Raw genomic sequence first — 72,089 nt, forward strand, 5'->3', positions numbered from 1 at the left:
TAAAATTTAAAACGAAATATCAAAATAATATAGATTTTAACCTCCCTCATCCACCCACTCTTATGATATTTTACAAATATAAGAGCAAAACTACTAATAATAATTCATTCACTTTTTTTAATATTTTTTTTAGTTTTTCTTTTTCTTTTCAAATGCTATGTTAAACTTAATATTAAAAATATTTTTTAAAATAAATTTCTAAAAACTCATATAAAATATTTTGAATTTTATTATACACTTAACCTCTATATATATATAGGAAATCGACTTTTTCATAATTATTTTTTTATATTCAAGCTTCTGTGATCCATAACGAATTAAATAAAATCTTTTGGTAGAAATCACATGAGAGAATTCTTTTGGCCTATTTAAATTAATAAATTAATTTAAATATTAATTTTCAAAAAGTAGCCGTTTAATATAGCCATTACCTATTAATATTTTTAATAAATTAATGAAATAATATCATTATTTAAATATTTTTTTCAAAAACTAGTCGTTTAATATAGTCGTTACTTAACAATATTTGTTTTTAATATATTAATAAATTATTATTATAATTGGATTGGACAATGATAATCAGAGAAAGAATGGCTTCAACAACCGTAGCTACTGCAGCGCTCAATCGAACTACCTCGACACCAAATCTGCAAGTTGAGACATCACTACCCATTTCTTCTCCTGTGGGCCACCCTTCCATTAGATCCAGATCGAGGTCTGCCTGTTCTCCTAGCCGACTCTATTCTATTGCTTCCTCCCTATTGGAGGTCAATTCCAGGCTCGGATTGGGTATCACTTCTAACCTGTTTGCCTCTAAGAATGTTCTCATCTCCATTGTCGCAACACAGGTTTGTGGTTCCAACAATGGTAGGAGCTGTTGAGGAGTTGTCTCCATGGCCAAGAAGAGAGCCGGGGATTTGAAGGAACCTGATCTTAAGAAGAAGAAAGGGTTATGTCTGGGTTGATTTGAAGGTCCCCCTTGATGAAAATCAAAACATCACCAATAATATGTGTATCAGGGCAGCCGCTCCCACCATCAAGTACTCGATCGACAACGGGGCCAAGGATATTTTACAAATCATCTTATGGGGTAGGAAAATTTCCTGGGGATACCAGATCTAATTGATTTCTTGGGGTTTCATAATCGTACCCTAGATCTAGTGTACAGTGCAACCAATTAGGCTCAGATATGGTCAAACCCTCCTCAACCAGGAATCTATGTAGCAGATTGCCCCCTGAAATGGCCAGATCTAAACCAATATTTCTAGATCTAAGGGTTCCCACAACTCGAAGACGGGAAGGAACTGGTGGAGGTGCGCGACAAAGCAAAGATGGGGGCAAACTTGATCAATAGTAGCCTTACAATGCAGAACGACACACCACTGAACACTGCAAGGCTAGAATATCCATCAGTTAGCCCAGATCTAGCGATGTAAGAATTTGACAGAGCTCTGATTTGATTAGATCTGGACACCAAGGCAACAAATTGAGCCCTTTCTCAAACGGATCCACACCTACCAAGGCAGATCTTATACAAATATTCATCAAAACATTGGAAGGCAAGCATTCTTGCTGGAGGATTCTGAAGGGGAGCAGGATCTAGGATGTAAGGTATAAAATACATAACCACCTTGGTATACCAGTATATAGGAAAAATCTGATCTACGCAGGTAACAATTTACACGATAACTACACCCTTCTAGATTATAACATAACCACAAACTCGACCATCATAATCAATCTCCATCTGCGTGGTGGATGCTCTAGAACCAACTCAAAGAGCACAGGCTCCTTGAAAGATGTCGTCAAACATAATGGAAAAGCGGAAACCAAACCAATAACAATGCCCGAGCTTCCTGGGCCCTACATTGTAGAACAAAAAACTGAGAACCCTGCTCTCACCATCGCAATTTCTAAGGTAAATAATTTGTACTCAGATCTCTTCTCCAAATTAGTTATATGTAGACTCAGTGGATTTTGACCCAAATCTGATGTTTTGCACCAATGCATATATGATCCATGGTCACCAAATTGTGAAATATACTTATGCCCCAAGGGGTTTTTCATAGTCAGATTCAAAACAGAATAGGAAAGGGAACACATCGTCAATAAGGGACCATGGTTCTGGGGAAATGCAGGGCTTTCATGACCCCTTGGTTTCCAGAATTTAATTTTAACACGATGGTGGTATCAAAGATTCCAGTTTGGGTCAGGCTGCACAACCTGCCACTACACTTATGGCATCATAATGTATTAATCACCATAGGGAGCTCTCTTGGAAAGCTCCTAAATATTGATGGGGATAGAATTACAAGGGGAATATTTAATTTTGTCAGAATATGTGTTGAAGTAGCTCTTAGCCAAGGATTACGAGGAAGTATAACACTGGATTTCAATAATACACAGTGGACACAACCTTTAGATTATGAAAATACAACATTCTGATGCCGTGGATGTCTACAAACAAGCCACCTCTATAACGCCTATCCACCAGCAAAACAAATCCCCAAAGGAACAAGAAGCAATAGAGAATGCCAAAAGGATGGCAATATACAACCCCCTTGGATGAAGAAGTAGACACAACAGAGAATAAAGCAGAAATGGATGATCAAAAAGTCCAGAACAACACACTAAAGGAAGAGGAAGACCCCAGCAACCCCCTGCAGCAACTAGAATCCGAGCCATCAAGAATGGAAATATCGTGCAACAAGTGAACTCATGGATCAGAAGGATTTGTTTATGACAAACACTCTACCATAAATACAAATGAAAATCAACGATCCATTATAACAGCCACCCCCAACAATGGAGGTTAGCGGAAGGTGGAGAAAAGGAAAGGGAGAAAAGAATAGATTTTTTTTTTATTTTTTTTTATTTGTTGTTGTTTGGTTTCTGTGAAAACAGAAATAGACCATATGCATATGCTTCTTAGCATCTACAAAATGTAATTTTGTCTTATGAATAAAATTACAATTTTTTCCAAGAGAAAAAAAAAATTAATTTATTATTATAATTTAAACATTATTGTTCAAATATAGCTGTTACTTGAAATTATGTCTCTACATTGCTCTCTATTTAGGCCTTTTCCATGGTCCACCTCTTCATCTGGTCCTGATGATGAACCAGACTTGTTGGTTCGAAACGCCTGGGCCAAAAAAATTATCTCATGTGATTTCTACCAAAAGTCTTTGTTTAATTATTTTTCTGTTTAATTTAAATCAAAATTTGATAAATATCCTTTAAAAATTGAGTTTAAATTGTTTAATATTTATAACTCAAGTTCCCCAGGGTATTTCAAGGTGCTAAATCCATTTATCCATTCAAAAATCTATTTAAAGATAAAAAAATATTAAAATTGTATTGTGAGATTTTAATGAATTCTAGTGAAACAAACTATTTCATCTATAAATCAAACTAACCCTATATATATATTTTTTATAATATTTTTCAAGAATAATAATGTTTAATATAATATATTTTTTTAATTAAATATTATAAAAATAAAAAAAAACCAATATAATTACAATGTATAAAAAATGTAGTGATTTGTTTTTTGGGTTAATTTATTCTTATTATTATTATTATTATTTATCTTTCTTCTAAACTGACATGATATTTAAATTGGCGTAGTCTAATGAGCCGGAGGAATTGCCCAAACAATTATGGTAGTTCTGGTCATATTTAGAGAAAATCCGGCAAGGATTTTTCTAAATCCAAGTTATAGTTGTTAAACTTCAAAATTTAGGTCCATCAAAACCACGATTCAAACACTACTTCTACAGAAAAATTGAAATTTTTTTGCGAGCCACTTTTAGCCGTCCCGGCAATTCCTCTTCCTCCTAAACCACTCCATTTAAATTACATTGAATATCTATTTTTGTTTATATATATATATATATATATATATATATATAATAAAAGAAAAATCTAACAAGTACATATATATTTTTTAGTTTTGTAGATTTTATGCTAATTATTTTCTTTAAAATCTTCAAAAATTATAAAAAAAATGTAACTATAAATTTTGGAAAAAAATAATCTCTAAATATAATATGAAATCAAAATTATGAAAATAGTAAATAATTAAATAAAAATTGATTCAGAAATCCGCTAACATCAACTTCACCACTCTACATGATGTAGAGAAGGGATTTCACCTCTTCAAATTGTATGTGCAAAAAAACAAATTTGTAGAAAGGGCACAGGTTTTAGTTTTTTGAACCTTTGATTGAATTACAAATCTCAATTGAAAATTATTTGAAATCTCACTTTGTTGATTTAAATAGAATTTCTCAACTAAGTTTCTATGTCAACATTATAAAAAAACACCTCAACTAAAGAAATATCTGAGTGAAGATCTTATTAAAAAAAATGGTCTAAGTTAAATCTAATTTCTCAAATAAGGTTATATGTCAACGTTAAAGAAAAATGCCTCATCGGGGGAGAGACGTCAACCCGAGTTCTATGAAATAAATACTTTTACTAAGGAAATAGGATTATCGAGGCTTTGCTTTAACCTCATATCGCAATAAATTTAAACGTAAAACAGGAAAAAAAATTGTAAAATTATGTGAAGCTAATACTAAACAACAGTGTAATCACATTGATTATGGAGAATTTAAGAAACCATCAAACGATATATTAGTTCCAATGCATTGATGAAGATGGAGTCTCAGATTAAGGTAGAGAATACATTATCCAAAAACAAACAAAATTAAGAGAGCACTAAAAGGAAATGTTGAACAATTTATTATTCAATCTTCGATGCATCCAATTGGGTAGTATTTGAGGCATCAAGTTTAGCGTCATATGAATAAATTTTAACCACGTTGCCTCAATTCAAGTTATATTCATAGTTTCATTTATACTTTTGTTTATCGCTTGTATACTTGGTTAAATAGAGATATAATTCCATTAATTATTGCAAGGTCTTATTTCCTCTTCATGATACTTACCTCTACACATGAATGTGGGGCATCATTATTCACATAATCTCATCCTTCCCTTAAACCTAACTATTGATGCCATGTATCCTAATTCTCTTTCCTAGCTACTTCTATGCAAGAGGATTAAATTTTATGCAACACTAAAAAACATTTTATTAATGTTTGAGGAAGTATACCCAAGGTGTACCATAAGAGTTGATGAGGTTATCGATACATTTACCTTTTCGAAATTTTCTTTTGGATGATTTCCAAGAATGCATTCTTATCATACACAATTATAATACTAAATGTTTAAGAAAACTTGTCACGATACAATACCTGTTGAGATCGCGTAAAAGGTGGTAGCTAATGTGACCAAATATTCCATGCTACAACATGCTTAATTCATCCTAATGTGTTAGAAGTATATATTTTGTGAGAACAATAGAAAATATATACATCTTGGACTAGACATCTTCTTTGCAGCCACAATATTTGTTCCATGAGAAAACTCCTATAATGACTATTGAATCAAGTGTGAAGTTGCCTTACTTGTTGGAACCTAAATGGATTATCTAATAAATGGTAAGATGGATTATGGAAAAGGAAGCTACATGAAATATATTATAAAATTCCCATGATTTAAATCAATGGCTTCTTTCTTACATACCTAAACTAGTAGGTAACCTCTCATTAGGATGGTAACACTTATGCATGGATTTAAAGTCATGAACATTTATTGTGATGATTCCATATGGTTCAAGGCTCTTAAATCACGAACTACTGAAGCTAATGTTGAAGGGATAAAAAGAAGTGCATAACCTAATTCCATTCCTCTTCCTTTATGATATTTTGGTTTTTCATATTTCTCAACCTTATTCTTGATATTACTAGGTAAATTGATTGATCTGAATGGGAAAGTTAAATTTGTTGTGCTTAAATCCAATTCAGAATATAAATAAAGTGTTTGAGGGTTTATGAGATAAATTGCAAGTTAACCATGAGTTTTTATGTGTTTTTATGTGAATTTCATGAGAAAAATAACATAAATAAAACAATGAACAACAACATGTAACATACATAAACATCACCATAAACAATAACACATCATCACATGATGAAGGAGTTCACCCCTCCTGGGCTATGTCTCCTCGTCCAGCTTCCAATGGCTTGGTCCTCTTTCGTTATACTCAAATTCGTGAATACTTGAATTTACATTGCTCCAATGGCTCTAAAACTTGTTCCAATTGCTTCAGGGGACCCAAACATTCTTGTCTAGCCTCTTCCTTCTCCTGAAAAGACCAAAAACATCACAAGTTATGAGTTTTCCTAGCTTGGATGTCATTCTCTCTACAAATTCCCCAAAATTCAGCACTCGTCCTATAGTTTCGCCCCAAATTGCGCTAACTGAGCAAAATTTTGGCATATTTTAGGTGCATTTAGTGGGCACGCTACTTTGGCCACCAAGGCCTTAATGCCGAAAATTGTGGCCACATGGGGGGCCAGGACTAACCGTCTGCCCTCGTCGGCCAAACCCCGAGTCCTCCACACCTTGGTCACATTGTTGCCACAATCTTGGGGCTTGCCCCTCTCCACGTGGCCCTCAGTCCTGGTAGTGGTCACATGGTAATGTTTAATGGGGGGTCCAGGCTAAGCCCTGGTCCCTTCCCCCAACCACTCCACCAATCAAATTCAAATAGGCATTAAGTTCTTATAGTGTTAAGAACTAAATGGATGGTGCCTTGGTAAAGGCATGTGTTATAGACTTTGGAGGTCGCGGGTTTGACCCCGCCCACTGCTTCTTGGACCACACCACAATTTTGGTGGCCCCTAGCTGTGCCATGTGGCAGCCTATGATTGGCCACCCAAAACCCAATCAAAACGTGTCATATCACACTAATAAACAAATGCCACTTGTCACCACTTGATTCGACGAAAGAGCCCAGTCATATGCATAGACACCATGCCACGTAGGCATTCCAGTAAGCCTCCCACGTCAGCACTACGGATTGCAGACTTTGCAGTGCTGCATTTTTTTGGCAAAATTCACCTATTTTAAAAAATGAATAAAACATGTTTCTGGGAGCATACAGAGTCTGTTTCGTGTGAAATGAGTTGCACGGATTCATAACGACGAGAACTACGCGGTCATTCAATCTCCACACCGATCTGATAACTTTGAATTTTTATCCTTTTAGGATCCATTTGGATAACGAAACTTGATTTGAAAGGGAAAGTTAAGTTTGCTATGCTTAAATCCAATTCAAATTATAAACAAAATGCTTAAGGGTTTATGAGATAAATTGAAAGTTAGCCATGAGTTTTTATGTGAATTTCATGAGTAAATTAACATAAATAAAACATTGAACAACAACATGTAATAGACATAAACATCACCATAAAAAGTAACATATCAGCACATGATGAAGGAGTTCACCCCTCTTGGGCTATGTCTCCTGGTCTAGCTTCCAATGGCTTGACCCTCTTTCATTATACTAAAATTTGTGAATCGATTAATTTACAGTGCTCCAATGGCTCTGAAACCTGTTCCAATGGCTTCAAAATACCCAAAAATACATGTCTAGCCTCTTCCTACTACTGAAAAGACCCAAAACTCCACAAGTTATGAGTTTTCCTAGCTTAGATGTTATTTTTTCTACAAATTCCCCAAAATTTGGCACCAGTCCTATAATTTCGCCCCAAATTGTGCTAATCGAGCGCCATTTTGGCAGATTTCCATTGCATTTAGTGGGTGTGGTAATTTGGCCACTAAGGCCTTAATGCCGAAAATTGTGGCCACATGGGGGGCCATGTGCCCGGGGGACAAGACTAACCTTATGCCCCTATTAGTTGACCCATAGTCCTTTGGACCTTCCTCACCTTTCTGCCACATGTCCTAGAGCTGGCCCCTCTCTGCCTGGCCCTCGGTCGCGGTAGTGGTCACATGATAATGTTTAATGGGGAGTCGGGGCTAAGCCCTGGTCCCTTCCCCCAACCACTTCACTAATCAAATTCAAATAGGTGTTAACTTATTATAGTGTTAAGAATTAAATGGATGGTGCATTGGTAAAGTATTGTGCTGGAACCTTTGGAGGTTGCGAGTTCGGTCTAACCCACTGCTGCTCGTACCTCAACATAATTGTGGTGGCCCTCAGGCTATCACGTGGTGGGCCCTAGCAGTGCCACATGGAATCTTGTGATTGGACATCGAAAACCCAATCAAAATGTGCCATATCACACAATACACAGATGCCACTTGTCACCACATTATTTGTCAGAGGATCCTAGTCATATGCACAATCACACTACCATCTGGGCATCCTAGTCCACCTACCACGTCAACAGTACAGACTGCTGACTATGCAGTGCTCCATTTTTTTCGCCAAATTTGATTGTTGGAAAATGAATAGAACATGTTTCTGGGAGCATCCAGAGACTGTTTCACGTGAACAAGTTGCACCAGATTCAGAATGACGAGCACTACGTAGTCATTCAGGTTTCACAATAATCTGACAACTTTAAATTCTAATACTTTTATGAACCATTTTGATCACGCCTCCTCACAAAAAAAAAAAATTGATCTCCAAAAGTCTTATAGACATAATTCAGACTCATTACAGAAATTCCCCAAACATTATTTGGCTTATCTACAGTCAAAAGAAACATTATGTCGCAAAATAGTGATTTATACATGCATCACTTTAGCAAATGGCCAACTATGGGGAAAAATTACACGTGCTTTACAAATATATTTATAATATTCAACTAGACAAGTAATCTGTCCATTTCTTACCCAACAAGGTGAATGAACCCTCTACTTGCACTTGTTCTTCTCCTTGAGTCAATTAATGGATGGTCGCAACTTGTGCCACTTTTTCGTTTGTCGCTTCCTCTTCAGGTGCTTATATTTCTTGATTTCCCTTCTTAAGATGAAGTTGTGAATGCAATTTCCAACACTTCTCGACCCAATTCCCATTGATTTTACAATGGGTGCAAAAGTTTTTGTTCTTATTTCTTGATGACATTGTCTTCGAATTTACAAGAGAGTCTTTCTTCTTTGTTTCATTCCCACATTCAAGAAACTCTTTCCTTTGCTGACACTCCTTCACACTATGGTTAGGTGAATAACAGAAAGTAAATGGAACCATATTCCATAAAACTTTATTCAATTGATCATGTGGCTCAAAATCAAAGAAACTATTTGAGTGACGCTTATACCTTCCGTTATTATCCTTTGAATTTTTGGGTTGTGTTATATTCTTTCCACAACTGGCCCCCCTAGTTAATCGCGGGGTTAGAAGGGGGCCGAAGGCCCCCATTCATTCTGGTGATTGCATAGTGGGGGGGTCATAGGGGGTTTGAAGGGGGCAGGTAGCCCCCCGTATACAAGGTCTAGGGCAGCGCCCCCTGGAAAATTTTTTGGGACCGTATATTAGGTGGGACGAACCTACCTATGGTTTTGTGCATGGTGTTAGCACATGGTTTTGGGCGCGATGGTTTTTCGGTCCATGGTATTGGATCCTTTGGCATGTATATATATGTATTGTAACATTGAAAGGAACATAATGAAAAATAAATCTGGTAGTCCCGATTTTGGGATCCAGGAGAAAATCTTCGTGTATATGTGTTTATGTGTTGTGCTCTCGCATTGTTTATTTTCTGTGTTTTAGAATTCATATGCAGGTAATTTCTGTATGGATTTAAAACCTACATGAACCATGCTTCTTACGTGGGGAATTTGAATGGTGAGAAGAGCTTGTCTTAGTCTCTTCTTCAACTTGCTCATCTCTCTTTGGACAGGTCTTGCATATCATGTCCTCATTTTTCTTTAGAAACCAAGCTGGTACCAATTATAGATTCAAATCCTAACAATTTTCCTCGTCTTGTCCTCTCTTATGACAAAAAGAATATGATACCCAAGAGCTATCGCTGTAAGACCATTCTTCATTTTCAACATAGCCCAAATCTTCATATCGAGGTCTCTCTTTTGCCTCAATTGGATGGATAATGTCCTGATTGTTCACTCCAAGGCCTCCTCCCTTCTAAACCATCTTGGATAAGATATTTGTTCCTATGCCTTTTCTATTCTTCTCAAAGGCTTCAAAAGAGATTAAATCAACATTTTGATGTAAAGAATCTGCATGTAAAAAATTCATTTTCAACATCTTTCGATTGAGGGATAAAGGTGCACTTAAACTCTTTCCTAATTCTTGAGGCATTTTCTTAGAATCTTGGTCTCTTCTTTCAGTTCTCTTCTTTCAGTTCCTTGGACTGTGGTGCTGATATAACCTCATCCTCATCATCATGCAAAAAAGAGGTGCAGACTTGGCCATCTTCCTTCTCTGAGGGGCTTTCTACACTGGCCTCTTATGGGTACTCATCCAACAATTCATCCTTCTGATCTGCCCTAGATGAAGTGGTGGAGGATGCTTAAAGGAAACCACCTTGTGTCCTTGGTACATAGAAGGTGTCCTCCATTTTCCACAAAGCACATATACATGTATCCTTTTGATAAGAGCCATAGGTTGCATTCTTGCCATGTCTATAATCTTGCTTGGTATTGGAGGGACTCTTTGCTGCTTTGGTAGTAGAACATTCATTGGTATCTTCCTCCACAACATTCTGCAACATGAGGCACATATTTTGCTTCTCTTCCTCAACAAATTCAAGTAATATTTTGAGCTCCATGTTGTCCTGTTTGAGAAATGCAATAATGTTCTCTGAATCTTGGAGACTATCATTCTTTGAACTCATACCAATGCTTACTGAAGCCTTAGGTACAATATGAGGTGAAACTTGTGGTGGATATTCTGGCAACTATGCCCTCCTTCTCCTTGCTCCAATTTGAGAACCTACACCCACAAGCTTGTCGTCTCCTCTCTTGAGCTTCAACCTTGTAAGAATTTAAACACTTGCAAACTAATTAAAATAATCCTTGCAAAAGCAAACCAATATCTCTAATAAAAAACTTGATCTGAATGGGAAAGCTAAGTTTGTTGTGCTCAAATCTGATTCAGAATATAAACAAAGTTCTTGAGGGTTTATGAGATAGATTGCAAGTTAACCATGAGATTTTATGTATTTTAATGTGAATTTGATGAGAAAATTAACATAAATAAAACAATGAACAATAACATGTAATAGACATAAAAATCACCATAAATAGTAACACATGAGCACATGATGAAGGAGTTCACTCCTCCTGGGCTCTGTCTCCTAGTCCAGCTTCCACTGCCTTGGCCCTCTTTCATTATAATTAAATTTGTGAATACATGAATTTAAAGTGCTCCAATGGCACTAAAACATGTTTCCATGGATTTAGAAGACCCAAAAATGAATCTATAGCCTCTTCTTGCTCCCTAAAATACCAAACACTCCACAAGTTATGAGTGTTCCTAGATTGGATGTTATTTTCTCTACAAATTCCCCAAAATCTGGCACCGATCCTACAATTTCGCCCCAAATTGTGCTAACCGAGCACCATTTTGGCAGATTGCCGACGCATTTAGTGGGTGCGCTAATTTGGCCACTAAGGCCTTAATGCCGAAAATTGTGGCCACATGGGGGGCCACGTGCCCGGGGGTTAGGACTAACCGTCTGCCCCCGCCAGTCGAGCCCCCAGTCCTCTGCACCCTAGTCACATTGCTGCCACACATCCTGGGGCCCGGGGCTAAGCCTTGGTCCCTTCCCCAACCACTCTGCCAATCAAATTCAAATAGGCGTTAAGTTCTTATAGTGTTAAGAACTAAATGGATGGCATGTTGGTAAAGGATTGTGTTGGAGACTTTGGAGGTCATGGGTTTGAAATTTCTCACGGCTACTCAGACCTCAACACAATTTTGGTGGCCCTCGGGCTGCCACGTGGCGGCCCCTGGCTGTGCCACGTGGCAGCCTGTGATTGGCCACCCAAAACCCAATCAAAATGTGCCATATCACACCAATAAATGGATTCCACTTGTCACCATGTGATTCGATGGAGGAGCCCAGTCATATGCATAGTCACCCTACCACGTAGGCATCCTAGTCATCCTACCACATTAGTAGTACAAAGCCCTGACTGTGCAGTGTTACATTTCTTTCACCAAATTCGCCAGTTTTGGAAGACGAACAGAACATGTTTTTGGGAGCATACAGAGTCTGTTTCGCATGAAAAAAGTTACAATCGATTTAGAATGAAGAGCACTACATGGTAATTTAGGTTCCACACCGATCCAACAACTTTCAATTGTGAGACTTTTAGGATCCATTTGGATCATTGATATTAGACTAAGCAATGAAGTAGTACCCCATCATAATTTTTATGGAAAATAATGTTATTTATAAAATTTAAAGGAACCTACTTAAACCTTAATTCTCTCATTTTATTTGCATCAAGATGAGGGGGATTTGTACCATTCATTAGGAAAAATATCATATCAACATACAATGAATTTTGGTTATCAAGCAAGCATAAAACTTCATTTTGTAGGAATTTACAGGGTAAGTTCCTCAGACAGAACACCAAAGGACACCGCTCACAAATAGATCACAGATCAATACACTAGTATTTTGATGTGGTTAAAACCCTCAAAGAGGGAAACAATCCACGACCTGAGCCAACGCGGCCACTTCAGGCAATTTATTAATAAAAGAATGAAAATTTACATATGCTTCTCTCATAGACGGATTACACTACAAATGACCCTCCATGCTCTTTAAATAGAGATCATGGACCAATCGAGTGTTAAGCCACAGATCAAGTGTTGGTAATACCAAGGAGAGAATGAACCGTCGGATCACTACATATCGTGACCGTCGGATTATAAGTCACAAAATGTACATAGTAAAGAAACACACTTTGCCTAACTCTATACTAGACCAAGTTGTACTTAAATATTTCCTATGTGTCGGAATATCCTAACATCCCCCCTTAAGAACAACTTGGGATAGGATTGAAGGATTTACAAATATGACACAATAGGAGAAGGAAGGAGGCACTAGAGCATATCCCCCCTTAGTGACAAATTCCTGAGCTCCAACCATAAATCGAAGTTTAGTGAACTTCGCCTCTATGAGAGCCTTTGTAAAGATGTCTGCAATTGGATCATCTGTTGAACAATATTTCACTTCAATAAAATGGTCGTGAATGAGCTTTCCGATGAAGTGCATGTGAAATTCAATGTTTTTGTTGTGCTGGTGTTGGACTGGATCTTTTCATAATCGAATGGCACTTTGGTTATCACACCAAAGTGTAGTCGGATGTTGCTGCTGAAAGCCAAACTCTGACAGGATCTGACGAAGCCACAAGGCTTCCTTACTAGCTTCTACAGCACCAAGATACTCTACTTCTGCTGAAGAAAGAGAAATGAAACCTTGTTTCTTGCAAGCCCATGTAATAGGTCCTTAACCAAGAGTGAACACATAACCTGCAGTAGACTTCCGATCATCAGGGTCACCAGCCAAATCGGAATCAGTGAAACAAACCAATAGAGGAGCTGCTTCGCCACTGTAATGAATCCCAAACTGAACTGTACCTTGAACATAACGAAGTATTCTTTTAGCTGCTTTCCAATGACTTTCATGTGGGTTTTGCATAAACTGAGCAACAAGGACAACAGAAAAGGAAAGGTCAGGACGAGTATGGGTTAGATACAGAAGTTTTCCTACAAGTTGACCATATAAGGTAGCATCAACTTCAGGAGAAGTAGAAGTGACTGAGAGTTTGACTCCAGACTGAAAGGGAGAAGGGGCTGGCTTACAGTCTTCCATGTGAAAATGGCGTAGAATATCACAGGCATACTTGGACTGAGAAAGGGAAATACCTTCCCTGGATTGCAAGACTTGAAGACCGAGAAAATAATGTAAGTGTCCTAAGTCTGTCATTTCAAACTTCCTTTTAATGCTAGACTTCACATGGTTTATAAGGTTTGGATCACTACCAGTCAGGATAAGATCATCATCATAAAGAACAAGAATGATAAGAGACTTTCCCACTTTCTTGGTGTAGACAGTATTGTCAGAATGACACCTAGAGAAGCCAGATTCTAAAAGAAAGTTATCCATTTTGGCATACCAAGCTTGAGGAGCTTGCTTGAGACCATAAAGGGATTTCTTAAGCCGTCATACAAGTTTGGAGTCTGTTTGTATAAAGACAATAGGTTGTTCCATATAGATTTCTTCATGCAAGTCCCCATGCAAGAAGGCAGATTTAACATCCATCTGATGGAATTCCCATTTGAAAGAAGCAGCAAGGGAAAAAACAAGGTGGATAGAGTTCATTTTGGCAATAGGGGAGAAGGTTTCAGTGTAGTCAATGCCTTCAACTTGTTAAAAACCCTTAGCAACAAGACGAGCTTTATGTTTATCAACTTTCCCATCTGGTCCATACTTGGTTCTGTAAACCCATTTGCATCTAACTAGTTTTCGTCCCTTTGGTAGAGGAACAAGATCCCATGTATCATTTGCCAATAATGAATGATATTCTTCATTCATAGCTGCTTCCCAATCTGGATGGCCTGAAGCTTCTGCAAAGGTGTCAGGATCATAATTCACTGAAGCTTGAGCCAATAAAGAAGAGGCTCTATCGAACTGAGAACGTGTACGTTGCTGATCTGTAGGATCACCGACAAGATCACCTGCTGCATCTCGAGTAGCACGGACCCATTTTGGAAGCTGAGGAGCTGAAGGAGGATCCTGAGAAGGTGGGGGAGGAGTTTCATCCTCGCTTTCATCATATGAAGAATAAATATTTTCAAAAGTAGAAGAGATAGGGAGAGGTGGCACATCCGCCGAACTAGGCTCACAGGCCGATATATTTTCAGCAAACTTTACATCTCTTCTAATGATAACATTTTTGGACTTAAGTGGAATAAGTCTATATCCTTTGACATCTTCAGAATATCCAACAAAAATACATTTTTCACTCTTAGGTTCTAAAGCTTTATGTTTCTCATCTGGAATATGGGCCCATGCTTCACTTCCAAAAACACGAAAGTGACTTACATCTGGTTTAATTGAGCTCCATGCTTCTTTTGGAGTGATATTGTTTAAAACCTTAGTAGGAGTGCGATTTATTATGTAATTTGCACAGTTAATTGCTTTTGCCCAATAATTAAGACTAAGTACTTTAGATTGAAGCATATAATTAGCCATTTCCTTTAAGGTGCAATTCTTCCTTTTAGCTACACAATTTTATTGTGGAGTATATGGAACAGTATGTTGCATTTTAATTCCATTCTCAGTGCAAAGTTGATGAATGTGTTTTTAACATATTCTCCGCCATTATCAGATCTTAGCTTAGGAATTTGATGTCCAGATTGTTTTTCAATAAAGGCCTTAAAGGCCAAGAACATGTTAAATACTTCACTCATGAGTTTTAAGAAGTATACCCAAGTGCATCTGGAGAAATCATCAATGAAAGTTAAGAAATACTTGTAGCCAGAGAATGAAGCAACTGGAAGTGGACCACATAAATCACTATCCACAAGCTGTAAAGGGGCTGAGGCGTGCCAAGAGGCACGTGTTTCAAAACTTTCTCGATGATGTTTTCCGAGTACACATCCAGAACAGACACCATCTCTGCAAGATACCATTGGAAGACCTGTCACCATATTTTCTTTACGTAGATTCTGAAGAGAGCGATAGTTTAAGTGACCAAATCGCTCATGCCAAAGTTTGATCACTTCATAATTATGAGCAACAAATACTGAGGGAAGATTTGATGACCCAAAGTTGTGAAACTTATACAACCTTGTAGAATCATCAACAATGCTAGTAGCTAACATCTGTCTAGGATCTCTTAGGTCCTTAATTACAACATCATGAGGTGAAAATTCAATGATTTTACCTTCACCTGAATGAGTTATCTGATATACAGATAGAAGGTTGCAGGATAAGGTTGGAACACATAATACATCATTAAACTGACCATTGTCTATATGAACAATTCCAGTCCCTACAACACTAAGAGATCTATCATCACCAACATATATATTATTGGTGTTACAATCATTTAAAGAAGAAAACATGGCTTTGTTTTTGGCCATGTGATAAGAAGCTCCAGAATCAATGAGCCACACATGAGAATGAGAAGAAGAAGATACATTTAGTGCATAGCCAGACCAAGATGCTTGACAACCACATGCAGAAAGTGCCATTCCTGAAGATGGAGTTGAAGTTGAAGAGTGCTCCAAATGGATGTTATGCTTCTTCATTGCTGCTTCCAAGGCTTCCATCTTCTTAAAGCATTTGGATTCTAAGTGGCCATCTCGATTACAAAAGTTGCAATGTCTATCAGTCTTCTTCCCTTTGTTTTTATTTGTCTTATCATTTTGTTGAAATGATTTTTCATTTTGAGGTTGAAATTGCTTAGGACCGTTGTTTGGTTTAGGACCATTCTTTTTAGGATACAACTTCTTACGATTCTTTGGATTTCATTGCTGTTGGGCAGCTAACGCTTTCTTAGAAGAGTTTCCAAGATGAAGAAGACCAAGGTGTAAGAGTTTTTCTTGTTCTCTTATTAAAGAATCACAAAAGGAATCAAAGGAAGGGGACTTGTAGGCTTGTCCTTGAGAAATGAAGGCTTCTCTTGTAGAATGGAAGGTGGAAACAAACACAGAATAGGCTGGTCCCAACTTAGTAAGAATGGAGTAGATAAGGCTACTATCTTCTTTCTTAACCTTAACACCTTCCAAGAGAAGTCTAAGGGTCTTGAACTTGGACAAAAATCTTCAATGCAAGAAAAATTATTGGGATCCAATGTAAGCAATTCATTTTCAAGTTGATGGGCTTTAAGTTCATTTTTAATTCGAAAGACTTTAGTAATCTGTTTCATTGCTTCATCAGGAGTATCAAGTTTTGCAATATGGAATCTAAGATCTGGAGAAATAGAGATCCATATCAACCCACGTGCTTGGTCTTGCCTATTTTCCCATTTAGCTACCTTGTCTTCATCTTTCAGTTTGGTCTCTTGGCCTGTGGCTATTCTGTAAAGACCTTTACTTCTAAGTACGTCCACAATGTAGGACCATCATTGGAAGTAGTTGGCGTTGTCAAGAATAACTTGGCATGGACTTTCCATTTTAAAAAAACTAAAGCTATAGATGTTAAAACTAAGTGTTTCAATGAAAAGATCTCGAAAAATTAGGCTGTTTCAAAAAAAACGGTTCTGAAAACGGCTTCCGGATGAAGATATTATGGATTTTTGAAGAAAATTTGATGAAGTCGCCGACGAAGTGCGGGAATGTGCGGAAATGAAAAATCCGCCCCCACAAAATGGAGACTTGAACCCAAGGCCTCTACTCTCATAAATTAGCTTTGGACCAAGTGAGCTATACAAAAAGTTTGAGAGAGAGAGAGAGAGAGGGGGGGTGAAGCTTTGGGTTGCGTGCTTGCTTTGATAAAGCTCTTTTTCCCTACAAAACAAAAAACAAAAAACCCAACACGGAAATACAAAAAAAATGAACCTTACGGCTCGAAGTTAGCTTTAGCTGGAAACTAAATATTTTTCTCAATGTTTCTGATTTTCCGAGATCGCACTAAGGCGCAGCAGAAAAGAGCATACACATGAGAAAAATCTTTCCTTTCTGTTTTTGATTTTCTCGGATCGCATAGAGTCACGGGGCAAAGAGCATACGCAGAAATGAAAGGTTTAGATCCGATAATAAAAAAGGCTAAATAAATTGAAATCGAAATAAATCGAGAGAAAATGACTGTAAACTGCAAATAAACATTGTATACCTCCAAATCTTAAAAATGACGCAACTAGGGCTACCAGAAACCTTTTCACGTGAAAAGAAAGGGGTTCCTCACTGGAACAGATGCTCCCAACACAACAGAGCAGTCCTCTCAGCCTAAAAGCAGTTAGAAATAGTAGATCTAGGAAACGGTTGTCAGATGTAGTTCTACCGGCTTCAGATTTGGATAACCAACGGACGCAGCCCTCAAATAGCTCTGATACCATGTAGGAATTTACAGGGTAAGTTCCTCAGACAGAACACCAAAGGACACTACTCACAAATAGATCACAGATCAATACACCAGTATTTTGACGTGGTCAAAACCCTCAAAGAGGGAAACAGTCCACGGCCTGAGCCAACGCGGCCACTTCAGGCTATTTATTAATAAAAGAATGAAAATTTACATATGCTTCTCTCATAGATGGATTACCCTACAAATGACCCTCCATGCTCTTTAAATAGAGATCATGGACCAATCGGGTGTTAAGCCACGGATCAAGTGTCAGTAATACGGAGGAGAGAATGAACCGTCAGATCACTACATATCGTGACTGTCAGATTGTAAGTTACAAAATGTACATAGTAAAGAAACACACTTTACCAAACTCTATACCTAACTCTATACTAGACCAAGTTGTACTTAACTATTTCCTATGTGTCGGAATATCCTAACACATTTTTCAATAAATTTACTTCATGATTAGAACAATGTTTCTATTAAGGTGAATTAAAAAATTTGTTGGAAAGTTTAGAGAGACCTTGACCCTTAAAAATATATTTAGGTTTTATTTCAAGATCATACTCTTGAAGGGCCGTCATCCAATGCGCCCTTTTCTCTCCTAACTCCTTTTGTTCTAGTGAATTCATGACTATTGGTAGGGAACAATAACTTAAGTTTTGGATTTTATCATGTAGGTCTTGAAGTGTTTTACTACCTTAAAGACAACAAATGCTTGTTTTTCCACTATGAAGTAATTCAGTTCTACTCCCTTGAGGCTAGATCTCATGAAAGAAATAGGAATTTCATTGTCAAGCTCATTTCTCTTTGTAAGTGTTATCACTCAGATGTTTTCCCTAGAAGTTACCAAAGAAGTAATCGTCCGAGGTAACCACAAACCTAATCTTTTAGACTCAGGTTCTAGCCAACCTAAGTCGAGATAGGGCTCTCTCTTTATAATTTAACTTTGTTTTGGGTAGATTTCAGGCTAGTTATTAGTGCAGAGTAAGTATTCAGGCCATTAGGCTATAGAGTCAATGAAGAGTGGCTTAACTGGATTTGATCAATCACTGAGGTAACAGTTCACAGGGTAGGCTAGCATAGCAAAAAGCAAATCTACAGGTTCAAATGGATGGGGTAGTCCTAACCAGGGCAAAGGGCAATGAAGAATCCTTAACTGGGATTAAGATGAAGAAAGGAAGGATGATCAGTAGAAAATGGAAATGAAGAATCCTTTACTATGGACCAAAGGGGGGGTAAACTATGGAAGTAAGGGAGCAATTAGGAATTCTCAGACCAAGATAGTTTAGTAGGAAACATATAGAAAATAAACAGTTAAAACAAAGAGCATTCAAGCTAGTTCTGAGATATCATTCCTTGTTTACTTTACGGATTTCATAAGAGACACATATGAATATTTATAACATGAAGAGAAAGCAATATTTAAACATGACGAGATAATACTTATTTGTTCCAACTGTGCACAAGAATCCAGTGAAATGTCCTTAGCTTTATTTCATATCCAGCAAAACTAGTGCAGTCTTGAGTACAATAGCTCCTTGGCTCAATACAAAATGTCTATAGAAAATGTATTTTAATCCACACTAATTACTGCATTTTGTGAAGTATTTATACAAAAAATGTTACAAAATCTCTCATAATAATATGAGAACTATTCTAGGAAATTGAAAATATCTTTAAGTGCGAAGATAGAGACAGATGGAGAACTGTCTTCTTGCTATCCCTTTTATTATGACTGTGCTAGCTATTGTAATTTGGATTTGTCTCTTTCAGTTGTTGTATACTTATGTGCTGGATTCACTTTATGTCTTCTACCTATTGAAACTCTTTACTTGTTCCGCTTTGACTCTGTCTTACCCGTTTTACCTAGAAGCCATGTTTTACCATGTAGATTTACTGCAGTAATTTTATAGTAAATTTGTATGTTTCATCCACCATTCACCGCAAGGTAATTTTATCCTTATCATATTTCTATATATATCGTCAGCTTTTGTATACTTGGAAAAATTTGGCCTATTGATGAACAAGTGCTTGACCTCATGCTCTATGAAAAACAGATTTTCCTGACTATCATATAATACCTTTCCAGTGGGCAAAGATTTTATCCTTCAGGAACTAGCTTGGCTTCTGGCCAGCTTGTTTAGTATTTCAAGATAATCATCTTGAGTCATTATCTTGTCATGTATTCCATAGGACTGGTAAGTCCTTTTCCCCTTAAAATACCATACTTTGTCATAAATATGTCAATGTCTGCTTGAATACTCTGGCATTTTTTCTCAAGATTTAGCATAACGTTTCTCTTGGTGAGAACCTTCTTGATTTCTATGATTGTTCTTGTTATGTCTTCTATTTCCAGTTCATCAAACTGATACCTATTTCTGCTATTCAAGAATGTTATCAATCAGTTGGCTTCTTCAGGCTTGTCTCCCAATTCTTCCATTGTCTTGCGGATTGCTTCGGTGGCAACTTTGACTAGCTCAGTCTGTTCAAAAATAACTTGAATAGATGGCCAAACATCATTTATGGATTCAATGATGTTGGCCCAAAGCATTTCTTTCATGTCTCCAAGTGGTTGTTGCAATGCCAAGTCCTTTTCAAGGACTTTTATTCTTTCTCCCATTCTTTGATTCTTTTGAGCTTCTTCTTTCTGATGTATCTGTGAAAGTTTACAATTAGTTTCCAAACTTGACACTTGTTCTCTAAGTTTATTGAGCTCAGTATCCTGGATGATCATCTCCTCCATGGCTTTTACCAATTCATCTATCTTTTCTATTGATATCTCTATGCTTGTTGATGTACCTGTAACTGGCAGAGCAGTAGCTGGTGGAACTGTTGGTGCTAATGAAGTAGCTAATGTGGAGGGTACTACTATAGAAACTATGGGAATTACAGTCTGAGGAGTGGTGGCCAACTCACTCTGTTTAGACTGTATTAAATTATCCATTTCTTTCTGTGTTTCTTTTAACTGTTCATTCATCTTAAGGACTAAGTCCATAAGCTCTTCCTCCTTTTGAGTTTCCAATAATTCTGTTGTCTGAGGATGATGCAGGGAAGAATCTTGAGCTTCTTTTTTAGTGTAGCTATGCCATCATTTTTCTTCTTAATAAACTTTTATGTAGCTTTCACATCTTTGGGATCATGGCCTAGTTCTATGACTACATCCTCTAGGGACTTTATTTTGGTATCTTTGGCCTGTGAAGAGGCCTTCTCTAACTGGAATTGCGTTGATATATTATTCAACAAATTTTGAAGTTGGTGAGCTGCAATTGCCTTACTAGTTAAGGTGGAGTAAACCATTTCCCCAGTATGCTCATGTAATTCTATTTGGTCAATAGCATGGATATCCTTTGCCAATACTTCAAATTCTGTCTTCAAATAATCTACAATTGACCTATATTGCTGTGTAATTGGTTTCATAAAAGTCATCTACATTCTTCCTTCTTTCAAATCAAAGGCTGACATTAGCCTTGTCTGATTAGTTGGAGCCATAATTAGGTAATGTGCATAACTTTGGGCCTTCAATCTCTCATTCCTGGCCTTTATTTCTTTATATTTCTCTCTGATGTCTTGGCTCTGACGAGTAGGAGGCTTGAAGGAGGATACTTCCATGCTCTATTGCCTTTCTAGCATTTGGGCCTGTGAGGTGGAAGGTTCTTGTGTACCTCCTGAGGGAGTGGTATGTTTGTTGTCTCCTCTTTCTACACCTATAGTTCCTGCTATTTCTTCAGTAAACTCCTATTCTAAAAACTGATTCAACCTTTGCCTCTTGACATAAGTTTGGGCAACGGGTCTGTTAGAAGGAGTTTCCTCCTCTCTATTTCTTTTAGGAATCCTCTCCTCATCTAGACGAGTTTTTAAAATAGGAGTATTGCTCATGATATGTTTTGGTTGAGCAAGTTCTTCTGAAAGCTCTGGCTATTAGAATGGTTGATTCTCTTGAGGTCCTTCTTTTGCTGTTTTCCCACTGTGTCCCTGTGATTCTCTTTGAGATTGGGACTCTCCTGGCACCTGGACAAATGAATCTTCGACAAACCTTCTTTCTAAATCAATCATTACATTATCAACAACAACTTCTATGCCATCTCTATCTACCAAAGTGTTTTCTACCCATTCTAGCTGATTTGCATATTGTTCAATTTCCAGAATTCTATGGTGGATGTAAGGAGATAATTTGTTCTTTTGTCTCCTATTGCAAATGAAGTATAAAGGGTCATAATTCAAATAAAACTTTGTTTCAGTTCCATCCCTTAGAGGATTTCCTCTGCTTCCTTTCCTGCTTCCCTACTGTTACATATAAATGGGCCAAGCTGATCTTTTATCCTAAGTTGAGTTTTCTTCTTGGCCTTCACAAATACACCTCATATGAATTGATCATCTTCCTGTAGTACTCCAGAGAAAACAATCTCATAGGGAGGTATCTTGGCAGTTTGTAGGGAGCCAAATCACATCCATATATTATGAATTCAGTATGGTTTTGGTATAAGTACCAATCCCCCACTCTATATTTTTTGGACAACTATAGGAACCTCCTGATATGCACTAACTTTGGGGGGAGGGCTTCCTAATAGCATAGTTGCCACTGGGTGTACAAATAGATCCATCAAATCAATATAAGAATATTGAGAGTCATTTGGGTCGATTGATGAAGTCCAAAAGACCACAGATTTAGGGTTGCCTCTGGTATCAAGCTTCTGTAGTGCGATTGGGAATTTGTCAACTTGATAATACAGGAAAAGATGATATAAAACTGAAGAATATTTGAACAATCTTTCATTATCCAACCTCATGAATTGGTCATGCATTTAATTAGCAATGAACTTAGCATAGTCAAACATGATGGCTGGGGGTTTCCCAGGAGAGTAGATGGACATAAAGGCTATAATGATTTCATCAATAAATTCACTTGTAGATTGGCCTAACATACTGGATATCATGTCTATGATGTCTCGGCCAAGGTCAGAGAATATGGTATATATGTATGGTGGAGAATCCTTTGGAATGTATTGTTCTTCCCTGATGAAGGTCTGATATAACTGAGCAAGTTTGATTGAGGTGACTGTAGGGTATCTGTTTTGCAAATCTCCAATAGAACAAGGGGTTAGGCTTTGGCTTGATTGTAATTGCAGCATTTCATTTATGGAATCAACAATGATGGTAAATAATACAAAATGATCAGGGGTCATCACTGCCCTTTGGCTGGGATCATAATTCATATTGCAGTAATGGATAATCTCTAGGAATATATGAACTTTGGGGAACTGGTACTTGGGTAAACTTGACTCCCAAAGCCCTATATAGTCTGCATGGTTCAGGTATTGGTCTCTGTACCTGTAGTATAGTTTCAAAAGGGATTCTTGGACAAAGGTATCTTTAATCTGAAAATCTTTATTTGTCAATGGGAGATGGTCTAAATCTCTATGAGGAGTAGAAATGGGCATGACATTTAATGCAATTGGGGTAGCCATCCTTGGTTCTTGTGGATTCAAGGATGGGGGCAAAGGGTTTTCAGTGAAATTGGGGAAAACTGGTTTCCTTCAAAGTATTATGGCGTCACTAGGTAACTATTTCACTGAATTATTTAGTAATTGGAAGCAATTTAGTCCAGGTTTTGGAATAAAACAGGGTTTCTCAACAAATTTGGGTAAATACCTAGTTTTCGGCTTTGAATGGAGTAATGGCGATTGTGCACTGTTTGCAGGAAGCGCGAGTGACTAAGAGGCAGTCTGGAGATTTGGCAGCCTCATCAGGTTGGCAGTTTAACGTAGGTTGACAGTTGCACGTACTCTGGTGCTTGCAAGGAGGTCTAAGCGATCTTTTTCACAAGAAAACAAAAAACAATGAGTTTTTTAGTTTATTTGTAAAGTCAATGATTTTGGCGGGTACACTGGGAAAATGACACTTGGTGTTGAGCGGGGGATGTGACATTTTGTCATTTAGCGGGAGACGGTAAGATCATATCGCATCGTTTTTGGGATAAAGTGGTTTTGGGGGGAGCCGCACAATGCCATTCATCGGGCGCCACATAGCAACGGGGCGAATAGTGAAACCACCCATATCGGGCGGGTAAAGGTCGGCCTTCAGAGGCCCGCTGATATGGGTGTCGACCGTTGGATCAAAAGGGGTCAGATCACACAGTGATCAGGGTGATGATTTGGTATGAATTTTAATGGAGGGGTCCGACAGGGTTTTAACGTGCGAAGGGATTAATTAATTGCGGATTATGGAGGTTTAATGACATCGGGAGCGATTTCATTAGTGGGGATAGATTATTAATTAATCACTGATTGATTAATTAATTTATTTTATTCGACGATGGGTCATGGTTATTAATTAGTCGTTGACCGATTTAATTAACCCATTAATCAGTTTATTAGTAAAGTTTGTTTTTCAAACTTGGGAGAGGGATATTAACATATGGGTTTTTAATAAAATATAGGGGAAAGGGATATTTTTGGGGATTTAATAAATAAAGTTAGAAGTTAATATGAAATGAAGGTGGAAAGCAAAGTGCGCTAAGTATAATGTGTGTTGAATTTTATTTACTTTTCACATAAAACATTATAACTTAGGCTAAATGTGTGTCTGTGGGTTTTTGTGGAAAAGGGGTTTGCTTGGGGATGATTACTTTCCCTAGGAAAATGGTGCTTTTACCTTAAGAAAAGGGATTTTCTAGGGGAAATGAGTGAATTATGGTGGGGGTGAATGTTTATGAGGGAACTTTAGTACTTAGACCCTATAAGTTATTGGGGCGAGGGTCTGGTACCTCCAGAAGTCAGAGAAATGATCTGAGCCCCTTTAACTTAAGGTTTTAGGTACTTTTAGACTTTTCTTAATGAAATTAGTAAAATTAATGTGAATTGAATGGGGAGATTAATCACTTGACTTTGTGTAAAATGCTCAATTATCATCCATATTTTAGCAACTTGATGATGAAAGTAAATGATATGATTTTATCTAATCTATCATCACAATTCTGCAACCATGCAACTACTTACCGATCTACTCATCCTACCATTTTTTTTACTATTTATTAGGGTGCACTTAAGTTGGCAAACCTTTATCAAAACTTTTTCTTTTCTTTTACAATAGAAATCTATCTAAGTCTATCCTTATTACATCCAAGGGCTTAGATTAAACAGTTGAGCTCCTTTTATTTTCTCTACCTATATACTTATTTGCCAATATTAAATAGTTTCGTTAGATTTTATTCTCTATCTACAAGTGTCAGGCGGAAACAGTCGATAGTGCGGACACAACCAACCTCCCTAGGAGCCTAAGACTCTCTAGTGACAAACAAGACAAACAAGAGCAATCCTTCTCTAAACATGCATTTACCATACAAGAAATCAATTGTTTAGATCCTACCTGTAGTCCAACGCGATTGTAGTAGTCCAGCCTCGCCGATCCGGATGAGCTCCTCCTTCACTTCGAAACCTGCATTCACTAACAATCAAACGATTAAATAGCACTTGATAATCTCAAAAATAAAACATATTTAACATATAGACCAAGGAGTACATGAAACAACTCATAAATAACAAGTTATTGAGAAGAATGGACTCATTTGCATTAATAGGAAACAAAAGGAACAATTACAACCTGAGCCTTGGTGTTGTGCAAGTCCCTCCCAGGGTCCATCAAGAGTTTTCCTTTACTTTGACAAAGCTCACCCACTTCCAAATGAAACAAGAAAGGATGGGAATCTCTCCTCACAAGCTTCTAAATGGGAGTCCTAATTCCAACAGCATCTACCCTTAGAAATGTTTAGCTTTCAACCTCCCCTCCTTTTGGCCCAATGCCTGTATTTATAGTGCTCAAGAGGAAGTTAATCAGGTCCACCATCAATGGGATAATCCCCTCTTTGGATGGGATAGCTCCTCTCTTGATGGGATAAGTTCCTCTTTCATAGGGGTACATGAACCATCTGGAGGCGCTCAATACACGTCGAACAACCTTCTAGAATGCTCTAGAAATGACCACAAGTAAATTTTTAAAGATGAAACTTGCGCCTTTTGACCTTTACAGGGGTACGCACCTGCCCCTTTACATACAGAGCGTACAAGTACGCAGTTTTTGTGAACATTAGGTGCGTATACGCAGGTAAGGCCGAGAGAATCTGCGTATCCAGAGATAAACACATTTACAAAGACTTTCTCTCTTTTTTGGAGTTTGACATGGAGAGCAGAGGCATAAGACTTGCCCAGGAGGATAGCATGACTGTTGATAGAGCCATACTAACTGTAAATAGCTATGGTGACATTTTTTAGTGTAACAGATTGCCCCCTAAAGTGCGAAGCCTGTAGTAGATTAGGGTTTTGTATTGTCTAGGAAGGGTGAAGCACTTTATCATTTCAAGGATTATCTCATGGAGAGCTTGGTCAAAACCTGCAATTTTCAACACAAAATACATGTATAAGATTATATCATCGCTGAGGTAGGCATTCCCATACTCAGATCAAAAATTTAACTAACAGACTAACTACTTTGATACAGGAATGATCTTGCAGTACATCATAATCATAGACTTGCGTAGACACAGTATGGACGCAACCATCTGTTTATAATTGGTCTACTATATAATGAATACAAAACTCCTCGCAGCCTGGATGGTGTGAACTAGATCCAGGGTCTTCATTTCTACTTCCCGAATTGGTACGATTCTAGCCATGTGAATAAATGAGTTGATGTCGAACATGGTAAAAACCACTTGATTACCAGTCGATGATGTAAACTGTTAACAAGTGTGAGAGAGACCACCAGTAATGTCAATGGTTCTCAAAGTACCCAGTACAATCCATGAGATGTGAATGAATTAGTTGATGTCGAACATTTCACGGAATCCTTCGATCGAAAGTCAATGATGTAAACTGACGTCAAAGGCGAGAAACCTACCATTGATGCATGCAGACTTCAAAGTACTGACGATTTCTAAGTCATCTCTCTAGATAATGTGCTGATGTCGATAGAAAGCGACCCGTTGCAGGCAAGCCCACAACACGAAATCATAGTTCAAGTTGGAGAAAATGTTGTTGTAAGGACTGACTCAGGGATGGTCAGAATGGATGACAAGTATTTTGCAGATGAAAGTTTTGTTTGCAGACCTCTTGAACACATAACGACACGACAGATGGCTTGGTAACGAATGACTCAAAGTTAATCCCCGGAACCCGGCTGAAGACTTTCAATGTGGTTTGATCAACTGTGAGTCAAAGGATTTCCCAACCCAGGTGAATGAAAAGTGTCGTGTTCAAGAGTGGTAATAAGGTTTCTTCTTAGACAAAGGATAACAAATAGGCTCATTCTTCTCTCTTTTCCCCCACCATTTCTGGCAAGTACCTCTTTATTTTTTACAAGCTTGAGGAGGATAACATATGCTTGATTATAAGCTCATCCTTCGGATGAGTCCAACCTAGTTTTGATTCGAACCCTAGGAAGGAGTGGTTCGTTCCTGTTTGTAATTGAACAGGCCCTTTACTGTGAAATTTTAACGAGCCCAGTATAGGAGAAACTCGGCGTTTTTCAATTTTAGAGAGTCTGAAAAACTTAAGAAGACTCCAGGTTGAACTTTTTCGTAAATTTGTGTCCCCCAAGCCCGAAAAAGTATAAAATAATACCTGGGAGAACCGCTTGATCTTGCGACCAAGGAGTACTTTCATGATTAGTGCCACTGACCTGAAAAGTAAAAAGCGATCAAGGACACGTTGTTTTATTTCAGTATCGAGTTTGAAACGACAAAAACCCGGCAATCTTTTCCTGTTTTTTACGGTCAGAAAAGAGCTATAAGGGGACCGTCTGTTAGTTCCGTTTTAACGAGTGTAAAAGAAACGCTCGGCAATCTTTTCATGTTTTAGGAGTCAAAAAAGAGCTTAAAAGATGACTCTGATGTTTTGGTTCGTGAAAAATGATGATTTTACTCTAAAGTCCTTTTGTCCTGCACAAAAATGACACATTTCTCATACCTATTTAAGATGGGTAAAAATACATTGAAAAATGTCCCTTCATGGTGAAAAATAAACAAACTTAGCATTCATTCATCCAAAAAACCTATAAAAAGACTTTTTACCATGTCATTTTTACCATTTTACTGTTGAGGTTGAGAAAAGGGCTTTTGGCAAGAAACTTCCCGTGGACATTGCGGAGAATCCGACCGTCAGAATCGAACGCCGTCTCATCAGGTATTCTACAACATCCTTCTCTTGCTTTCCATCCGTTTAAAATTCATTTTTAGGTTTTTATTTGATTTTTTGGAGGTCTTGGGGTTTCAAGATGCGCCCTTCGGGATACGCAGGTCATGCACTGCTGACCTGCGTACCCCGATATTTTCTCAATGGGGAAAATACCGGGAGTACACATCCGGCCTTAAGGGAAGTTGCGTCCAGACGCTCTGTTCCTAAAAGCCGGGGTGCGTACCCCGCAAAACACGTTTTGAAACCCTCATTTCTCCAAAATAGACCAAAATTTTAAAATTTTATGGACTCTAACAGATGTTTTATGATGTGCAGGGTGCACACCATGCTTGATTGGCATGAAAGAGAACATGAGGACGTTGATTTGGCCGCAATTGGTCATCAACCTTCTATTGATGCGTTAAAAGCATGCGGTCTATACAAATACTGGGCCATACCTGGCATGAGCGGCCAGGTGCCATTCCTTGAGTGGATGGTTGAAATTTGGAACATTCAGGATCAATGCTTCTACATCGGAGAGAACCAGCTCGAGATAGAGCCCTCCGACATATATTTTCTCTCTGGCTTGCCTAATAGGGGTGTGCAACTGACTCTGTCCGGGACTAGGCCGGGTGGCCAATCCCTTGCTAGCCTCCGGCTAGAGTGGTGCAACAATCAAAACCAAGAGAAAGGGATAGAAATCAAGTACATATCCCTGCCCGAACTTATGGTGATATCCTTTACTGTTACCAGACTCTGCGGCGCAGCCGCCTTGCACATTGCCATCGGGTCCCAAATGCAGATGGCGATAGATTGCTACCGAGGCACCATTTTCAACTGGTGCGGTGTTGTGTTGGCCAATATGAAGGGCCAACTAACCAGGGCAAAGAACAGACAATTGAAGACTTTTGGATATGGGCCTTTAGTTGTGAGCTTTGCCCTAGAGAGAGTTTCAATGCTGATTCCCCAGCATCTTACTGTTCCAGTTGGGGCTCCTCGGGAGCCTAAGTTGACGAGATGGGTTGCGGTAATGGCCCGGCATCCTGATGAGGGCGCGACAGTTGTTCGATTTCCTGATGGTTACTTTCACTGGCTAGAGGGCCAGGTCTTTGCTATTCAGGATTTTCCTTATGCCGGAATGGATTTTCGGAATGATCCAGACATGGTTCTTCCACAGGGAGAACAGTGGGATGACAGAGGTATTTCATTTTTCACAAGTTTTTTAAATTATCCATTTTTTTTGTTTTTTATATATCGTCTCAAAACTGACAGCACAAATTTTCAAAATGCAGATGTAGGTCCACGGCGTCCAGCCAACCTCCGGGCTTTTGAGAGGAGAGTACCAGCTGTACCAGCACCAGCCCCACAGGATGCGGCGCAGAGACCTTAGCCGAGCTGGAACAGGATCTAGAGCGTCTGACGGCGGGTATACCAGAGACCACCATAGATGACATTCTTATTCAACTTCAGCGCTATGTGGTCGTAGTCCCAGGACCTTTAAGGAGGTTCCTGTGTAGGGTAGCGCGGCCAGTGGTCTCGTATAGAGAGCACCACCAGTGATTGGCTAGTCACTTTTGTAGACACATATGACATTTTTGGTTTTTTGTACTTATCATTTTTGCCGATCATAAGGTGTTTTTCAACCTATGATCGAAGACGATGTATATTTTTGACACACTCCTATCTATATATATATATATATCATTATTACCGGCTTATCTTGTTTAACATATGTGATGAAATGTTTTTAAATTTACTTGCATGAATATCGCAAATGTCTGTCCAACATTCGAGAAGCAATTGCATCTGCTAATGTATTTAAAGACCTTGGAATATGCTGATATTCAATGTAATCAAATTCACGTTCCAAGAGACGCACTCTCAAAAACAACCTTAATAACACAGGATCTCTAATGGCATATACTCTATTAAGCTGTAATACAATGAGTTCAGAATGTAACCTCACTATCAAACGTCGAATTCCAAATGAAATAGATTCAGACAATAATTCAACCACTGCACTGTATTCTGCAATGTTGTTCATTGTTTGACCGAGGCTCACCCCATGCATAGAAACTAACTCGTCAGAGGGCGAATAGATAACCCAAGCTGCGGAAGAGATATTCCGTGTACTATGACAAGCACCATCGGCAAATCCAATGTACGTTTGGAGAGGCGTCGACATCTGCAATATCAAGAGTAAAACCAAGATAAGCCAGAATAACGACGAAAACACACTTTCTAAGCTAAGCACACTATCTAAACTAACAAACATACTAGCTAGAAAGAAAACCTAACCTAACTAAAAATTCTCCATACCCACCATTTAAGCATAATACCTCTTTAGGTAAAGTCCATTTCTGGGTTTACCCAAAGAGTCCCCATCAAAATCTACCAGCTCATAGGCCCCTTTTGCTAGCTTTCGCTTTACAATGTAGGGTCCATGCCACATAGGAACAAATTTTCCAGCTCCTAGATTATCGTTAGCTTGATCATATAATAGCACTAGGTCTCCCTCCGAAAAACTTCGAGGGGTCAGATTTCTATCATACTGAGCTTTCATTCGCTTTGCGTGAGTCTCAATTGCCAATGCAGCGTCACGTCGAGTCTCATCTAATTGAGCTAAGTATAATAAACGTTTCTCCTCTTCGGAAGTGGCTGGGAGTAATTCGACATCCATTTGAAGTGATGGGATTTTGCATTCAATGGGTAACACAGCTTCCAAGCCATAAACTAGCTGGAAAGGAGTGAACCCTGTTGAAGTTTTCACTGAAGTTCGGTATACCCATAGCGCTGAAAATAACATGTTGTGCCAATTCGACCGATGAATACCAATGATTCGTCGGATCATGATAATCAGAACTTTGTTGATAGACTCAACCAAACCGTTGGCTTGCGGATAATAAGGAGTATAGCTATCGTGGCGCAAACCAAGCTGGCTTGTAAGCTCAGTCATCATGATGTTTTGAAAATGGCTCCCATGGTCAGTGATGATCGCTTGCAGGACACCAAAACTAGTTACAATGTGATTGAATACAAAAACTGCAGTTGTTTTGCCACTTGCGTCGAATGTAGGCATCGCCTCTACCCATTTAGTAAAATAATCAACCGCGAGGATGATATACGCATGCCCCCCGGCCGAGTGAGGGTTACAAGTAATAAAATTGATACCCCATTTGGAGAAAGGACCAACGACAATTATAGGATGGAGAGGAGTAGGTGGTGCGCGCATCTTGCGATCAAACACTTGACAGTTGTGGCATTTTCGGACCGCGATGATACAATATTTAAACATGGACGGCCAAAAATAGCCAGCACGCAACACCTTCTGAGCTGTGGCATACCCAGACATATGACCGCCACACGCTCCAGAGTGACAATCATTCAAAACTCTCTTAGCCTCTTCGTGAGTTAAACAACGTCAAAAAACCAAGTCTGCCCCCCGGCGATAAAGTGTATCTCCAATAATTCTGTATTGCTGGGATTGAAACCGAATTTTTCGACGCTCCGCCTTTGAAACTTCAGGCCGAAAGGTTTGGGTTTGGAGATAGATGATTATATCCCCATACCACGGATCTAAAGTACTGATAAGAAACAAAGATTCGTCCGCAATGGACTCCTCTGCCACAGCCTCTGTGTCAGTACGCGGGAAATCACACATCAATTCCGCAAAAACTAAGGATTTCTTAGACTTGGACTTCTCGAACTCCAAGTCGAACACTTGCAGGATAACGATCCATTTAGAGTACTTGCCCCCTAGCAGTTGTTTAGTCAAAATATAAATCATAGGGTTGCAATCCGAAATAACTGTAGTTTTACGGAGAAGAATGTAGTGACGAAAACGCTGGACAGCTTGAACGGCTGCGAGGGCCAATTTCTTCACATGCGAATATTTTAGCTCAGTGGGGTTTAACGTCCTACTAAGATAATATATCACATGTTTCGTTCCGAATTCATCTTCTTGGACTAACACCATTCCAATAGTGGAATGCGAAGCTGCGAGGTATGAGAAGTAGTCCTAGTTGTAGTTGGGAGGATGCAACAACGGTGCATGGGTCAACGCATGCTTAAGTGCATCAAAGGATTGTTGGGCAATCTCGTCCCAAAAGAATTGAGCGTTCTATTTCAACAACCGTGTAAAACCCTTAGTGACCTCGGCGTAGTTTGGAATGAATCGGCATAAAAAGTTTTCTTTCCCTTGCAAACTTTGGAGTTGGCGCAAACTCAAAGGAGGAGGCAATTTGATGATAGCTTCGACCTTCGAGGGATCGACGCGAATGCTGCCTTTTGAAACAACAAATCCCAGCAATTGACCCGCTTCTATACAGAATACACACTTGTGCGGATTCAACCGAATACGATAATGCCTACACCTCATAAAGATTGCTCATAAGTGGACAAGGTGATCAGCTCGATGTAAAGAATAAGCAGGAAAATCATCGAGGTACGGTTGCACAATGTGCTTGATGTCATGAAATGCATAAGACATCGCCCATTGAAAAGTGGCTCCGACATTCTTAAGCCCAAAAGGTAATTTGCAGTAAGCAAATGTCCCCCATGGACAAATGAATGTCGTTTTTGGTTGATCGGCAGGTAGAATATTGATTTGATTATAGCCCGAAAAACCATCCATAAAGGAAAACATTTCACTTCCGGCACAATCATCAATTATTTGATCGATATAGGGCGTAGGATAGTTGTCTTTTGGACAAGCTCGATTTATATCCCTATAGTCGATACAGATTCTTATTGTTCCTTGTTTCTTGTTAACTGGAACAATATTCGATACCTAATCTGTTAACGGGATTGGATAAATGAAACCCGCTTTCAACAGCTTTTCAACTTCTGCTTTAATCGCAGCTGCTTTTCGAGGGTGAATCTGATGCAACCGTTGTCGGACGGGTTTAGCGTCTAGGTAGGTCTTTATTTCATGAACAACAATGGCAGGATCGATTCTTGGCATTTCCTCGTAAGACCAGGCAAACACATCGCAGAATTCTTGGAATAGGGCCTTGTAAGTTTGAATTTCATCTTCTGTACATGAGGCACCTATATGAATGTTTTCCTCAATTCCGGGCTTCACTGAAATGTCAATGGAAATAGTGCGAGAAATATTCCCTAAATTCAACTCTGAATCAGGATGTTTCGTTGGATTCTGAGGGTTTTTGACATATTCAGCGGTAAAAATAGATGAAAAATCATTTTCAAAAGCATCACCCTCAGGTAAAAACGAAGATCTATGATGGAGATCTTCCCATGGTAGATCATCTACACTTAGGATTTCGCGAAGTTGCTCGTCAGATGACATGACTTCGGGAAATGCTATCCGTTCTGAGGTTGATGTGAAAAGTGATTCCTCACTGACCACATTCATTTGGTCGATTTGGGTTGAACGCGAGTCGGTAAAAGACACGACGGCTTCATAAGCAATTTCATATGGACTGAAAGGCATAACATCACCAAATGAGTCTATCTCAGATTCAGATGGGACAATCCAAGGATCGTCGTAAATAATGGTGTCTAATGTAATCATATGAATTGATGCAAATGAAGGGTCTGCGTTGATTGGAGGGAAAGGAAAAGTTCCCAGTAAACCGGAATCTTTAACTAAACCTACGCCAACATCCCTATAAGGGATTGTCGTCTTACCGACATGCTGGATACTCTCTAAAGAGGCTGGGTCGGATGAAAAGTATTTCAGCTGATCAATTGTCACGATCTTGCCGTTATGTGGAAACTTTATTACTCTGAAGACTGATGAAACGACCGCTGTCATAGCATATGACCAACTTTGACTCAAAAGAAGGTTGTAGTCTAGAGGGGCATCAACCACCTCCACATCCAGACTAACAGTTTTACCTTCTACCCCTATAGGCAATTCCTGTAGAATACAAAACGGACGGAACCCACGGCCATCAAAGGCCTTAAGGATGGTCGGGGATTGGTTCAGCGAAGGAGAACCAAGCGATCTCCAACACTGAATCGAAATAATACACGTGGAAGCTCCCTCATCAATTACAGTCCGATGAATAGGCCTGTTTTTGACTATCACTGGAATCTGGAAAGCCATTTGATGGGGTAGGCGCGATGTACTATTTTCTAGATCGAAGATTATCAGATTCGGGTCCTGAACATCAACAGCTCCGATAGCCGACAAAAGTAATTTTCGTTGTGTTGGGCATGATTGCAGCACTTCTAAAGCCGACATTGCTGAGGGTGAAACAGCTAAGTCCTCAACAATGTTGTAATTCTGGGCCGCTCTCGCATGTGGATTGAAAGCAGACCTTCGAAGTACACCCTTAGCGGGCGGTTTAATTACTAAGTCCGGGTTAGGTTTTTCGATTTGTAGTGGATCGGAACCAGGAGCTGAGGTTGATGGATTAGAATGAGAAGATTCTGCTTCCTTACCATCAACAGGATTCTTACTACCATAATCTTGCGACCGAGTCGCAATCCTCACATGAGACATCATCAAAATGGGTTCTTCACTGGCAGTCGAGGAAGAACCTATCATCTTACTCTCCTGCTTTGGAAATGGATCTTTTAACACAGCAGGAGTGGGAGAACCTTTGACTATTTTCACAACCTCGGCCCGATGAGGGAAATATCTTGTAAAATGATCCTCTTCACAAATAAGACAAGGATATCGAGGTTTGCGCTTTTCGTCATTAGTTTCTGACTTTTCTGTTTTCTCCTTCGGAGCCTTGTCTACTTTAGCCTTCTTCTTTCCTTTCTTCTTTCCACCGTTTTTTGATTTGGCCGTAGATGACTCTACAGCGTGAATATCGGCAGAAAGTTCAGGAGAAGACCCTCCTGTTGGGGAATCAGGCAAGGTGATTATAGGAGTAGTAGAATTCTTGGAAGACTTCTTCTTGCCCTTTGTGTTCACCGTACCAATCATACCATCAGCGGCATGAGATCCCGAAGGAGCAGCAATGATTTGATTCGATTTTGGAAGATCTGGGATCTTCTCGTGTAACGTACCCGACTGAGTATAAACTAAGTCAAGGTACTGCGCCTGAGCAATGACTTGCTCCTCAGTAACTACTCCGGCCTTAGCTACATCTTTAGTAATCTTCGGTAATAATGATTTAACAAACCATTCAGCTAAGATTTGGTCCGGAATAAAAACTTTCACTAACCTTCTTCGACGTCTCCACTCATGAATGTGATCGGAAATATACGTGGACGTCGATTGTTTTAGTGAAGTTAATAACTCCGTGCCGTTATCGTATCTGACCGGCAACTGAAAGTGAGTTAAGAACGAGGTAGCTAACTGGCTAAAATTGTAAAAAGAGGCTCGTGGTAACTCAATGTACCACTTGGCCGCGAGACCAATGAGTGTACGCTGGAAAAGACGTAAGCGGATCGAATCATCCGAGATAGAATTTGAAGCACACCAGAGGTGGTAAGTCATCACGTGATTGGACGGATCCTCTCCAGACTTACCTTCGAACTTGGGTATATCACTGGGCAACTTATTTGGCATTGGCGGCCAGAACAGAAGATATTGAATTGGATCGTTCGTTAGGCGCGTCAAGTCTGGTAAATCCAAAGTTGCGATAAACGGTAACTGCGGGTTAGGATCTCTGAAACTCTGGGTCACAAGACTAGTCCCAGGAGGAGGATATCCAGGATAACTTGGAACAGGAATCGCATTCGGGATATTATATCCTCCTGGAAAACCAGGATTAACCAGACCGTACTGGGGTTGTTGAGGTTGTTGATAAGTGTACCCAGGATACGGTTGATACTGGTAAACCGGCTGCTGGACAGCTAGCCCATATTGGTACTGTCCCTAGTACGGTTGATGAACAAATTGCGGTTGAGTAGTGACAACCGTACTTATACCAGGCTGACCTACAGGCATCTAAACCGTAGTTTGAATCATAGATCCAGATAAGGGTAAAGATGTCTGAGGAGTGGTTACAGAGACAGTAGAAATAGGAGCTGTCGATACTCCAGAAGTAAGTGCGGTAGATGTTGCCGTAGTTGCTGCAGCCGTTTGAGATGGAGTACTAGGTGCAATTGGCGGCTGAGTAACTACCGAAGTTACAAAAGTTTGAACATTTGACTGGACAGGTTGCGGTTGCTAGGGTGAACCAGAAACCACGGGTTGTCCAGTTTGAGGTACCAACTGTATACTTGGCTGCAACACCTGTTGACCCTGTGATGGATCCCACACTATCATTCCGGGGTATTGACCCGTAACAGGTTGAGGATACTGAGATCCATAACCAGATTGAGGATAGGATTGATAACTGAAAGGTACAGTTCCCATACCTTGAACATATGACTTACCTTGAGGTGGTTGATAACCTTGACTCGAGTATTGACCTTGAGGTTGATAACATTGGGGTAAATACTGATACTGGGGTTCACCTTGACCTTGAGGTTGATACCCTTGGGTTTGATACCCTTGAGGTAAATATTGATACTGAGGTTGACCTTGGGGTACATATTGAGGCTGGGGTTGACCTTGAGGCATGTATTGCACCATAGGTACATACTGACCTTGAGGCTGCCCCCCAGACACAATTTGTGTACCTTGAGGTTGCCCCCCAGGCGTTAATTGAGGCTGCCCCCCAGGCGGTAATTGGCCACCTTGAGGTTGAGAAACGGGAACTGATCCTGACATCATGTAAATGTCTCCTACACCCAACGGTTTATTACCATTGTTTCCAGCTAATAACCCATGATCAATGGGTTGAGGAGATGCCCCCGCAAAGGTACCAGAAAGTGACTGATACCTGGTGGGAACAGAAGGACCGTCGTGTAAGAAAGATTCAGGAGATTGAGTGAACACGGACGACTGACCAGACATATTTACAGGAGTATAAATACCTCCAGGTGGAAAAGGAGTACGAGGTGGAGGAAAACCTACCCCTGAGTTGTCTAAATAATTGGTTAAAGAAAGGTACCAAGTAGTACTTCTAGGAGGACTATAAAAGATAGATTCACGCTCCCTGATATCAATAGTAGGTTGATCTTCAAGGGTAGATACGCCTAATTCTTCCTCTGGAGCAAGTTCTTTAATAGCTATCAAACCAGTAGGAAGATTTTCGGTGATGACTCTTTCTACCCTGGGTGAATCTGGTACACTAGAAGTTGGAGTAACAGGTTCAGATATTTCAGGTTCTCCGCCTATATCACTAGTAGATGAAAAACTACCAGCAAGCTCAGAAACTGTAACAGCTTCGGGATTATAAGCTGTCTCTAGACTTTGGTAATCTGGATGGACTACCAAGGAAGACTCTCCTTCTTCAGGTGAACCTACTCTACTGCCACTAGGAGGAGTTACAAGGACCTTCAATCCTTTGTACTGACCCGGGACGTCTTCAGGAGGTCCACCCCATGATCTACGGAGTTTTCTCAACAAATCAGTTCCGGTAACAATCTCAGGTGACTTGCCTCGAAGTCTACGGGACTGTCTCGGTAATTCCGCCACAGCTAAAAAATTTTAACTACTACACACGAAAACAAAGTAAAATCTCAAATCAAACCACCTAAAGTTGCTAAAGAACCAAACAAATTTGAATCAAACTCCTAAAGAATCTAGGGCATCAAACCAAGCACAAACAGTAGCCTTGCAGACCGAAAACGCTAGTTGGAGATGAAACCCAACATCGCTGAATTCAGTACAGAAGTGGCGGGTGGAACAGTTACCCCGATAACCTGCTTAATGAATAGACCGGCACAATTTCCTCCACTTTAACCGTCTCGAGTGAAGTGAACCCCCCAGAAAATCCAAGTGAGTCTAGCCGACGTCTACTCCAAGTACAGTGGGATCTTCCCTCCACCGTCACCTCGGTAGAATCCTAAAGATAATGGTCACTAAGGTTACCAACCGAAACAAATGCACCTAGGGGAACAGTCTACACTCCGACAGCACGCAATGGCAGAGTATCAAGCTCAATCCCCTTGCCGGCTCCTTGAAAATAATCCAACGTTTATCGACAAGTGACCCCTGGCTCCTTGACAATGGTTAATCCGAGGTTTACCGTTTGTAATACGTGCGTGTCTGGCGTCGTTCCCAACGAGGGAGGATTGATCCCCTCACTGGTTCGGATTTTAACGAAAATCAATCTCAAAATCTATTTTAACGAAAATCAATCTCAAAATCTATAAAATCTATGAAAAATTGACTCACAAGCAAATCAAAAGGAAATTTACTCTAAAGCAAACCTAACGAGGCAAAAGCCTACAAGGATGATTCTAGGTTGTTTTACTTGACCACAATCAAGCCAAAGACCAGCTAATGCAGAATAAAAAAACCAGTCAAAACAAAACTCAAATCTTTTTGTTCTTTTTGTAAAATGGAATTCAATACTCAATCAACAAGCACTTCGAAATTTGCCAAAGAGACAACTCAAAGATAAGTTGCTCTCACAGGTAGACTTTATGACAGGTCCGACTCCTAAGAAGGCTGACAAAACCAGAGAGATCTAAGGCTTGACAACTTCTACCGCCAAAGTCACTACAGGACCTACTCAAAAATCAAACCCTAGGCTTAAACTTCTATGAAATCCACTAAAACACTCAATGCTATCGAAACAAGTTCAGGTGAAGATCTTTGACAGGAGACTAATGGATCTGGGCAGTAAAAACTAAGAAAAAGAAAAATCTAAGAGGAAAAATGTAAAAAATGGAAATTTCTTAATTTTAAGCAGGGTACGCAGGCAACCAGTTAAGACAGGTGCGGGCCCGCTCTGTGCACACAGAAATAGCGCGTACAGGTACGCACTGTGCAATACTCAGAGGGTGTGTACTACTGGAAAAACCAACAAAAACTAAATCTAATTTAACCTTAAGCTAGCCCACCCAAATACAAAGTCACACAGGCAAAAACCAGAAAATAAATGACTTTTCTCAGATCAAAGTTGCATACAAAGGAAAAAACTTTCACATCAATGGATTCCCCAGCGGAGTCGCCATTTTGTCAGGCGGAAAGAGTCGATAGTGCGGACACAACCAACCTCCCTAGGAGCCTAAGACTCTCTAGTGACAAACAAGACAAACAAGAGCAATCCTTCTCTAAACATGCATTTACCATACAAGAAATCAAGTGTTTAGATCCTACCTGTAGTCCAACGCGATTGTAGTAGTCTAGCCTCGCCGATCCGAATGAGCTCCTCCTTCACTTCGAAACCTGCATTCACTAACAATCAAACGATTAAATAGCACTTGATAATCTCATAAAATAAAACATATTTAACATATAGACCAAGGAGTACATGAAACAACTCATAAATAACAAGTTATTGAGAAGAATGGACTCATTTGCATTAATAGGAAACAAAAGGAACAATTACAACCTGAGCCTTGGTGTTGTGCAAGTCCCTCCCAGGGTCCATCAAGAGTTCTCCTTTACTTTGACAAAGCTCACCCACTTCCAAATGAAACAAGAAAGGATGGGAATCTCTCCTCACAAGCTTCTAAATGGGAGTCCTAATTCCAGCAGCATCTACCCTTATAAATGTTTAGCTTTCAACCTCCCCTCCTTCTGGCCCAATGCCTGTATTTATAGTGCTCAAGAGGAAGTTAATCAGGTCCACCATCAATGGGATAATCCCCTCTTTGGATGGGATAGCTCCTCCCTTGATGGGATAAGTTCCTCTTTCATAGGGGTACACGAACCATCTGGAGACGCTCAATACACGTCGAAAAACCTTCTAGAATGCTCTAGAAATGACCACAAGTAACTTTTTAAAGATGAAACTCGCACCTTTTGACCTTTACAGGGGTATGCACCTGCCCCTTTACATACAGAGCGTACAACTACGCAGTTTTTGTGAACATTAGGTGCGTATACGCAGGTAAGGCCGAGAGAATCTGCGTACCCAGAGATAAACACATTTACAAAGACTTTCTCTCTTTTTTGGAGTTTGACATGGAGAGCAGAGGCATAAGACTTGCCCAGGAGGATAGCATGACTGTTGATAGAGCCATACTAACTGTAAATAGCCATGGTGACATTTTTTAGTGTAACAACAAGTGTGAACTTCAAAACATGGAATAACCAAGTTTAAACTGTTTCATTACCATGGATTGTGGCATGAATAACAAGTTGCACACAATCATTATTATGCAGAAAAGTAAATAGTAGTGGCATTTGGACTTGCACACTTTCATGGTATTTTGTTTTTGGGGTTCATATTTTCATCTTTTTTGACCTTTTTCTTTATTCTTTTTGTCCTTTGATTTTTCTTTTAGGACATACCCTCTTTATGTTTTTTATTTTTATTTTTATTTTTCGAATATGGAAAACATTTGCAGAAAGCAAAGGTATGTACGTATTACAGTTTTGATCTTAACCATTCAAAAATTATGACACCTATTGGTATAGGAACATAACAATACGTACAACAACATATGCAATATGATAAGAAAAGGCGTAAAGTGTAAAATCTTGGGAGAAATATGGGCTCATTAATGCTGGAGCTTCATTTTGGGTGTGGAGCGTGATTATCTTCTTTGTCCAAAGGTATCGCCACATTAGACCCCAATTCATAATGTGGTGGCAACACCGCCCTTTTATGGACACCACTAAGGGGGATCAGGGGAGGCAACGATGATTCTTAAGAGCCCCCCATGGCGGGGGATTGGGGGTAGCACCCCCAAAGCTCAAAATCGATGTAAAATTTCCTTGTAAAATGTTCTAATTTTGTAGTCAATCTGGGTCGTTCATTGGGTGGAAATATGACGGTAGAATTTATGTCTAATTTAGGGTTTTTTTCCCTAGAAGAAAACCCATTACTATATATGAGGGAATTGTATTGAGGCAATGTAGTTGTGTATAATAAGCGAGAAAGAGAGAGGAGATTGTGTGAGAGAGAAGAGGGAATTACAACAGATTTTTTGTAGGTTGTATCTCTTCATTTTTATATATAAAATAAAATGAAGGACTGGATGTTTCTCTGTGGACGTAGCCCAAATTGGGTGAACCACGTATATTTGTGTCTCTCTTGTTTTATGTGTTTTCTGCATTTATATTTTTGCAGTATTTTTTATGTGTTTCATTGCTTTGTAATATATAATTTTCTAACACTTCAGAGGTAGATTTATTGGTTTTACCTAAGGCATGTTTTTTGGAGTATCCGCATTTAAAGTTGGATTTATTTTTTAGCAAGTCTTGAGGTGATCTAACAATTTCAAAGAAAATAGGGATACACTGGCTAAATAAGTTGATTTTTCCAAGAAAGGATTACACAGAATTTTTAGAAGTGGGAGGTGAAAAACTATTGATGGCTTGAGTTCTTTCAGGATTAATAATTATCTCATTTTTGGAAACAATGCATCCAAGCATTTTTCCCTAAGTTGCCACAAAAATAGAATTCCTGTGATTCAGGGAAATACCAAATTTTTTGCTTCTTTCAAATACATTTCTAAGGTGTGATAAGTAATCATATATTGTTTTGGAATAAACAGCAAAATTGTCTAAATATATTATAATAGACTCAATGATTAAGCCATGAAAGACAATGTCCATTTCCCTTTGGAAGGTTGCCCCAATACTGATCAAACCAAAAGGCTTCTTCCTATAAGTGATAGTTCCCCATAGATTTCTAGAGGAAGTTTTTAGTTGATCAGTGGGAGATGGCATAACTTGGTTGTAGCTTGAAAAACCATCTAAAAGGGACAAAATTTTAGAGCCAATATCGTGTTGAAGGATTTTCTCCATTGGAGGAGCTAGGTAATTGTCCTTATTAGAAGATTTTTTTAGATTTATGAAGTAATCACATAGAATAATGAATTTGTTGTTTTTCTTAGGTGGAAATATGTTTGCAACCCATTGTGTATGGTGGAAGGGGAAGATTATTTTAGGTGTTAAAATCTTACTACATTCACCTTTGAGAGCAGGTTCGAGATTGGGCTGTCTTTTCCTTAACTTTTGTTGAAAGGGCTTACTTTGTGGTTTTTATGGGGATCACGTGTTGCATTATATTGGGGTAAAAGTTCTTGAGGTCATTAATCCAAGTGAATACATCCATGTATCCCTTGAACAAGTAAATGGAATCATTTTTCTTTAGAAGTACAGTTTGTTCCCAATTTTATGTTCTGTGTATTCGTTTCAGTCACCAAATTAATGACTTCATAATTCATAGAAGAGTTATTAGTTTTGCAGTTGACAAGTCCTTTAAACTTATCATGTAAATCATAAAACCTTTTTAACCATACAACAAGTTTAAGGGTTGATTCAGGGGATCAGTAAAGTGCTCAAAATTGAAAGTGCTCAAAAGTGTTGAAAACGAAAGCCAAAGCGTAGAGATCACCAACGTGAATCCAAAACCAATCGAATCACTCAAAACCGATACCGTATACTCCCTATATCGTGTTTTAATTGTTTTAGAAAATAGGAAAAAAAATTCCAGGTTGGATGTAGGATTGCTAGCTAAGCAGTATGTACGCTGACTGGGCAAGGTGATTGAGCAAGCTGCATGTACCTCATGGGCCAATGGCAGGGTTCCATATGGCCTCACACGATTGCCTTATTTTTGGGTTCATTTGATTGGTGATTGGAATTTTTAAGTGGCCCAATGATTGGGTGCCATGTGGCTCAATCACAAGCTCCCATGTGGCACCTTGGTAGTGACCAAAAATTTTGTTAATGTCAAACTTCCACCGACTGGATTCAAAGACAAGACCTCAGAATATGTAACACATGCCTTACTACCATACCGCATGGTGGAACTTAATATAGATAGTGGTGAAATTTTATATAAATTTTCAACATTGTTGTGTTGCGGTACATTGTTGGGGCTAAGCCCTAGCCCTTAGTCACCTTACCACCCACATGACTTCAAGAATGTGGGAGCCGAGGGCTCAGGATTAGCCCTGACCTAAGGTCCCAGAACTGTCATATAACCACAATCGAGATAGTTTGGAGCTAAAAGTCGGGGGCCTTGGGACAAGGCACCAGACCGAGGTCCCATGGCCTATCATATGCCCATGTAGCAAAGTACCAGAATGTTATCTATTGAGGATGCTAGAGGTTAATCCTTGATATAGGTCACATGTGACACACAGGATCTTGGGAGAGGGTAGAGGAGTTTGGTGACGGGTGCAAATAATATGGGAACAACGACGGGTTATATTGTGGCAACATAATTTTATGTCAAGAGCCTAGGGGCTATGCTAATGGGGGCGGGCGGTTAGCCCCAACCTTCGGTCGCATGGTCCCATGTGGCCCAATTTTTCTGCTGACAAGCTTTATTTGGAATTTAAAAGAGGAAATGAATTGCACCCGAACCGATGGGAATCTCATCAGTGTCGAACAAAATTAGTGCTCGGTGTGCCCTGGAATTGCGAAATCCATAGAATAGTTAGCAGTGTAGTCTAGTTTGTAGAAAAGTTAGTAGAAAAACTTCTCAAAATCATAAATTCTTCAGTTATTAGCCAAATTGAGCTCAACAAGAACCCAACTTAGGGTTTTTGACTGTTCTAGATCCATTGAAGACATAAATTTTATATTCTAAGCAATATAAATCCATGTAAACACAAGTTTGAGCACTTAATCAAAGAGGCCCAACATTGGAATATTGACCAGGAGATGTAGCCCAGGAGAGGGATGAACTCCTTTATCATTTTGTTGTCTTCTGTTTTTGATATGTTATATTTGTTTATGTTTTTATGTTGTTAAATAAGTTTTAAAACCATTATTTTATATACTTTTTCAAAGTGATTCATTGCGTAAAATGTATAAAATTTTACTTGGAAATTTTCCAATCACCTTCAAGTTTGCATTACACATTAGGGGTAGAATTTACCATCACGAATAGTTAATCCACTTTACATTGTTTATGCACTTGCAGGAAATTGTGAAGATTCTCCTCATGAATAGTATCATTGATGACAACATCCTAAAATCTATCTTTTGAATGAAGAAAAAAAATTATCTGTTGATCATCATTAAAGATAGGCCAATTAGTAACATTATCTCATATAGAGGATTTAAAAATCAATTCAATAGAAAAAGAGATTGGTTCATATCTTCAGCAGGAATTATTTGGTATTTTATATTGGCTAATAAATCAACTTCTTAGTGGAGATATCTTGAATAGAGTTAGAATTAAAAACTAAAATTTGAAAAATCAGATCCCATACCTGGGCTTGATAACTCCTCAAGTGAGCTGAAACACAATGTATAACCTAAATTTTCTTCTCTTCATTTTATTTATTTGTATGTAGTACTCCCACTTGTAGAAATTATGGTGTAGTTTTGAGACAACTCAAGAAAATTTACTAAATCAAAAGACTCAAACCTACTCTACTAATCTACAAAATTCAATTCACAATAAAGAACATAAATAATAACCATTCAATAATAATTAACACACATGCACAAAGATTTATCTAGAGGAAAGAAACTGCTCAAAACCTGTCCCATTTGTATTGCATTAATCAAAGAATACATATGTAATACTTATGGTTGTTGAAGCCTGAGTACAACCTACAAGTGTATAGTTTATCTCTCTACCTCACTCATTGAATTTGGCCAACACTTAGCTAATTTTAAAGCCCTCCAAGTCCCTATTTCCTATTCTTGTTCCTTAAGGAATTAACCCTATTATTTAGGGATTTTTTCCTTAATTTATTGCATAATCAAAAAGTTTGGATCTTTAATTGCATGCACCACCTGTACACATTCGAATAGTCTACACCTAATAGTACATTGCCTTCGAATCTCCATCTCAACTGGGTAACTCGAATTCTCTATATGGATAAATTATTTTGGGTTGATTGAGTAGTTATCTAGATGATCACTGAGTCTGATTGAAGTCACACTTACACAACTAACCTTCTACTAGCTCCTCTTATAGTTGGAACTAGTTTAACAAACAATAACTAAATTTAATTGAACTAGATTGCTACAAATTAGTAATCAATCATTGTAAAATGAACTCAAGCTTCCCCAACTCGAATTAACTGAGTTAACTTTGTGGCAAGTTCCATGTCACCTTAGTTAACTACCTCCAATATTTTTATTGTTGTGGAAATTCAAATTTTCTCTAGTTGGACCAAGGAAAGGTCAAACTGAGATTTCCTTGATGCATTTTAAGCACTCCTTCTCAAAAAGAAAGGGATTATCAAAAATCTCTATCCTACCTCTGTGGAACTTAAAATTTCATCTTAACAAGGCCTTTATGAAAATGTGAGCATCTTATTTCTTTGTCGGAATGTAATATAGCAATGTTATCTGCCTTTGTACATAGTCCCGTAAATGGTGATATCATATATCTATATGCTTGGACCAATCATGAAATATAGGTTTTTCATATAGATTGATGCAACTTTGATTATCACAGTAGATCACGGTTGGATCTAGATCACCTAACCAAGCAATCCCACAAGTATCTTTCTCATCCAGACCACCTCACATGTTGTTTGACTTGCAACTATGTATTATGCTTCTATTGAAATGAGTTCCACAAATATTTGATTCTTGTTGTACTAGGAAACAACTTCGGAACCAACACTAAAAATTTCACCTAATGTACTCTTTAAATCTGATGGACTAATTGCCCAATCTCCATCTCTGAAGCCACATAACTTCACTCCCTCTGTCTATTTGTACCATAGCCCAAACTTAGTAGTGCCTGTGAGATATCATAAAACATGCTTAGTTTCCTTTTAAAATAATTTGGTTAGCATATCCATAGGTTGACTTAGTTGGTTAATATCACAACACATATCTAGTCATTTTTACACAAGATACATTAGTGAACCCACAAGCTTCCAATAAATGGTAGCCTGCACTTCCTCACATGAAGTGGCATCCTCTTTCCTCCAACTAGTCATTAGAGGTGTTTCCATGGGTTTGCTACTCTCCATGTGGCGCTTCTTCAGTATCTCATTTGCATACTTTCCTTGAGAGGCGAAAAATTCCCCATCTCCTTAATCCATGTGGATATTGGTGGCCATTTTCCTTTCCACCTAGAACTTCAGTCAGTTTCATATGTTTCCTTGTTTATTTCATCATCTACTATTTTTAGCAAATTTTCGAGTCTAAAACTTCCAGAATAGTTTTGACCCCCTAAACGGTGTTTTCATGAGGTCCACAGCAGCCCCGTGGCTATAGAGAGGGGCATGTGGAAAATCCTATAGTACTGAAAGAGACCTTCCAAAAAGGTATCATACGCGTCAAACATAGATAATATGATCAAGTTACAATGACGAGAAGTTGGCTGCCCAACTAACCCCAAGGGGGGCCATAAACTCTTGGCGTTACATATCCTGGGGTTAGGGTTTTGGTTGTTTAGGGTTTCCTCTTATTGATCAATAATAAATAGGACCTTGGGCCTCATTGTAACATAGTTCAGAGGTGATCACAATCTGGATTAGGGGAAAAAAATTTCTTTAAAATAAAAGTGTCTGGAATCACTCAAAATCAGAATGAACGCATCCATCTTGGTGATACGATCCCAACGCACCTTGTTTCACTCAAAGCGAAGTTTGTATGAGGAAGTTAGAGCCCGTTGACCATTTCACCAAGCAACAAAAGAAATTGCAAGTACCGCCTAGTCAGGAGTCTGTACTACTGACGTGGCAGGTGACTGGGTAGGTGACATGGGAAACTCAATGGATTCAATGCCCAATGAGGGCTCTCCAAGTGTCACTATGTTATTGGTTTGCAGCTTGGTGATGTGGTGCATTGTGATTGGTTCTTAGTGGACCAATGAGAGAATGCCACATGGAAAGCCCAGGGGCCACCACATGGCACCTCCTAAAGGTCAAATGTCTAATATGCATTTGGTCAAAAAAAATTGGAGGCGCTGGGGTTCAAACCCGTAACCTCCTCTCCACAATGTACAAGGGCTACCACTACACCACAACATTAGATCTTGATATAAATGGCATTGCACTCCATGTTAAAGGTTTACTGTAAAGCACATATGGGGAAAGGGGCTAGAGCTTATCCCTAGCCCCCAAACAAAAAAGCATCATATAACCTTCTGCCATGACCACGAGCACACCCAATCAACATATTACCACTAATCCAACGCTAAACTAGGCTTAGCCTAATTAATCAAGCTTATCCCTTAATTAGAGGCACTTAATATTAAACGGTGATTAATGCTAATTAACTATGGTTAAGCACTAATTAAACGTGCTTTACAGTTGGCGGATATTTTGGAGGATTCCGAAAAATCTGGAACTGCCCCCAATTTTATCAGAATTAACTGAAGTTTTCCATATTTGGATGAGATTTATAGGGAAAAACTATTTGAGCCATAACTGGACATTTTTCGACCAAATTGAGATCGGAAAAAGCTATTCCTAGATGATTCCGACATTCTAAACACAATTGAATAGGTCTTAGAGGCAATGGGACATTTATGTACATGACGTTTCCACATTGAAGTTTAAGGAAGCCCAGGGCCACCAGGGAAGGAGGTCAAGCCCATAATAATTGTGGTCCATTTGCAATGTTTGGAGAGTAATCTTAGGGGTTTTTGGATGCTCTGAGTCCATTGAAGCAGGTTTCAGAAGCTGTAGAGAATTTTAAACCATACTCTTTTTTTTTTCCATTTTGAGCAAATATAGTGGCCCAAGCCATGGAAGGTGGACCAAGGAGATGTAGCCCAGGAGGGGTGAACTCCTTTATCAAAACACTTTGTTAAGTGTTTTTCTTGATCGTTTTTGATTATTTTCTTGTTGTTGTTCAACACTTGAATTTCATGCTATTATGCTCATGATTCTAACATAAAGCTTGACATAAATTTACATGTTTCGATTCACAAATACCTAAGAAAACCTATGGACATGAAGCAATGGACAAGCATTTGTTTTTAAACCTGAAGTTGAAATTAGCGCAACAGAACTAACATTCAGCTATAGATCAAGTTGGTATTAGAACAAAGGTTTATTTTCTTGATTTCTTGAGATTTTTGCAAGGATAATTAACAGTGTGCCAGTTTATGTGATGGCAGCTTCAACAAGTGATGTCTCTAATCTCTCTTCTTTAGAAAGATTCTTTGTTGAAGAGATGTTGCAAGAGTTTTTCATCATGAGAGATATGGGAACATGAGGTATGCAATTCGATTTTATATTCAATTTCCTCTCAAAATGAATGTTTTGGTTCTTTTGAAAGACACACTAGAGGCATAGGGTCTAAATTATTGATGAGTATGGGCTATGAAGGTAGACAGTTAGGAAAACATGCACAAGGCATAGTTGAGACAATTGTTGTTGAGGAAAGGCATACGTATTTGGGTCTTGGTTATGGAAAACAAGATGGAGAATTCTCCAAATCCAAGGAGGCACATGAAGAGGTTCCAAGAAGGAATTTTATTACATGTTCATTACCTCATGATTGTCAAGTTTGTGTTCATAAGGAATGCAAAAGTTTTATACTCACTTTGCAAGAAGATGCTCATAAGCATGCAACTAGTGGAAATGGCAAACAAGAGGATGATGAAAGCTCTAAGTTCATTGAAACCATTGTTCATATTCTGAAGAGATCCACTATCTCATCAAATTCACCTCCTCAAGAAGGCGACAAAGGTGAAAGCACAAGGTATAAATCTGCCTTTAATTAAGCTTCTTTTGATTATGATAAACATGGTAAATCTTCATAAAAGATTTGGAGAAAATTTACATGTTCTTTTTGTGGTTTGAATAACCATAATGTTTCAAGATGTTGGAAGAAAATGGCCACATACAGAAAAATTTCATAGCAAAAGGGACAGAAAACACGAGGTCCATTGGATAATGGAAACCACGTTGCAAATAAGATGAAACTATTTTGCACTCCTTGGCATAAGTAAGGTCATCTCATAGAAAAATGTTGGATTTTGTATCCAATAACTCATCCACGACATTTGGAGATGGTGGAGAGATATTTTGGCAAGAATGGAAAAGAGGATTCCATAATTGATGTGGGTCAAGATGACTCACAAGATGATGTGCAGCTAAAAGAAGCACCACGGAAATGGTTTGGTAAGAGGTGGCTTGATTTATTATCCAAATAAGGCTTGCATTCCTTTTGCAGATAGATGCAATCATTTGCCTTAAAAATTCATTTCTTTGCCTTATGAATGCATTACTTTTTTGTTGAAACTATGCTACAACTTGTATGATTCAAGATGTTGAAAAGTGGAGTTCTGTTTGACTCACTTAAAAGCAGTAAAGAAGGCAATTTGTGGTTACAAATTTGTATGTGAATGTGTTTCTTTGGAATGAATTCCTAATGTGGCATATTTTTTCCATGAAGGTGTGTGGAAGTGGGGTATGTTACTCACTTCATTTGTAGCAAATTTGTCAATTCAGCTCTTTGTGAACCCATAAATATTTTTGGGCTTATTGTACTTGTGTTTGTACTTGAGGGAGAGTTGAATAATTGTACACATGCATGAGAGTTTGTGTGTGCGTGAATAGGAGAATTCTTGCTAGTTTCATTTTGTTTGCATACATGCATGAGTGTCGACTTGTGTCGATTGTTGTTCCATGTATGTTATATCGACTTGCAAGAGTTGATTTTGTCTCCAAAGATGAAAAGGAGATGTTGACAGATTATTGCATGAGATTTGAAATTCTTGTTATTTATGCAAAGAATCATCAAGTTGTTTTACATGGTTATGTTTGGCTCTCAAGTCAAGTCAATTGTTGGAGCAAATTTTGTCGACTTACATTTAGTCGATGATGTTTGTCACCTTTTTTAGTAAACCATCGACTAACACAACAAAATGGTTTATACACCAAGATGCAAGAGTACATGGTGATGTTACATTATGTGAAAATTGTTTCTTTGAAGGAGAAAAAGAAGAGGTCATCAATTTGCATTACTTGCATAAAGTGTTTTTCCATTTAATGGTGTTTCTTGTGTCAAGATGTTGCAGTATTTTGGAAGGTCCATTATTGAGAAAGATGCTCATACTTAGCCTTCATTCTCAAATCATGACATGAGAAACATGTTGAACTGGAGGATGATAAAGACAAGAAGCGAAAGTGGACGAGATGCCAAAACTTTGCAGCCATTATAGATCGTTTGTGTGTTGATGCTAAGATTCTCAGTCGGAAGGCTATAAGATTCTATCAGTTTTCCTAGCACCAAGGGATCAATGTGGTACATAAAATGTATTTTGCAACCAAAAGTTGTCGAGCAAGTGTTGGATTGGGTTAGCAGCAAAAAGAGAACAGTGGTTGAGGGACATAGCCATTTGCAATGCAAGGCATGTCAGTGTACCCAAGTCATTGTCATGGAGATTTCTTCAAGTAGAATAAATTGATAGAACTTGGGAAAGAGAAGAGTATTCAACTCTCATCAGATAACCAACTTTTATGGGTCCAAAATATTGTCAGTTGGAAGGAGTGATTGGAATATGGATTAGGAGCAGAAATGTTCTCAAAAATAAAAGTGTCTGAAATCGCTCAATACCTAAATAACTGTGTCCATCTCAGTGGTATGATCCAAATGTACTTCTTTCACTCAAAACAAAGTTTGCATGAGGAAGTTAGAGCCTGCTGACCGTTTCACCAAACAACAAAAAACATTGTAGGCACTGCCCAGTGAGTAGTTCGTATTGATGACATGGCATGTGACCGGGTAGGTGACATGGGAAAGTAAATGAAGTCAACACCCAATGAGGGCTTGCCAAGTGTCACTATGTTATTGGTTTCCATCTTGGTGATGTGGCGCATCGTGATTGGTTCTTAGTGGACCAATGAGAGAGTGCCACGTGGGAAGCTCGGAGGCTGCCATGTGGCACCTCCCAAAGGTCAAATGTCTTATGTGAATTTGGTCAAAATCTTATAGATGTTTGGGTTTGAACTTGCGACCTCCTCTCCAAAATGCACATGGGCTACTGCTACAACACAACATTAGATCTTAATATATATGGCATTGCGCTTCATGTTAAAGGTTCATTGTAAAGCACATATGGGGAAGGGGCCAGGGCTTAGCCCTGGCCCCCAAACAAAACAGCGTCATATAACCTTCCTCCATGACCAGGAGTACACCAAACCAATGGATTACCACTAATCCAGTGCTAAATTGTGCTTAGCCTAATTAATCAGGCTTATCCCTTAATTAAAGGTGCTTAATATTAAACAGTTATTAGCACTAATTAAATGTGCTTAAGTGCTAATTAAACATGCTTTACAGTTGGCAGATATTTTGGCAGATTTTCCCAAATCTGGAACCACCCCCAATTTTAGCGAAATTAACTGAAGTTTTCCAGATTTGAAGGAGATTTCTAGGGAAAAATTGTTTGAGCCATGACTGGAGCATGTTTCGACCAAATTGAGATCAGAAAAAGGTATTCCTAGATGATTTCGACATTCTGAGCACAATGGAACATGTTTGAGAGGCATTTGTGCACTTATGTATGTGAGTTTTCCACGTTGAAGTTTAAGGAAGCCTAGGGCCACCAGGGAAGGAGGTCAAGCCAGAATAGTTGTGGTTCATTTGCAGAGTTTGGAGAGTGATCTTAGGGGTTTTGGGATGATTTGAGTCCATTGAAGCAGGTTTTAGGAGCTTTAGAGAAACATAAGCTATAATTTGTCCATTTTGAGAAAATACAGAGGCCCAAGCCATGGAAGCTGGACCTAGGGGATGTAGCCCATGAGGGATGAACTCCTTTATCAAGACAATTTGTTAAGTGTTTTACTTGATGGTTTTTTGTTTATTTGCTTGCTACTGTTCAACACTTGTCTTTCATGCTATTCTACTCATGATTATAACATACACTTGACATAAATTTACCTGTTTTGATTCACAAACACCTAAGAAAATCTATCCACATGAAGCAATGGACAAGATTTTGTTATTAAATAATGAATCCATATAGGTGAGGAAAGTTTTAAATAGAGGAGGAATGACTGGTTATAAAGTTTTATGAATCCAACATTTCAGACTATCACAAAGAGGAGGAATGACCTATTATAGAGTTTTATGAACCCAAAGATTTTGTTTTTAAATCGGAATTTGAAATTAGCACAACAAAAATAACATTCAGTTATAGATCAAGAGGCATGTAGCTGCCACATCTCTTCTCAGAGATAAGCTAACATCACCGGAGCTAGTTTATTTCCATTCTGTTTGTAAGCATATTTTAGTATTTTGATATTAATGAAGTGAAGTGTTATTTCTATTGCATCTTTGTATTTATGGTTATATCTGTAATTTGTTACGATCCTGTTTAAGTTTGTAATAGTGGTATCACATCAGTTTTCTCTTTCTATGTTTTTCTTTGCATGTCCCCAATGAGGTTAGAGTACAGGAAGTTATGACTCGAACTGGTTGAACGTTTGCAAGACCAAGCTCACAAACCCTAGCGACCTCCCATGTTGGAAGAAAAGAAAGATGAGGGGGCAGGAGATCCTTTCAAGGTATTTCTTTAGGAAGCTCTCGGGTGACAGAGGAATGTGTTGATTGGTAAATTTTCTTAGATCCTCTGAAGACTACCCACGGGTGATGCATCTTCCTCTAGTAGATACTCTGGAGGTGCCCAACCTTTGAAGGTATAAGTTAACTTTGATATTCCCATATTTCAGGCCCAGATAGATGTAAACACTGTACTGAAATGGTTGAATATGTTGGAAGAATATTTTTCAGTTCATGACCTTTCTAATTGGGAAAAATTTACTTTTTCACTTCTCCAGGCCGCCCCACATGTCAAGGACTGGTGGGAAACCTACAGTGAAAAAAAGGACGAGAGGGAGTCTTCACCTTTTTTAGCCTCACCCACTTGGGAATATTCCTAATAAGCCAGCAAGGAACAATATTATCCTATCAGTAACTATGAAGATAAATACATAAAGTGGACCATGCTACAATAGGGAAGGGACCAAGATGTGTCAGAGTTCACAATTTTTTTCCATACCATCAGCACGAAGTTGGGTATCAAGGATTCTAAGAGGCATTTGGTACTCAGGTATCATAGTTGTCTACACAAGTACATTTAGGACAAGATGTATTTCCTGGACATCTCCTCGCTTGGCACGACATATCGATACGTTGTCAAGATTGAGAAGAAGTTTAAACAAAGGAATTAACACTTTGGATCTACGAATATGAAGCAAGGAAAAGGTGCCCCCAAACCATAGAGAAAAGGCCAAATCCAAGACAAGATGACCCAAAACAGCCTACCAAAGCTGAAAGCAAAGAACAACACCATGAAGACAAAGAAGGACACGGGAAAATGGTGTGAGCTCCATTAGAGCTACACTCACAACAAAAGTGAGTGTCATGCTAAGTAGTCACTATTGGATGAATTTAATTCTTCCAATTCAGACGCCTATTCTGACTCTGAATTAGAACCAAACAGGGGGAATGAAAAAGGGAAGTAGATAATTGACACAGAGTTCAGTTCCACGATGGCCATCACAAATATTCAAAAGAATGAGCCTGAAGATATAGAGGAGGGGGAATGCCTCTTCCACTAACTCATGTGAGTGAAGGGTTATCTGCTACAGTTCTTAGCGATAGTGGGAGCCAAAAGAACCTCATTTCAACAAAGGTCATGAAGCGGTTGGGCATACCAATTATATCAAATCCACATTCGTACACCATCGAGTTTCTTTACCAAGGATGATATATCTGCGTCACGAGTAGTTTCGCCTTCCATACAACATCAAGCCCTTCATGAATGAGGTACTATGTGATGTTGCTCCTCTTGAAGTTTGTGATGTATTATTAGGACAACCATACTTATGGAAGAAACATATTGTATATGAGTCAAGACCACGATCTATAATTATTACTTTGGAAAATAAGTTGTATATGAAACTATGTTGGGAATAATACTAAGAGGCTGGGGGGGCGGGGGTGAATCATTATTTACAAATCAATAACTTTTTCCATTTCATATACGCTACTTCAATGAAGGGAACTTGCGTGTGCATGCAACTGTTCTTAAGGCAACCAACATATATCGAGTGAACTTGTGATTTAGTTAATTCATCATATGTTGATCTTTAATCAGTGCAGCATTACTTTATTAAACATTAAATAGTAACCATGTGCATTAATAATAGAATAAACCATCACACATAAGCAACATGCATGAAAACCAAGATTTAAGGTGGAAACCCAATGTGGGAGAAAAACCACCTGTTGTTGTTATCTTTGTCTTCTTCTTAATATAAAGAATAATATGTTTACGATCTTGTACTGGTGCACACTCATACTAGTATGTAGGCACCCACCTCCAGAAGGCTACAACCTTCTCTCGCTCTCGAGCTTCTACTGGAAGGGAGCTACAACCCCCTAACACTTGTATTGGCCGATATGTTTACCAATATGTAGGTGTCAGTCTACCACCTTCACTCATTCTTCACCCGCTACTAGAAGGGAGATCCAACCCCCTGATCTAGTCACCGGCCACTATTGCCAGGAGCTTCAAATTCCTCACTAAAGTCTCCAAACCTTAGTATCCTCCAGGGACCACATTTCATAAACTTTCAAACTAGATACTCCTAGTACACATCAATACAATATGAAGGCCAAATTTCATCAAATTTTCATACTCAACCCATCAGTAACATTGAAGCTCAAAATCAATCATCACTGCAATACAACCATCAAATACATCTGCATCAACCAATCACTGAACCTCAATCATCAATCTTTGATATAACTAAAATCCAATCATCAATCTCTGAATTAACCACAACTAAGTCAATCAATCACTAAAACTCATCAACTCTGAAACTCAACATCAATCTCTGAATCAACCACAACTAAATCAATCAATCACTAAAAACTCAATAAACCAACACTTAATCAAAATTTAGCCTATCAACCAGAACAGACAAGTCACTATAACCAGTACACATATCTGAACCAAGAACATTGCATCATCAACCAAAACCAAATACAACCTCAAAAATCATATGTTAGAATGTATACGCTGCTTCAATGAAGCCAACCTACATGAATATGTCACTTCCTTCAAGCCAACCTTTGTATACCTCTAAAGATACTGAATTATGAAACTCCTGAATCAAAATTGTACCAACCAGAATATTATGAAGATCTACTCTCAAATTACAGATTTCTAAACAAATAGCAGCAAAGATCACCCTTCTTACTCAATCAATCAATCAACTAGACTCAATCTCCTTATACAATCAGCTTTACTTTAAGATCTAATGTAGACATCATTGACAAACAACAATAAAACAACATCACTGACCAAATAGATAAGTCATCTCTAAACAACAGGCTTTTCTTTTGCATGTGCTACTTGGAATATTTGAACCAACGTATATACACGCCATCACTAAGGCGAACCAGTGTATAGATCTGCAAATATTAACTTATAACTTCACATCTATCTAGACTTCATATATACCGATATCATATCATTTAAAGAACAAAACATGTGTTAGCACTCACATCTAGCCTATCCATTATCAAATCACATAATGATAAGTCATTTCAGGTATTATGATCCTGATCCATCATTAGATCTCATCCATCATCAAACACTTACGTGCATACTTAGTTTAGATCAAGAAAAGCATAAGAAACCAATAACATCAATATTTTCTTTTTTATCTTACCCTCCATAAGATATTCATTACTTCTACACATTCACACTTTGATCTTCACCTTCTTATATAGATTTAGCATTTCTCAATACCTCGGACAAAAGAAACACTTGGAACTTGTGGTACTCTTAAACGGGATCAAGTAACTGTTATTCCACTCAATATTGTGAGCTAATACCTTGGTATTGACCCTTGGTATTATTTTAACCTTAATTTTCCATCCCATATGCGCTTTTCTCTCTGTGAAAGTGCGTGCATATGTATACACTCTTCTTGTACAGTGAACCCACTTTTATACGCTACTTGGACTAGGTGAACCCGCATATACAACTTAACATACTTGAAAACATTCTTTTTCCTCAATTTCTTGATTATGATCTGTAGTCCTTTGTTCCATCATCCTGTTCTTCTATACAATTACTATGTTACCTCCGAATAGACCTGTTATAACTTAATTTGTCATTGCACATTACTTTTGAATTGATTCCTTTGAACTGCCATACATTTTGTCGCATCTATAAATATAACTATCATGCATCCTTTCACATCATGTTTATAATTTTATCAATTAGTTCATTCATCAAACATCAAATTTTATCAAGGACAACACACGCTAACAATCTTCCTCTATCAAACCTTTGACCATTATTGATTTCTATCACTCTGTCACCTCTGACCTGTAGATTCATCTCTATTCCATCATTATGTCACCTATGATCTATCATGTATATTCATCTAGTTACCATATACTTGTTCTGCTACAAGTGAGTTGCCATCAAGGACAACACATGCATCATAGTGAAAACAATCTCTCCCTTTGGACTTGATGGTATAAATAACATCAACACATCAAGATACTCTCCAATCAGCCCTCTCCAAACACCAAGCTACTCCTCCCCTTTGACATCAAGGGAAAAGGGCTAACTGAAAAATATTAACTAAAGACTTCTATATTTGACATACTGAATAAGAACAATGATCATGCTCCCCCTATGCACATGTTGAATTCTCTAATCAAACTCCCCCTGAGGACATGCAGAGTCTGCATAAATATTTAAAATAAATAAATAATAACATGACTCTATAATGACATTCCTATCACTAAGGACTCATATATACATCAATCACCCAGCCAAGTGGTGATACACCAAATGACTCAACCACTCAACCAAGTGGGATTACATATTTGACATGATCTCAAAAGTCCATACATGACTGAATATCACCATTATTAAATCATATATATTTACATGACCTTTACATCAAATGATATACATGACATTTATAACAAATACCAAAGATATAAACAAGACCATGATAGTCAACAACAACTATCATACAACATATAAGATCTGCAAAATAAGCATCTGTCAGTAGCATCCAAAACAACAACCTATATATGTCCATCATCAGTTTTCAAGATAAGCCAATGTGCCTTTAATATCATCAACATGTGACAAAGTATGTCGTATATAGATACCAACTCATCTTCTTGATCTTATCAAGATCACCTTTCTCCATAACCTTTCATGAATCAACTAAGCATATGCCATATTTCCAAGAAGTAATACAAAACCATTTACATCACATCATATATATATATGTGTGTGTGTGTGTGAAACCACCATAGTCATCATCTATTACCATAATATCATCATTGTCGTAACAAGAACTGCACAATCTTTCCTTAACTACCCTCAATATATCAACCATGTATCTTCACTGGGGATTTTTCCAATCTCCACATTTGATAAGCATCAACCATGATAATCACCATCATAGAGATAGCAATATATATCTAGCAAACTATGAGCTCATAGTCATTTGTCAAGATTTCTTGATACCATAAAAAACAACAATCCTCAACCATGTGAGAGCCAATAACTATAGGAATCCTCATCCATAACTACACCATATGAAGTTTATGCATATTTGAAGCCATGATGACAGTAGCATAAAAGAAATGGCACTTATCAAATAATCAAGTTGTGTACTCAAGATTTGTTCTTCTCATTGTCAATATGAAGATCACCATGTAAGAAACATACCATATGTGCTGTATGCATCATCAAAAGAGTCATCCACAATCATACATAAATCTGATGTGAGTAACAACTATGTGGCTCAGCAAATATAAATATCATCTGAGATTTCATTATAGGCAACTCATGATTGTATCATAGGATGATGTATCATTTAAACACTTCAACAACATAAGCATCCTCACCATTGATAAGAATCATTATGTACCAAAGGCTTCTAAACATAATGCCAACAATGTATTATTATAAGAATATCATAGTCTCCCCCTCAACATGTGATCCAGGTGGATGTTGGTGGCCACCCACCAACCCATTTGGACCCCCACAACTGTCTCTTTCAGTCTTTTCAGTTTCCTAAATTGTAGCACAATTTACTATTTTTAGCAGTTTTTTCGGGTCCCGAACTTCCGGAGCCGTTTTGAGGCCCTAAACGACGTTTTTTTGGGATTCTGGGGCAACATGGGTCGTAGACCGATGTTGCCTCCCAAAGTGGTAGTACTCGGATAGATCTTTCTAACGAGCTATCGTGCGCGTCAAACGGAGATCGTATGCCAAAGTTACGACCCCGGGAAATTGATGTACCAATTTACCCAAACGGGGCCCACAATTTGGCGTTTCATCTTCTAGGGTTAGGTTTCGGGATGTGAAGGGTTTTCCATTGTTTCTCAACAATAAATAGGCCTTCGAGCCTCATTGTAATACAGTTCGGAACAGTTCAGAGGCATGTAGCCGCCACATCTCTTCTCAGAGATAAGCTACCATCGCCCTAGCTGGTTTCTTTCCATTTCTGTTTGTAAACATATTTCAGTATTTACAGTAATGAAATGAAGTATTATTTCCGCTGCATCTCTGTTTTTATGGTTATCGCATCTCTGTATTTATGGTTATCTCTGTAATCTATTGCGTTCCTATTTAAATCCGGATCAGTGGTATCAGAGCGGTCTGCTTTTTCTCTGTTTTTCTTTGCATGTCCCCAACGAGGTCGGGATATAAGGAGTTAGGGCTTGAACTGGTCGAACCTTTGCAAGACCAGCCTCGCAAATCCCGACGGCCTCCCATGGCAGATGAGAAGAAAGACGAGGGGGCAGGAGATCCTATCAAAATCTTGCTCGAAGAAGCGCTCGAGCGGCAAAGGAACGCGATGATGGATAGCTTTGCGCAGATCCTTCAGCGGCTACCCAGAGGCGACGCATCGACGTCCAACAGCGACTTTGGAAACGCCACATCGTTTAAGGTACAAATTAATTTTGAAATCCCCATCTTCGAGGGTCAAATAGACGCAGATGCCGTAGATAAATGGTTAAATCTGCTAGATGGGTATTTTTCTGTTCATGAATTTTCAAGCCGGGAAAAGATTGTTTTTGCTCTTCTCAAAGCAGCCCCCCATGTCAAGGACTGGTGGGAAACCTACTGCGAGCAGAAGGATGAAAGTACAGGCTCACTATTTTCAGCCGCACCCACTTGGAATGACTTTCGGGATGCCATCAAGGAGCAGTATTACCCTGTCGGAAGCTATGAGGACAAATACATCAAATGGACCACACTGCGGCAGGGACGAGACCAAGATGTGCCAGAGTTCACAAACATTTTTCATACCCTTCGCACACAGTTGGGTATCAAAGATTCTGAGCTGCATCTGGTACTCAAATACCGTGGCTGCCTGCACAGATACATCCAGGAAGAGATGGTGTTCTTGAACATCTCCTCACTTGGCACAGCATACCGATACGCTGTCAAAATCGAGCAAAAGTTCAAACAGAAGAAGCGAGACTTTGGATCTGCAAATCCAAAGCCCAAAGGACAAAGCCAAGGCGGGGTGACCCAAGACAACCCGTCGAAGCCGCAAGAAAAGAACAACACCACGAAGCCGAAGAAGGACACAGGAAAGTGGTGTGAGTTCCACAAGAGTCCCACTCATAACACAAGTGAGTGTCGGACCAAGCAGTCGCTGGTGGCCGAGTTGAAGGCTTCCGAATCAGATGCATGTTCCGACCCTGAGCCAGAACTCGACAAGGGGAATGGTAAAGGGAAGCAGATCATTGATGCGGATCCCAGTGCCACTGTTGCCACCGCCAAGATCAAGAAAAATGAGCTCGAAGATCCAGAGGAGGGGGAGCGTCTTTTCCACTCACAGATGTGGGTGAAGGGTTCACCGCTGCGATTCATTGTCGACAGTGGTAGCCAAAAGAACCTGGTTTCAGCAGAGGTCGTGAAGCGGTTGGGCCTACCGACTACACCACACCCACAGCCGTACAGTATCGGGTGGCTTCATGAAGGACGAGATCTGAAAGTTCGCCAGCAGTGCCGCCTTCCCTACAGCATCAAACCATTCACAGACGAGGTATGGTGTGATGTTACACCTCTGGATGTTTGTGATGTATTATTAGGCCAGCCATACTTATGGAGGCGACATGCTGTGTATGAGTCAAGGCCTCGTGCTGTCATTATTTCTTTGAATAATTCATTATACAGGATACCAGAGGTAGCCCCACCTACTGCCACATCCTTGATCACTACCAAGAAAGGCAGCAAGCTCATATCACAGACCAGGAAATTCATCTGTCTGGTTCACTCCCAAAGTAAGGGGAAGATCGTTGCTACATCCATGACCCCTGCAAAGGGTTCCTCCACGCAGCAGCAACAGCAAAGGGATACGGTCATGACAAAACACAGGAACAACTTCTCCTCACGGACATGGGTACCACACAAGTTTCAGGTGGGAAACAAAGTTTGGTTACATTTGCAGAAAGAACGCCTTACAAGAACCCATCAGAAGCTCAGACCACTCCGACATGGTCCTTACAACAGTACCAAGGCTATGGGGAACAATGCTTTGGAGCACAGCATTCCTCCATTCCTTCGCTTGCACCGAGTATTCAATGTGGACCATCATCGACCATGCTTCCCACCATCACTGGACACATCACAGATTGCAGGACAAGTTCAGCAGATGGAGGAACTCAACGCAATGGGGACCATTGCTTCCTAAGGGGGGAGGAATGATCCAGGTGGATGTTGGTGGCCACCCACCAACCCATTTGGACCCCCACAACTGTCTCTTTCAGTCTTTTCAGTTTCCTAAATTGTAGCACAATTTACTATTTTTAGCAGTTTTTTCGGGTCCCGAACTTCCGGAGCCGTTTTGAGGCCCTAAACGACGTTTTTTTGGGATTCTGGGGCAACATGGGTCGTAGACCGATGTTGCCTCCCAAAGTGGTAGTACTCGGATAGATCTTTCTAACGAGCTATCGTGCGCGTCAAACGGAGATCGTATGCCAAAGTTACGACCCCGGGAAATTGATGTACCAATTTACCCAAACGGGGCCCACAATTTGGCGTTTCATCTTCTAGGGTTAGGTTTCGGGATGTGAAGGGTTTTCCATTGTTTCTCAACAATAAATAGGCCTTCGAGCCTCATTGTAATACAGTTCGGAACAGTTCAGAGGCATGTAGCCGCCACATCTCTTCTCAGAGATAAGCTACCATCGCCCTAGCTGGTTTCTTTCCATTTCTGTTTGTAAACATATTTCAGTATTTACAGTAATGAAATGAAGTATTATTTCCGCTGCATCTCTGTTTTTATGGTTATCGCATCTCTGTATTTATGGTTATCTCTGTAATCTATTGCGTTCCTATTTAAATCCGGATCAGTGGTATCAGAGCGGTCTGCTTTTTCTCTGTTTTTCTTTGCATGTCCCCAACGAGGTCGGGATATAAGGAGTTAGGGCTTGAACTGGTCGAACCTTTGCAAGACCAGCCTCGCAAATCCCGACGGCCTCCCATGGCGGATGAGAAGAAAGACGAGGGGGCAGGAGATCCTATCAAAATCTTGCTCGAAGAAGCGCTCGAGCGGCAAAGGAACGCGATGATGGATAGCTTTGCGCAGATCCTTCAGCGGCTACCCAGAGGCGACGCATCGACGTCCAACAGCGACTTTGGAAACGCCACACCGTTTAAGGTACAAGTTAATTTTGAAATCCCCATCTTCGAGGGTCAAATAGACGCAGATGCCGTAGATAAATGGTTAAATCTGCTAGATGGGTATTTTTCTGTTCATGAATTTTCAAGCCGGGAAAAGATTGTTTTTGCTCTTCTCAAAGCAGCCCCCCATGTCAAGGACTGGTGGGAAACCTACTGCGAGCAGAAGGATGAAAGTACAGGCTCACTATTTTCAGCCGCACCCACTTGGAATGACTTTCGGGATGCCATCAAGGAGCAGTATTACCCTGTCGGAAGCTATGAGGACAAATACATCAAATGGACCACACTGCGGCAGGGACGAGACCAAGATGTGCCAGAGTTCACAAACATTTTTCATACCCTTCGCACACAGTTGGGTATCAAAGATTCTGAGCTGCATCTGGTACTCAAATACCGTGGCTGCCTGCACAGATACATCCAGGAAGAGATGGTGTTCTTGAACATCTCCTCACTTGGCACAGCATACCGATACGCTGTCAAAATCGAGCAAAAGTTCAAACAGAAGAAGCGAGACTTTGGATCTGCAAATCCAAAGCCCAAAGGACAAAGCCAAGGCGGGGTGACCCAAGACAACCCGTCGAAGCCGCAAGAAAAGAACAACACCACGAAGCCGAAGAAGGACACAGGAAAGTGGTGTGAGTTCCACAAGAGTCCCACCCATAACACAAGTGAGTGTCGGACCAAGCAGTCGCTGGTGGCCGAGTTGAAGGCTTCCGAATCAGATGCATGTTCCGACCCTGAGCCAGAACTCGACAAGGGGAATGGTAAAGGGAAGCAGATCATTGATGCGGATCCCAGTGCCACTGTTGCCACCGCCAAGATCAAGAAAAATGAGCTCGAAGATCCAGAGGAGGGGGAGCGTCTTTTCCACTCACAGATGTGGGTGAAGGGTTCACCGCTGTGATTCATTGTCGACAGTGGTAGCCAAAAGAACCTGGTTTCAGCAGAGGTCGTGAAGCGGTTGGGCCTACCGACTACACCACACCCACAGCCGTACAGTATCGGGTGGCTTCATGAAGGACGAGATCTGAAAGTTCGCCAGCAGTGCCGCCTTCCCTACAGCATCAAACCATTCACAGACGAGGTATGGTGTGATGTTACACCTCTGGATGTTTGTGATGTATTATTAGGCCAGCCATACTTATGGAGGCGACATGCTGTGTATGAGTCAAGGCCTCGTGCTGTCATTATTTCTTTGAATAATTCATTATACAGGATACCAGAGGTAGCCCCACCTACTGCCACATCCTTGATCACTACCAAGAAAGGCAGCAAGCTCATATCACAGACCAGGAAATTCATCTGTCTGGTTCACTCCCAAAGTAAGGGGAAGATCGTTGCTACATCCATGACCCCTACAAAGGGTTCCTCCACGCAGCAGCAACAGCAAAGGGATACGGTCATGACAAAACACAGGAACAACTTCTCCTCACGGACATGGGTACCACACAAGTTTCAGGTGGGAAACAAAGTTTGGTTACATTTGCAGAAAGAACGCCTTACAAGAACCCATCAGAAGCTCAGACCACTCCGACATGGTCCTTACAGCAGTACCAAGGCTATGGGGAACAATGCTTTGGAGCACAGCATTCCTCCATTCCTTCGCTTGCACCGAGTATTCAATGTGGACCATCATCGACCATGCTTCCCACCATCACTGGACACATCACAGATTGCAGGACAAGTTCAGCAGATGGAGGAACTCAACGCAATGGGGACCATTGCTTCCTAAGGGGGGAGGAATGATCCAGGTGGATGTTGGTGGCCACCCACCAACCCATTTGGACCCCCACAACTGTCTCTTTCAGTCTTTTCAGTTTCCTAAATTGTAGCACAATTTACTATTTTTAGCAGTTTTTTCGGGTCCCGAACTTCCGGAGCCGTTTTGAGGCCCTAAACGACGTTTTTTTGGGATTCTGGGGCAACATGGGTCGTAGACCGATGTTGCCTCCCAAAGTGGTAGTACTCGGATAGATCTTTCTAACGAGCTATCGTGCGCGTCAAACGGAGATCGTATGCCAAAGTTACGACCCCGGGAAATTGATGTACCAATTTACCCAAACGGGGCCCACAATTTGGCGTTTCATCTTCTAGGGTTAGGTTTCGGGATGTGAAGGGTTTTCCATTGTTTCTCAACAATAAATAGGCCTTCGAGCCTCATTGTAATACAGTTCGGAACAGTTCAGAGGCATGTAGCCGCCACATCTCTTCTCAGAGATAAGCTACCATCGCCCTAGCTGGTTTCTTTCCATTTCTGTTTGTAAACATATTTCAGTATTTACAGTAATGAAATGAAGTATTATTTCCGCTGCATCTCTGTTTTTATGGTTATCGCATCTCTGTATTTATGGTTATCTCTGTAATCTATTGCGTTCCTATTTAAATCCGGATCAGTGGTATCAGAGCGGTCTGCTTTTTCTCTGTTTTTCTTTGCATGTCCCCAACGAGGTCGGGATATAAGGAGTTAGGGCTTGAACTGGTCGAACCTTTGCAAGACCAGCCTCGCAAATCCCGACGGCCTCCCATGGCGGATGAGAAGAAAGACGAGGGGGCAGGAGATCCTATCAAAATCTTGCTCGAAGAAGCGCTCGAGCGGCAAAGGAACGCGATGATGGATAGCTTTGCGCAGATCCTTCAGCGGCTACCCAGAGGCGACGCATCGACGTCCAACAGCGACTTTGGAAACGCCACACCGTTTAAGGTACAAGTTAATTTTGAAATCCCCATCTTCGAGGGTCAAATAGACGCAGATGCCGTAGATAAATGGTTAAATCTGCTAGATGGGTATTTTTCTGTTCATGAATTTTCAAGCCGGGAAAAGATTGTTTTTGCTCTTCTCAAAGCAGCCCCCCATGTCAAGGACTGGTGGGAAACCTACTGCGAGCAGAAGGATGAAAGTACAGGCTCACTATTTTCAGCCGCACCCACTTGGAATGACTTTCGGGATGCCATCAAGGAGCAGTATTACCCTGTCGGAAGCTATGAGGACAAATACATCAAATGGACCACACTGCGGCAGGGACGAGACCAAGATGTGCCAGAGTTCACAAACATTTTTCATACCCTTCGCACACAGTTGGGTATCAAAGATTCTGAGCTGCATCTGGTACTCAAATACCGTGGCTGCCTGCACAGATACATCCAGGAAGAGATGGTGTTCTTGAACATCTCCTCACTTGGCACAGCATACCGATACGCTGTCAAAATCGAGCAAAAGTTCAAACAGAAGAAGCGAGACTTTGGATCTGCAAATCCAAAGCCCAAAGGACAAAGCCAAGGCGGGGTGACCCAAGACAACCCGTCGAAGCCGCAAGAAAAGAACAACACCACGAAGCCGAAGAAGGACACAGGAAAGTGGTGTGAGTTCCACAAGAGTCCCACTCATAACACAAGTGAGTGTCGGACCAAGCAGTCGCTGGTGGCCGAGTTGAAGGCTTCCGAATCAGATGCATGTTCCGACCCTGAGCCAGAACTCGACAAGGGGAATGGTAAAGGGAAGCAGATCATTGATGCGGATCCCAGTGCCACTGTTGCCACCGCCAAGATCAAGAAAAATGAGCTCGAAGATCCAGAGGAGGGGGAGCGTCTTTTCCACTCACAGATGTGGGTGAAGGGTTCACCGCTGTGATTCATTGTCGACAGTGGTAGCCAAAAGAACCTGGTTTCAGCAGAGGTCGTGAAGCGGTTGGGCCTACCGACTACACCACACCCACAGCCGTACAGTATCGGGTGGCTTCATGAAGGACGAGATCTGAAAGTTCGCCAGCAGTGCCGCCTTCCCTACAGCATCAAACCATTCACAGACGAGGTATGGTGTGATGTTACACCTCTGGATGTTTGTGATGTATTATTAGGCCAGCCATACTTATGGAGGCGACATGCTGTGTATGAGTCAAGGCCTCGTGCTGTCATTATTTCTTTGAATAATTCATTATACAGGATACCAGAGGTAGCCCCACCTACTGCCACATCCTTGATCACTACCAAGAAAGGCAGCAAGCTCATATCACAGACCAGGAAATTCATCTGTCTGGTTCACTCCCAAAGTAAGGGGAAGATCGTTGCTACATCCATGACCCCTACAAAGGGTTCCTCCACGCAGCAGCAACAGCAAAGGGATACGGTCATGACAAAACACAGGAACAACTTCTCCTCACGGACATGGGTACCACACAAGTTTCAGGTGGGAAACAAAGTTTGGTTACATTTGCAGAAAGAACGCCTTACAAGAACCCATCAGAAGCTCAGACCACTCCGACATGGTCCTTACAGCAGTACCAAGGCTATGGGGAACAATGCTTTGGAGCACAGCATTCCTCCATTCCTTCGCTTGCACCGAGTATTCAATGTGGACCATCATCGACCATGCTTCCCACCATCACTGGACACATCACAGATTGCAGGACAAGTTCAGTAGATGGAGGAACTCAACGCAATGGGGACCATTGCTTCCTAAGGGGGGAGGAATGATCCAGGTGGATGTTGGTGGCCACCCACCAACCCATTTGGACCCCCACAACTGTCTCTTTCAGTCTTTTCAGTTTCCTAAATTGTAGCACAATTTACTATTTTTAGCAGTTTTTTCGGGTCCCGAACTTCCGGAGCCGTTTTGAGGCCCTAAACGACGTTTTTTTGGGATTCTGGGGCAACATGGGTCGTAGACCGATGTTGCCTCCCAAAGTGGTAGTACTCGGATAGATCTTTCTAACGAGCTATCGTGCGCGTCAAACGGAGATCGTATGCCAAAGTTACGACCCCGGGAAATTGATGTACCAATTTACCCAAACGGGGCCCACAATTTGGTGTTTCATCTTCTAGGGTTAGGTTTTGGGATGTGAAGGGTTTTCCATTGTTTCTCAACAATAAATAGGCCTTCGAGCCTCATTGTAATACAGTTCGGAACAGTTCAGAGGCATGTAGCCGCCACATCTCTTCTCAGAGATAAGCTACCATCGCCCTAGCTGGTTTCTTTCCATTTCTGTTTGTAAACATATTTCAGTATTTACAGTAATGAAATGAAGTATTATTTCCGCTGCATCTCTGTTTTTATGGTTATCGCATCTCTGTATTTATGGTTATCTCTGTAATCTATTGCGTTCCTATTTAAATCCGGATCAACATGTGCGAACTGTTCACTCTCACATTTGATAATTGCATATATCAGTAAGAATCATCAAGGCGTCATCATCAACTAGTTATACATCAAGTCATCAAAAACTTATGAGGGTCAAAATCACTTCTAAGTAACATCCACAGACTGTAGTCATCAATCATCTAGAAAGAAAAGATAATTGATAATTTTCTGGACCATATCAAACCCTTTTTCTCTGAGTCTGTCTTACAAATTCTACATCAAACCAACATATACGTGATTATGCAGCTTCTAACTCTTGTATATACGCGATTTGTCTTCATGATAATTGGGTATGAGAAGTAGAACACTGAAATTTCATACTTTCAGTTCCTCCTCAGTCTATTCTGTCTATATGCTGAGCTTTTCCACATATTTCTGACTGTAATTCCTTCTTCTTCCATACCTTGGAGTGTGATGATATTTTCTTTTTTTGGTATGTTGGCTGAAATTTTGCTCCTGCATTCTTTTTCTAGATGCCAAAACTTGTTAAATGCATAACGTATTATATGTTTCATATTACTTCTAAAGAAATCAATGGCTTTGTGACAAAAAAATATTGTAAGAAAGACCATATCCCTGAAATTACCTGGAAGCTAATGATCTTTCTGTGTGACAGTTGTTAGCTTGAACCATTCTACTTCTGCATCTGGCTGCAACATGTCCAAAATTATGACATATAAAACATTCAACATTATTTATCAGAGGAAAGAATCGATTAATACTTTCATATTTAGGAGTAAGTGATTTTATTTGAAAACTTTCTTTCCTTGGTTGTTTATGGGGTTGACCTTTTATCTCCTTGTTGAGCATTTTAGATTTTACATTAGAGTTCCTTGCTTCAGTTTTTGAGCTAGATTCACCTTTAACAGTTTCATGAAAAACAACACCAAATTTGATGGCAGGATACCTTTGACTACTAAGGATATGATCCAAAATCTTAGTGCTACCCTGAAATTTTAAAAGTTTATCCTTTTATTATCATTTACCTTTTAGTATATTTACCTCAACCTAATATTTCTATTCCTTTTCAAGATACTGCTTCTTCATGATTTCTTCAACTTTTCTTCATTCTTCCACTTGTTGACTTAATTAGAGAACTTCATTTTTCTTGTTCTTCAAGTGCTTGAAGTAGTTCTTCATTTTGCTTATTTGAATTTTTAATATCTTCTTTTGGAGAGATGAACACAGCTTCAAGACCTTCATAGTATCTGGTTCTTTCTATAAGTTCCTTCGTTGTTGTATCCTTTTCATTCACTTCATTTCTCAATAATTTCACTTCATCCTGCAACCTTTGACATTAATCTTCCTTTTCCTCATACTACTTCCTTACTTTATTTCCTTCCTCCAATTGAGCTTTTAACGTGGTAACTTCTTCTTTGAGGGTACACTCCCTCTTGTCAAACAGATCTTGTTGATCTCTATTTTTGTTTTTGGGACTTTTAACTTCTGCCTCTATATTTCTTTCACTTTCACCCAGGAGAGAAAATTTAATTGTTTCACTGTCACTTTCATTATCATCAATATTGCATGAACAGAGAAATGTATCACTAGAAGACCAAAAATTGTAACTGATAATTCTTTTGCTTGTTCATCTTCAACCTAAGGTGATTCTAAATCTAAATACTTACTTCCACTTAATAGGCAATTGTCTCTCCTACTATCACTATTCCTTTGACATGTCTTCTTCTTCTGAGGTGATTTCTTCTTTTGCTTCTTTCCCATTGTCTCTATGGATCTCCTTCAAGTGACCAAGCTTCTACCAAAGGACCCACTCTGATACCGATTGTTGGGAATAATACTGAGAGGGGGGGGGGGTGGCTGAATCAGTATTTACAAATAAATAACTTTTCACATTTCATATATTCTACTTCAGTGAAGGGAACTCGTGTGTGCACGCAACTTTCCTTAAGGAAATCAATGTATATCCAGTGAACTTATGGTTCATTTAATTCATCATATGTTGATCTTTAATCAGTGCATCAATACTTTATTAAACATTATACAGTAACCATGTGCAGTAATAACAGAATAAACCATCGCACATAAGAAACACACATCAACACCAAGATTTAAGGTGGAAACCCAATGTAGGAGAAAAGCCTCCTGTTTTTGTTGTCCTTGTCTTCTTTTTAATAAAAAGAATAAGTTGTTTACAATATTGTACTAGTGCAGACTCATACCAGTACACAAGCAACCACTTGCATAAGTCTACAACATTCTCTCATTCTCCAACTTCTACTGGAAGGGAGATACAACCCCCTAGCGCTTGTACTAGTTGGTATGTTTACCAGTACATAGGCGTTGACCTACCACCTTCACTCATTCTCCAGCTGCTACTAGAAGGGAGCTCCAACCACTACTAGCAGGAAGCTTCAACTTCCTCACTAAGGGATCCAACCCTCAGCATCCTCCAAGGACCACGTTTCATAAATTTTCTGACTCGATACTCCTGGTAGACATCAATACATCATGAGGTCCAAATTTCATCAAATTTTCATACTGGACCCATTAGTAACATTGAAGCTCACAATCAATCATCGCTGTAATACAACCATCAAATACATCTCCATCAACCAATCACTAAAACTCAATCATCAATCTATGATATCACTAAAAACTGATCATCAATCTTTTAATCAACCACAACCAAGTCAATCAATCACTGAAACTCATCAACTCTGAAAATCAATCATAAATCTCTAAATCAACCACAACTCAATCAATCAATCACTGAAAACTCAATCAACTGACACTTAATGAAAATTGAACCAATCAACTGGACCAAACAGATCATTGTAACTAGTACACAGATTTGAACCCAAAACACTGCATCAACAACTAGAACTAAGAGAAACCTCAAAAATCATATGTCAGAATGTATATGTTGCTTCAATGAAGCCAACATGCATGTATAAGCTACATCCTTCGAGCCAATTTATGTATACCTCTAAAGATATTGAATCATGAAACTTCTGAACCAAAATAGTACCGACCAAAATATTATGAAGATCTATTGTCAAATTACAGAGTTCTAAATAGATAACAACAAAGATCTCCATTCTTACTCAATCAACCAGACTCAATCTCCTTATACAATGAGTTTTACTTTCAAAGGTAATGAAGACATAATTGAAAAACAATAGTGAAATAGCAACATTGATCACATAGATCAGTCATCTCTGATCAACAGACTTTTCTTCTGCATACAGTACTTGGAAGAGCTAAACCAGCGTGTATACGCACTTTCACCAAGGTAAACCAGGGTATAGATCCGCAAATAATAACTTATAACTTCACAGCTATTCCAAACTTCAAATATACCCATGTCATAGCATTTAAAGGAAAAAACATTTGGTAGCACTTAGATCTAGCCTATCCATTATTAGATCACATAATGATAAGTCATTTCAGGTCTTATGATCCTGATCCATCATTAGATCTCATCCATCATCAAACAATCAGGTGCATACTTAGTTCAAATCAAGCAAAGCATTAGAGACCCATAACATGCAAATTTTCTTTTTGATATAACCCTTCATAAGATATTCATTACTTCTACACATTTACACTTTGATCTTCACCTCCTTACATATATTTGGCCTTTCTCAATACCTCATACCAAAACAACACTTAGAACCTGTGGTATTCTCAGATTGGATCAAGTAACGGTTATTTTTCTCAATATTGTGGGCTAATACCATGGTATTGACCCTTGCTATTATTTTAACCTTAATTTTCCATCCCATACGCACTTTTATTTATGTGAAAGGGTGTGCATATGTATACGCTCTTTTTGTACAGTGAACTCGCTTACATACGCTACTTGGACTAGGTGAACCCGCATATACAACTTAACATACCTGAGAACATTCTTTTTCCTCAATTTCTTGATTCTGATCTATAGTCCTTTGTTACATCATCCTTTTCTTCTATACCATTACTCTATTACCTCTGAATAGACCTGTTATAATGTGATTTGTCATTGTACATTACTTCTAAACTGATTACTTTGAAATTCCCTACATTTTATCACATATGTAAACACAACTGCGATGGATTCTGTTACGTCCTGTTTATAATTTTATTAGCCATTTCATTCATCAAAGTACAAATCTTATCAAGGACAAGACACATTAACAATCTTCCTGCATCGAACATTTGACCATTATTACTTTTCCATCATTCTGTCACCTCTGACCTGTAGATTCATCTATTTTCCATCATTTTGTGACCTCTGATCTATCTTGTAGATTCTTCTAGTTACCATATACTTTTTTTGCGACAAGTGAGTTCCATCAAGGACAACATATGCATCATAATGCCAACAATATCCCCCTTTGGACTTGATGGCAACCACTTTGGTGTTTGGTCACCACAACATGTAAATAACATCAACACATCAAGCTACTCTCCAAACACCGAGCTACTCTCCCCCTTTGACATCAAGGGAAAAGGTTTGACTGACCAATGTTAAACGAAGACTTCTATATCTGAACTGCTGAATATGAACAATGATCATGCTCCCCCTAAGCACATGCTGAATTATCTAATCAAACTCCCCCTGAGAACATGGGGAGTCTGCATAAATATTTAAAAATAATAATAATAACATGACTCTACAATGACCTTCCTATCACTAATGACTCATGCATACATCAATCACCAAGCCAAGTGGGGATACACCAAATGACTCAACCACTCAACCAAGTGGCATTACATAATTGACATGATCTCAGAAGTCCATACATGACTGAATATGACAATTATTACATCATAGATATTTAGATGACCTTTACATCAAATGATATACATGAAATTTATACCAAATACCAGAGAACTAAACAAGACCATGATAGTCATAAGCAACTATCATACGCCATATACGATCTCTACCATAAGCTTCTCTCAACAACATCTAGAGCAACAACATGTATATGTCCATCATCAGTTTGCAAGATAATAAAATGTAACTTTAATATCATCAACATGTGACAAAGTACGTCATATATAGACACGAACTCATTTTCTTTATGTTTTCAAGATCACCTTGCTGCATAACCTTTCATGAAGCAACTAAGCATATGTCATATTTCCCTACAATAATACAAAACCATTCACATCATATCATATATGTGTGTGTGTGTGTGTGTGTGTGTGTGTGTTTGTGTGAAACCACCATAGTCATCAATGATCATCTATGACCATAATATCATCATTGCTGTAACAAGAACTGCATGATCATTCCATAACTACCCTCAATATATCAACCATGTAACTTCACTAGGGATTTTTCCAATATCCACAACTGATAAGCATCAACCATGATAATCAAACCAATCTGAAATTTAAGTAATCATCCAAGTATCAGCATAATATGTATCCATCATAGAGA

This window comes from Pinus tabuliformis, chromosome 1_1, assembly GCF_031772625.1.
Source record: "Pinus tabuliformis cultivar Carrire ecotype Pingquan chromosome 1_1, CPIR1, whole genome shotgun sequence".
Taxonomy (NCBI): Eukaryota; Viridiplantae; Streptophyta; class Pinopsida; order Pinales; family Pinaceae; genus Pinus; species Pinus tabuliformis.